Source organism: Dermacentor variabilis, chromosome 4 (genome assembly GCF_050947875.1).
Source record: "Dermacentor variabilis isolate Ectoservices chromosome 4, ASM5094787v1, whole genome shotgun sequence".
Lineage (NCBI taxonomy): Eukaryota > Metazoa > Arthropoda > Arachnida > Ixodida > Ixodidae > Dermacentor > Dermacentor variabilis.
In genome coordinates this window covers 109,883,524-109,955,612 of record NC_134571.1, presented here as the reverse complement: position 1 = coordinate 109,955,612, position 72,089 = coordinate 109,883,524, and the positions used below count along the sequence as shown (strand labels likewise).

At 46.0% G+C, this 72,089-nt stretch overlaps 1 protein-coding gene across 1 annotated transcript; it reads right to left on the bottom strand.

Annotated features, from left to right (window-relative positions):
- Positions 1-15,831: 15,831 nt before the first annotated feature.
- Positions 15,832-51,750, bottom strand: LOC142579617 (O-methyltransferase MdmC-like). Its single transcript, XM_075690008.1, has 6 exons — positions 51,525-51,750; positions 34,915-35,020; positions 32,518-32,636; positions 27,739-27,793; positions 20,340-20,473; positions 15,832-16,184 (listed from the first exon to the last, which is right to left on the bottom strand). The coding sequence occupies exons 1-6, from the start codon at positions 51,651-51,653 to the stop codon at positions 16,032-16,034; spliced, it is 696 nt and encodes a 231-aa protein (XP_075546123.1). The 5' UTR covers positions 51,654-51,750; the 3' UTR covers positions 15,832-16,031.
- Positions 51,751-72,089: the final 20,339 nt, after the last annotated feature.

The window sequence follows — 72,089 nt, the reverse complement described above, 5'->3', positions numbered from 1 at the left end:
GATCTGAATATATCGGGGACGCAAGAAAGTCAGAAAGGAAAAAAATAATCTGAAAATATTCGGGACGCAAAAGATGTCAGAAAGAAATTATCTGCAAATCACCGCCCGAGCGCTCCGTACAGATGGTCAACCAGCGAAGCTAAAGCGTGCGGCCCTGGTGGTTACACAAGGGTTAATCCCAACGGTTAATTAAACGGTGATTTGGTAGGCTGCCAGATTCTCAGTACGCAGATGCTGCTTGCGCTCGGCAGCACGAGCCTGTTCTTGTGTCCAGGCTGCAACATCGGCACGGCGCAGACGAGCTCGTTGCCGGTTCTGCTCGCGGCGTTGCTGACCGAAAGTTGCCTGCTCCTCAGGAGTACATACGACGCGTGGTGTACCCACTTCGGCCCTGGAGAGAAACTGCTGCGCGCGAGCTCGGTTCCGACGAAGAGCAACGACGTCACCACTGGCGCAGCCAATCGCGCGCCTCTATTTATTTTTCGCGCATGCGCACAGGGTTGCGCCGGAGGAGTTTTTGGCGTACAGGCGAAAGACGGACGGAGGAACCGGCTAGCCATATACAGCTTCACTGTAAAATGTTAGGGGCACAAAAATGTCAGAATGAAAGGAAGAATCTGAAAATGTTAGGGACGCAATAAATGCCAGGAACACAGGAATAAAGAAAGAAATTATCGGAAAATATTGCGGAGGCAAAAAACGTCAGAAAGATAGTATGAAAATATTAGAGATGCACAAGATGTCAGAAATAAAGCAAGAAACAAAGAAATAATCTGACAATATTTGGGACGCAAAAAATATCAGAAATGAAGAAAGAATCCGATAATATTGGGGACGTAAGTAATGTTAGGAGGTAAGAAAGAACCTGAGAATATTGGGGACGGAAGAAATGGTCAGAAGTTAGGAAGGAAAGAATCTGAAAACATTGGGGACGCAAAAAACTTCAGAAAGAAAAAATTTCAAAACAATGGGGGCACGAAAAAAAGAAACAACGAACGAAAGGAACGTGCGAGGTAGAAGCACACACATTTTTACCGAGGCTTGCCGAGGATGCAATCAAGCGGCTCTCCCCAAGTGGCGCTGGTAGAATTCCGACAACAAGCGTCGACGAGAAGCAGACAGGAAAATGAAAGTGCTGTGGAGCTATGGGAATGCTCGAAGCACGACTAGATGAAGCCATTCTAAGCGGGATAACACAATGGCGGCATTCCCGGCGGTGTCTTCTGTCGCCCTCGGATACAACTCCGCTTGCTTCGCATCTGACCCGAAGCATTCCTGCGTGTCCTTGTGTGACATGTCCTTAATGATCTCCTCGCGCCCTTTCCATGATGTTCACTGGCACTTCTGGTTTCCCTCCTCACTATCTTGCCTCGCTTAGTCCTGAGCGATGTGGAGGCAGCTGTGTCCGGAATATCAATACTGCTGCTTTCGATGTGCGCCATGTTCTGCACAGTAAGAACTCGATAAATGACTCCCAGTTCAGTCAATCACAATTCGCTTAATATTCTTTTTTGTATTACGTATCATCGCGCAGTTCTTCCTGAAAACTGAAATGTAGCGAAAAGAATGACATGATAGTGTGAAGACACGGCGAGCTCTTGTATAATGAAATGACGATATGCATGAGTGAAGGCAAAGGAAACCATTAGTTTCGCACAAATTGTCTTCCGTAACACTTATTCCTCCCTGTTGTCTTTATTCAAATGGATAAAAGAACAATGCTCAACATTGGTCACCATAATGTGTCAATTATACATTACTGTCATAGTTGAAATTTTCGACCTGATCTACATTTGCTTGACCTTCCGTTTAGTTTTCTTGCTCGCAGGCAAAAAAAAACTGTGAGCACTTTTTTTTCCTACAGTTCCTTTCTGTTTTGTAAGTGCAGTAAATGATGGTGGGCTCCTTGCAGGCATCGCCTTGAGCAACTTGAATAGGCTTTATATGCATTGCATTCGGCTGTAGTGCACAGATGGTACATGCTACGATATTGCACCCTAAACCAATTTACACCCTTAAGAGTGCTTTATGATGAAACCTACTGTCTAGGACTCTTTTACGTGGTAGAGAGAACACAGCTTAGCAATACTACAGTGTATGGTGTCGTCTACGATTTCGGTGAACACCCAGTTTGTTTTTTTTTTTATTTATGAATACTGCGATCTTGTACACAAGATCATAGCAGGTGGGAAACATTGCGTTAAGATACAGAATTACAGACACAAAGAAAACAAAATTGCACATAGAAATTCAACAAGAGAATACAGTGACAAGGTCACTTAACAACAATCAATTCAGATGCTCTTGAAATGAATGTAATGATGTCTCTCTGACAACATCATCCGTGAGGTTATTCCAATCAGTGATGGTCCTTGGAAAAAAGGAATATTTAAAACAATTAACTCGCGGATTTAATGGTGTTATAAATGGTGTTATAAAGCAAGTATAATTAGCATGCTTTTCAAACTATGAGTGGAAAATTTAGCTCATGTGAAGCCTCAGGTAGGCCTGTAATGATCAGTTTAGTTTCCTGACCTTGGCGTCAAATTTAGGTGTGATGGGCGCTTAAATAAGCACCCATGTGTTCACCTAAGTGAACGACATTGTACACATTTAGCTGAAATCGCTAACTACTACAAAAAGTGTTTTTTTTTTCTTCTGTGCACGTCTATCATCTCCATAAAATATATTTTTGCACAGCAATCACTTGGATATAAATTGCACATGGCATGGTAGACAATAGCCTCATAAAAAAAAGCATGCAAATAACTAAAGTGCTCGATTACTTCTGTGATGCCACGGTGGCAGTATGGGCTATTAGGTTTTAATGCACGTTGAAGAACAACACAGCAAAGAGTCAAAGAGCAGGAAGCTACATAAAAGGCACTCCGAATGACTAAATTTACGACCATGAAGTGTAAGCTGAAAAACATACACTTCTTTCCTGAGCAGAAAAAATAATGTATCCTAGTTTACTTACTCCTTGATGAAAAGGAACAGGCAGTGACATAACTACAAGAAGTACAGTTAGACTGTGAAGAACCAGATCACCTTAAGTAAAGAAGTATTGAAACACGGATTATTAGTGTATGTACTTGCACATCAGCACATCACCCTGTGGGAGGAAGGTGTAAAGTGAACACCGATCATAAAAGCGTGATTGTGCATAGGCCAACTGGGCACTGCCTAAACGTGACTTTAGTGAAACATAAGCAATCGGCATACTGGAGGCTATTTATATCTAACATAACACAGAACAAAATGGGACTGCAAGCCTTTGAAAAGCAAACAGTTAGTTACCACGGATGTCAACTAGAAAAGCTTTTCATCAGAGAACAAAATTTACTGGCATTCTGTTTCTCAGTTTGACTGCAAATTTTCTTAATCACCATGCAGTGGTGCCCTGAACATTTATTGCTTATGTTTTCTGTTATTTGCTTTTTCGGCAAAATGATTACATGTTTTCATATGGTACTTTCCTGGATTTTTCACAATCACGCCTATTCACACATGCCTCTGCCCAACATGATGAGCTTGGAGTTAAGCCAGCAGAGGCTGTTTCGAATGAATGAATATTGAGACAACACTCCACAGGCATGAGTAAGCAAAAGAGTGTGCTGTCATACAGTAGAACCTCATTAAACCGTACCCGCTCAAACAATAGTTTCGTTTTAAAAGTGGTAGTCAAATCCCCGACTCAGCGGCCATTGAACATAATGTGTTTTGCATCCGCATAATCCGTACCAGCGTATTGCGTAAGTATCCGTCGCGCAAACACGGCAGTGTGTCGTGTCCATCGGGTCGCCAGGCAGAACAACAAGCCTCAGAGATCACACCAATGTATCAGAACAACAGCCTCCAAGGGCCCTGTGCATTTTTTTATTGCGATAAAGACTTGCCCTTAAGGCATAATTCTTGGTGCATTTGCATTTGCATTTCTTGGTGCACTGGTCTGTGCATTTGTGCATGAAGCCACATCAACATCATTTCGGTGCCGTGCCAGAGAGCGTTGTGGCGTCGTGCAAACAAGGACTCGCGTCATGCCGAAGCTTGGATAAAAAAGACGCCGGGCGCTCAGTATAGAAGAGAAATTAGACATTGTTCGTACTATCGAACGTGATACGAAGTCTGCGCTTGCACGTGACAGGGATCTACTGTCGACTACGGTGTGTGACATTTGGGGTGCAAAGTTGCTCGGCAGCGCTGCTGCCAGCGCGAAGAGATGTCGGCTACGAGGTTCGACTTTTCGGCAGTGTTGCGTCTGTTGCCGAAGTGTCGCCTAGCGACAGTGATGAGGACGACATGGAAAGCGACAGCACGGGCACTTCAGGCCCGACAGTGGCAGAAGCTGGGCGTTACGTTAGCCTCATGAATGCAATTATCACAACGAGAACAGCACCCCGCAATGAAAAAGGCGCCCCGCGACATCTGCAGTGCTACCGCGCCCATGCACGGAGAATATGCAACTCCAACGAGGAATAAGCCATGCGTGTGTTTGCCGAGAAGAGGGGGCTGGCCGAAAAGCTCGCTCGCAGCTTCAGTAAGTTTGAGGCCAGGCATCAAACGAAAATAACACTTTGTCGCGCGAAGTCGATAAATACTGCATGTTTTTTTTTCCTTTGATAGCACATAATAGTTGCATAATAGTGGGAGTAAGCTAATAGGACTATAATTTTTCAGTTCTTTAATATCTCCCTTTTTGTAGACAAGTATAATATTTGCACGCTTCCAGTTTTCTGGGACCCTTGCAGTTGATAGACATTTCATATAACGAGCCGCCAGTTATTCAAGCATTACATTTCCTCTATTTTTGATTAAATCGACTGGTATTCCATCTTCTTCTGCCGCTTTTCCCAGTTTGATGTCTTGCAAGGCTCTGCTCACCTCATCTCTAGTTATAGGAGGAATTTCTGTATCCTGTTCATTATCGTTTCGAATGGAGTTCCGAGTCTTCTGGGTACTGTACAGGTCAGTATAGAATTCTTCGGCTGCATTTATTATACCTTCGAGATTGCTGATATTGCCCTGCTTATCTTCCAGTGCATACGTCTTCGTCTGTCCTATGCCACGTTTCCTTCTCACTGATTTCAGGCTGCATCCTTTTTTTACGACTTCCTCAGTCTTTCTCACATTATAATTTTGAATATCGGTTATTTGAGCCTTGTTGATCAGTTTTGACAGTTCCACGAATTCTATCTTATCTCTTGAGTTGGACACTTTCATCCTTTCTTGTTTTTTTTATTAGGTCCTTTATTATTTCGGAGAGCTTGCCTAGTGGTTGCTTTGGTGCCTTGCCTCCCACTTCAGTTGCTGCCTCTGAAGCCAGCCTCATTACGGTTTCATTCATTACCTCTATGTCATCATCATCATCATCATCATCATCATCTCTCTGTTCTAAGGCTGCAAATTTGTTTGCAAGTACCCGCCTAAATTTGTCTGCTTTTACCCTTACTGCCTGTAAACTGACCTGTTTCTTCTTGACCAATTTTAGACTTTCTCTCTTCAAATTGAGGTGAATCCTAGCCCTCCCGAACCTACGATCTTCACCCTACCTATCACTTTTACGTCCTGCGCTATGCTGGGATCGGCAGAAGGTATGATATCAATTTCATTGCTTGTTTCACCATTAGGGTTTTTCCAGGTCCACTTTCTGTTGCTACGCTTCCTAATGAAGGTGTTCATTATTATCAGCTTATTCCTTTCTGCGAATTCTACCAGGACCTCTCCTCGAGTGTTTCTAGAATCGATGACGCAGTTGCCAATTGCCTATTCACCCACCTGCTTTTCCCCCACTTTTGCATTGAGGTCACCCATTACTACTGTATACCGAGCTTGTACATCGCTAATTCAACATCTTCATAAAACTGATCTACTTCCTCATCGTTGTGACTGTATGTTGGAGTGTAGGCTTGTACTACCTTTAATCTATACCTCTTATCAAGTTTGATTGCGACTACTGCTACCCTCTCGTTAATGCTGTAGAATTCGTCAATGTTGCCCGCTATGCGCTTATGGATTAAGAATCCTACACCGTATTGCTTCTTATCGGGGATACCGCTATAGCAGAGGACATAGCCATTATTCAGCAACGTAGAAGCCTCGCCAGTTCTTCTAATCTCACTAAAGCCGATGATATCCCAAACAAGGACTGAAACTTGAGGGTGTACCCACCCTTCTAATCTGAACACATCAGGTGCTGTTGCTGTATTGTACAGGGCTGCACTGTCCGTACTTCAGTGCAATCGAGGATCATTGTGCTGTCTGGATAGTGCACTTAAAATAACTTGGCATTGTGCGCTTGATGACCTGCCTGGGGGGGGGGGGGGGGGGGCAGGTAAACCCTTTCGCGAGACGCAGAAGCAACTCTTCAAAGCACACTGTTGAAGTGTCACGACACTGTGTTTCTGGACACCGAGAACAGCACAGCAAAGGCTGAGCAGGTTATGCCCAACTTCCAAGACTTCCAAGCGGCAAGACCTTTCATTCCTCCATGGTGTGTGCGCCGTACTCAAGTAAACCTTACAATCCCAGGACTTCATAAAAAGTCGGACTTGCCCTCATCAGCACTCAAGCAACTAACTTTAGTTCTTTTGTACGAGAAATACAGCGACTGCACACATCTATACTGGTGAATCAACTACATCAACCAGTTCCGGTGACGCTGTAGTTATACCAACAATGACAATAACCCAGTGGTTCAAGAATTCCCATGTCACTGCGGCTACAGCTGCAGAGCTCGCGGCTCTCCGCGACGCGCTTCATGTGATAAGTGCTGAAAGTGCTAGAAAATGGGCAGTCTTCTGCGATTCAAGGCCGGCTTTGCAATGTGTGCAGTTGTTTCTCTGACATGAAACTCACGATCAGCTCACGTGCGAAATTCTGGAACTTGTCCATCACTTAGGAGCAAAAGGCCATGATTTATGTTTTCAAATGGATACCAGGTCATTGCGGTATTATAGGAAATGATGAGGCAGATAAGGCAGCACGGACGTCAAACCAAGAAGACCGCTGCGTCCCCATTTCTCTCTCAAGGGCCGTCTATAGTCCGACGTAAGGCCCGCGCGCACGCACGCTACGTCACGTCGGCGAAAACGACCCTTCTATAGTCGGGCGCACCGGCGCAGCCAACGTAACCGGCGGCTACCGACGGGCTCGGCGCCGATATGGCCCCTGAGCCATTCGCGCGTCGTAGTCGGCGGAACGCTCGCACCACAATGCGTTGCGCGCGAAGAAAAAGGCGCCAACACAACTCCGCAGACTGCTTTTGCGGACGGCGCGTGACTTGGCGAACGTTCTACGCATGCTCCGAAGATAGCAGCCGACGGCGCGCGCGTTGAAGTATAGAGGAGATGGCATCTCGGCTGGCGCAGCGCAACTGACGTAGCGTGACTGACCGCGAACGACGCTCGCCCGCGCGCCGATAACGTCGGACTATAAACGTGCCTTAAGGACCGACGCCGTGAGACAACTTCGCAATCTAGCTCGCAAGATCTCCTTAGCAGAGTGGAATACCGCACATGCAAGGCGCACAAGACTGCACAGACTAAGCCCGTCACTTCAACTCAGACCTCCGGCCGGTCTGCACCGACGCGAAGCGTCTCTTCTGTGTCGGTTGTGGCTTGGAGTTGCCTTCACCAATGCCTACTCAGCCCTAGTTGGAATGGCTGATAGTCCTACATGTGATGTTCGCGGATGCGAGGAGAACATTGACCACTTATTGTGCCACTGTCCTCAATTTCAAGCACAAAGACAATCTTTGTCCAACGCGTTGAGGAAATTCGATGATCGACCTCTAAGTGAATAGATAGTACTAGAGCACCGTCCCCACCGATCTTCGGTTCAGAAGGCAGTGAAGGCACTTTTGTGCTTTTTCAGAACGTCTGGTTTGCGAGAGCGGCTTTAATTCAAGTATTGTCCGTACACGTATCTACACCTTCTCTCTCCCTTCTCTCTCTTCCCCATCTCCTTTCCCCCAGCGTAGGGTAGCCAAGCAGACCCGTGACTGGTTAACATCTTTGCCTTCCTATATTCCTCCCTCTCTCTCTCTCTCTTGTTGTTGCGCTGCTAAGCACGAAGTCGCGGGAGCAAATCCCAGCGGCGACGGCCGCATTTCATCATCGTCATCAGCCTGCTTACGCCCACTGCAGGGCAAAGGCCTCTCCCATACTTCTAGAACTACCCCGGTCATGTACTGATTGTGGCCATGTTGTCCCTGCAAATTCTTAATCTTATCCGCCCACCTCATGCCGCATTATGATGGAGGCGAAATGCAAAAACTCCTGCGTACCGTACATTGGGGGCAAGTTAAATAACCTCAGGTGGTCGAAATTAATGTGAAGTGCCCCACTACTGCGTGCCTCCAGGAGAGTAGCCAGGGAGGGGGTTTATGGGGCTTCAGCCCCCTCACCCCCGAAATTTTCTCGTGCTGTGATGCACCGCCGACAAGATAACCTCCGGCGCCGTAAATCATTCCGGATTTTGTCTAGAATGTATTTTTCACGCTCGAAAGTAGATTTCGGCGCGAAGATTGTGAACTCGGGCGGGATTTCGTGGCAACACCCATGCACCTGGAGTCACATAACGCAAAGAGCATCATCCGAGCACAAAGTTTCAGGGGCGTTTTGATGGCGAGCGGGCTCGTTGCGCCATATCGCGGTGGCCGCGGAATCTACGGAGAGCATGGATTTCAATTCCGAAACTTTATGGATATACAATTCTCATAAACTTTTGATGCGAAATGTGCACTGACATTTCCAAAGTCATGCTTTAGATTTTATTAATTATTAAGTTATGGGGCTTAGGATTCTGTGATCTGTGAATATGATTACGCAAAATGTGTATTTTCCTTGTTTGACGCACTATACAGGGTGTTTCAGCGAACTTTAGCCAGAGTTTAAAAATATGCCAATGTGCTTTAAGATGACGCCACCAAATGCATGCTGGTCCCTTGTGTATGCAGCGTGTCCTGCTATTTCTGTATTTTACTTAATTTGATAATTAGTCAAGATTAATTAACTTCTTGTTGAAGCAACGAAGCTAGAAAAAAATTCAAATTAGAAAGTTGCAGAGTGGTTTGCAAAACGTTCGAATAAACGGTTCCTGTCTTCATATTAGGTATTAGGTAATAATTTTTTTCAGCTTGCTGCGGATGTGCGCGAAATACAAAAAAAAATATGCACAACGTGACATGCCTGCTTGCGCCTCGTGATTTCACTGCTCCCAAGCATTCTGTGCACAAACAGCCATAGGTACGCTGCCGCTGAAGAAGCGAGAGGGCAGCGACGCAAGCGTTGGCTGTTCGATTTAAGCTACCAACCGTTATCGCTTGCGCTGCGTAAAGCAATTGATGTACGTTGTGGCGCTGGTAGGTAGTAGTTCCAGACAGCGATAAACAAACTATCGTGCATCGGCTGTTAGAGCGCGAACAATTTTCTGATATGTTTTTCCAAAGAGAAAACAGCAGACATGGTCCTTGTACTAGGAGCTGCAAGCGCACAGAGACGGCAGGCTGCAAGAATATTTCAAAGCTGGCACCGGGGTACGCGACCAAGCCAGATGACAATAATCAGTACCTACGAGTCACTGAAGCAAACCAGAAGCTTCGCAAGGAAGAGGCAGAGAGCTTCAATTATAAATAATGAGGTTCTCTCCAATTTTGTCTTTCATGGCTGCTAATCCACATGCCAGCACGCTCAGCGTGGCGCACAGCTCGGTGTGTCCAAGTCAACTACCTGAAGTATTTTTAAAATAGCTCGACTGCGCCCCAATCATCTGCAGTTGCATCAATGCCTGGAGTCAAGGGATCTCCCAAAGAGACTCGACTTTGCGAATTGGATTTTGATTCAGGAGGAGCAGGATTCTGACTTTCTCACCAGGGTACTCTGGACTGACGAGGCGAACTTTTCCCGAAATTGCCAAGTAAATATCCACAACGCACACTATTGGAGTGAGCTAAATCCCCACTGGCTAGGAATATTCCGCCACCAATATCAGTGGTCTTTTAACGTTTGGTGCTGAATATATGACAGAAAAGTCATTGGCCCAGTATTCTTTAACGACACTCTGACTGGCAGTAGGTAAGTGAGTTCCTCAAAGGGCTGGTTGAAGACTTCTGCTGCAGCATGCCACTAGGCCTGCTTGATGCAATGTGGTATCAGGGCGACAGGGTCCCAGCCCACACCTCAGTCAAGAACGAGCACGGCTTGATGTTACCTTCTCAGGGCAATGAATAGGGAGAAACGGGCCTATCCTGTGGCCAGCAAGGTCACCCGGCGTCAACCCTCCTGACTTTTTCTTGTGGGGCCATATTAAGGATCACGTATGCACGATGATAATGACGACTCCTGAAGCCTTGCAGGAGAAGATAATTGAAGTCTACCGCCTCATTTTACCGACGGTGCTCAAGGCAGCGACAGCAAGCCTTCTCAGAAGATCCCAGTGTTTTATCGCTGCAGAAGGGGACCTCTTCGAGCACTTGCTGGGAAAGCGCGTGAAAAATAAACGTAAATTCAGTTAAAGACGGCGTCTGGTCATTTAAGATACTCTTATTCTACCATCTTCAGCTTTCTGAAAACTGGGCTTTTTTTATTTGGGGATGTTCAATTTCCTTATAGCTATGCGAAGTGACTGACTTGCTGCTTCCGGAAGCACAAGCGATAGCCGCTTCGTTTGCGTATCGCTATAATGAACTGTCGCGAGGGGACCACATCGCTGGCGTAAATGGGACAGCCAAGGGCTACGTCGCTGCCCTGTCGCCTTTTAAGCAGCGGCACGCCTATGGCTGTTTGTGCGCGGAACGTTTGGGAGCAGTGCAATCACGACGTGCAAGCGGGCACGTCACGTGGTGTTTTGTATTTCGCGGGCATCATCAGTAAGCTAAAATACGCTAATACTAAATGGATACAAAGAGATAAACTGTTTAGTCGGACGTTTTGCAAACCATTCTGCAACTTTCTCATTAGAATCTTTTTCCTAGCTTCGTTACTTCACAAGATAGTTAATTAATCTTGACTGACAATTTAATTAAGCAGAAATACAAAAAATAGTGTGACACACTACATACAAAAGCAAGCAACATGCATTTGGTCGCATCGCCTTAGAGTGCATCGGGATATTCTTAAACTCTGGCTAAAGTTAGCTGAGATACCCTGTATACAGTGACTTTTGCTTAGATACGTAGATTTATTAGAGACTTCATCATCATCATCATCATCAGCCTGGTTACGCCCACTGCAGGGCAAAGGCCTCTCCCATACTTCTGCAACTACCCCGGTCATGTACTAATTGTGGCCATGTTATCCCTGCAAACTTCTTAATCTCATCCACCCACCTAACTTTCTGCCGCCCTCTGCTACGCTTCCCTTCCCTTGGAATCCATTCCGTAACTCTTAATGACCATCGGTTATCTTCCCTCCTCATTACGTGTCCTGCCCATGCCCATTTCTTTTTCTTGATTTCAACTAAGACATCATTAACTCGGTGTTTGTTCCCTCACCCAATCTGCTCTTTTCTTATCCCTAAGCGTTACACCTACCATTCTTAGAGACTTATACGTATATTTAAATATCTTGTTGCCAGGTTTTGTGAATACATGCAGTGAACTTTGTTTTCAGTGACACTTTTTTGCTCTTTATCAAGCTTTATCTTCACATTTGTGCATTCCATCGTATCTTCGCATTTCTTACGTATATTTTGCAGAACTCCTGCTTTTTATATTTGATCTCTATTGCAACTATTATGTCGGTGCAATTACAATACACGACTGGTGACAGCTGCTCCTGCGAAATACATTGAAACGAAGGACAGCGACATTGAGATTTTTCCCTGGCCGTTGCGTATGGACAAAAATGTAAACAAGGTTCTTCAACGACAAAGTTTCATTAAAATATTTGTCCTCAACTCGTTTATTTCACGGCCTTTACATTTATCATATCAGCCGCATGCACTGCTTTGCTGATTTCGAACTGGTGTAGTCCTAAAGTTCGGGTGACATTTTCTTTACTTATTAAATAGATAAAAAAACGTGCAAGCATTGATACCTGTTAATGGCACAATTTTTGGGACATACCAAAATATTCTTTAATGAAAAAATACATATTTTACTTCTCACTGCGCAGCGTCCAAGAATTGGTTTGCAGCATCTTTGGCAATGACAATGCAGTTATTATTCGTGTATTTGATCCCTCGACAAATTCTGTAAGGAGCAGGCCAAGCTCCAACGTGCGCCCCTGCCCCCCCCCCCCCCTCCGAACGATATTGCTGGCTACGCCACTGCGTGCCTCATATTAATATTGTGGTCTTTGTACGACGGTTTTCGTATGTGTACGGGCTACTGTGCTGTGTGGTGACGGTATGCGGTGACATTCTTTGAGTATGATTGTATGCCTATGCTCCCTTCTTTCTTTATTTCTGCTTTGCTATCACTTTACCCCCCCCCTCCCCTCTTTCCCCAGCGTAGGGTAGCAAACCGGATCTACCCACATGGTGAACCTCCCTTCCGTTCCCTTTTCTTTTGTCTCTCTCTGGTGTATATATATATATATATATATATATATATATATATATATATATATATATATATATATATATATATATATATACACATGTGTGTGTGTGTGTGTGTGTGTGTGTGTGTGTGTGTGTGTGTGTGTGTGTGTGTGTGTGTGTGTGTGTGTGTGTGTGTGTGCGCGCGATACCTCGAAATAATTTACAATGTAGCGATGCAACGTATTGCCACCTTCGAAACGCGCTACGTATCAGTGATGCCAATTTAGCGGCTTCCTGCACTGCAGAAAAACTTGACGTTTTTTTATTGAAATGAATAATAGGAGAGGTTGGCGCCCTTATGACGGCACCGGCTACCCCTTATCACTTAGCAAAGGAAACAAATGTGCGCGAACAGGGGGAATAATGTCCCAAAATATGGCACTCTGTACATCACCTTATAAATAAAATTTACTGCCCAATAGTACATCAATGGCAATGTTTCGTGCATGAATTCAGTACGCATTCAGTTTGCCTCGGGACACTGATTTCCCTGTGAACATAGCTGTCTACGCAGATGACATTGCTCTGTGGATAAGCGGCCCTTCGCACCTTGGTGCGCGGCTTCGTGCAAGCTTGCAAAGAGCTCTAAACGCTACTTCGGAGTACTTGGGTGGAGTTGGCCTGCTCATATCACCTGCTAAGTCGGCTGCGATAGCATATCACCCTAAACAACGCGCTCGTCGAACAATGAGCCGACTGTATCTTGACGAAACGCCCATAAACTGGGTGCGACAACACCGTTATTCGGGGTTAATTGTGGATGATCGCATCTCCTCGCGTCCTGCCGTTAAATCTGTACGACGCAAGTCGCACTCCCTCCTTAAGTATGTGGCCGCCTTGACTGCTCGAGGTGCTGGCTGCGACCAAACAACGGCTCTTCAGGTGTACCAGTCATCTGTACTCTCGGGCATGTTGTACGCATTACCAATTTTGAACATACCACGTAGTTTGATGGCCCAACTGGAGCGAGATCATCGCGTTGCCCTTCGACTAATGCTTGGATTACCTCGTGAGGCGCAACCTATTGCATTACTCACTGAAGCGCACCAGTTACCCCTGAGGCTGCAAGCAGATCAGAGAGCTCTGTATCCTATTGAGCGTCTGCACCGCGAATCGAATGGTCAATCGCTCCTTCATCGTCTCATTCACCGCCCGTTATCTTGAATGGGAAAAGTGGCGGCATTATTTATGGATATCCCTACTATTTCTGAACATGCAGCTTCAGATACGTCTCCGCCTCCAAGAGGTATCACGAAACACGTATTCCCCATTTACCTCACAATCCCTGAAATGCACAAAAACTCTGATATGGCTGTTTCGGCAATATTCCAATTGGCTCAGTCTCACATCTTCGAAAAGTTTCCAGGTTATCTTCAAGTATTCACAGATGCATCTGTACACCACGACGGTCAAGGCGCCTCTGCAGCTTTTTTCTGCCCTTCAACTCAAGTACCGACGTATCTTTCAAATAACTCATCCAACTTCCTCAACTGCGGAGCTAGCAGCGATTAATGTTGCACTGAAATACGTGCAAGAGGAGTTAACTACATCGAAGGTTGTCATCTTTACGGAATCCCGTGCTGCCCTCAGCAGGTTACAACGCAGTCAGCTTGATTGTCCACTTGTGCGCTACATTACTGACTCTGCGAGCAAAATTAAATCACGTGCGGTATCTGTCGTTGATCAATGGATACCTCCACACGTAGGAATAGCCGGAAATTAAAAGGCTGATCTGCTCGCTTCAAGTTGCGCTCATAACAACTGTGACTGTCCATAAATTTTGTGCAAGCTTGATGACGCTCGTCTGGTGATTCGTCGCCGCCTACTCAAGCAGCATCCAGATCAGCGCGTCGCAAATGGAACGTTGCCCCCCCCCCCCCCCCCCCCCGTGTTCGCGGTCAAGGCTTGCCTGCATAACTTTAGTTACTACCCGGTAGTTCCACTTGCTTTCTGACCAGTGACTGCAAGTGTCCCTTTTGTTTACTCTTTAAATTTTGTTTCGCAATGCGTTTCCGCACTTCACAGTCTCGCGGAAAACCGCTTCTTCGTATAGCTGATCTATATATTTTTAAAATATAATCTAATTTAGATCTTTTATTCCTTTATGGGCGAAAAGAAACATGTTTTTTTTTTTGTTCGGCGTAATTTTTCTTTAACTGTGTTTCACGTAGACACAATAAAACATTTTGAACGCGATTCTGTGTTGCCTTCATACAGAGGGTTTCTATACCGCATTTAGAGTCCTCGCATCGCAGGTTTTAGAGTGTTTTGGGGGATCTAAACTTGTGGGTGTTTTTTCTTTCTTAATTTCGAGTTCTTCTTAACTTCTTTCGAGTTTTTCTTAACTCTCGCCATACTTTAGCAGATGCGCTCCGTGGCACGGCGCTGACCGTCGCGTCAGTCGATGCTCTCGCAAGATCATTATTGACTTTGGAAGAGCCGTACGTTATAGCCAGTGATAGCCAGTGATAGCCAGTGATAGCCAGCCGCATTCGCGCCTGCCCGCGAATGCGGCGGCCAGGCGCACCTCCTGCATACAGTTACGTTCTCGAGTCAGTGATTATCTCGCTATAGTTACGTGTACGCGTCTTTTTTTTTTTTTGTATTCGCTAACCTGGCGCTAATTAGCCGCCTATATCATGTCATGTGCCTGAGCAGGTGTTCCCACGCAGTGCTACGTACGTCGCGCTGCCGTCGCGCTGCTAGGTGAGGACTGCATCGCCTGATTTTTATTCTTACAGCAGGGCAGGGGGAATGAACAAATGCGCATGAAAAAGGAAAAATAAAGACTTGGGAGGGAGCGCATTTGTTCGTTCTCCCTGCCCTGCTGTAAGCGTAAAATTAGTTGAAGTTCCGCGCTCAATCTGTCGTTTCGTACTCTCCCTCCCAAGTATTTATTTTTCCTTTTTTGGCCCATCACTGTATTCATTAGATCGTAACCAACTCGCCCAGCAACAAGTTCTACTCGACTGCATCGCGTTCGATGACCCGTTCCCGCACCTGGTGCGTCTCACGTTCGTGTGGGCGTTCGCTGATAGCTGTACACTTCGTGCTAGTTGCTCGCGGCGCTAAAGCTGTTCGTGCGACGTGCTCGGGCGTGTCGGTTCGGCTCGTCGCTGCAACGGCTCTCCAATTCGTGTGCGTTCACTCAGCGCAAGCAGAGTAAACGTATATATAGTACTCTGCCAGGAAGAACGAGAGCTCTTGAAAAGGCAGCAAATGTGAGACGAGGAGTACTCTGGTTTTTTTTCTACTTTTAGACCACAAAAGAAGAAAACAAAAGAATTTGCAGCAAGCAGTGCACGTTGTTTAATGATTAGCACACGATCGCGTGGAAAAGATGAGACGCCGTTGCGAGAACCGTTGGTGAAGTTATCAGATACTTTTACAGAGCTTATTTTTTTCCGTGCTTAAACAAACACCGGTGGATAACAGTTGCCGAAGGCCGATCAAGTGATGTACGAATCTGCGGCGAAGTCGCACGTTCACTTCTTGAAGGCTAAAGTGACGCCGTCGCTCAGGGTGAGCATGCACATCTCGACGCGGTCATCGGACGCCAGCTTGCGGTTTAGCCGTCGCACGCTCTCCGTCGCCGGGTCGTCGAAGGCCGGGTCGACCACTTTCGATTTCCAAAGGACCTGCGCAAACGCGAATGAGGCGAGAGCCACAATATGAGCTTTAAAAAAAATTCTGGAGCTTTTACGTGCCCAAAACTACAACCTCATTCATGAGGCGTGCCGTAGTGGGGAAGACTCCGAATTAATTTAGACCACTCGTGTTTTTTTTTCGTACACCCAATGCATGATGCACGAGCGTTTTCGCATTTCGCCCCATAGATACGCGGCAGCCTCGGTCGGGATTTGATCCCGCGACCTCGTGCTTAGCGGCCTAACGCCAAGGCCACTGAGCAACCGCCGTATAGGCGCACAATATGAGCTCTGTATACATCGCTAGATCTCTCAGAGGCTCACAACTGCTGTTAGCGGTGATTAAGTTATCGAATTAAAAATACGCTGGCGCTTGGGATTTTTTTCCCGGTGTAACATGCTGCAGCCTAACTGTTGAACAAGTCGTCAGCACTTATTGGCGGCTTCTCTGAATATTCTAACATATTCGGCGCAAGACAAGCAAAAATATATAATAGACTCATATGAGACGAGACAAACTGGACATTTGGCCTGTTTGAATGCATGGTATCTCCAAACTGTTATTCTACTGAGGCAGCCGGTGACGCGGGTCTTGTACAATTACATACAAAGTTGGCCAAACTCTTTGCTGAAAGAAACAGCTTTTCTTAAGGCAAATAAGTTACACTTTAGCTAAATTGGCTATAAATGATAGCGAATACTATTGAAGCAATCAGCGCCAAGCCTCAGGGTTTTCGGTAGTTGTCATAGTTTGTTTTTTTTTAAATTATCAGCCTATAAAAAGCCCTTTCACAGACAACGTGGGCACCTGGTGGTTATCGAATATGACGCAAATCCCAGCATATTTTTAAGGTTTCGTTTTCACTCGACTCTGTGCCGCCCACGCTTTCGCCTTTCAGTACATTCCTGGTCGCGTAGTGCTCCGCTTATTTCGCTGGCTAGCGAAACTCGCACAAACTGCAACTAGCAGAGAATTCAACTTCCATGTGATGTCGCGGGATGCCCGAATGGTCTGCGCCACTTCACCTAAAGGCAGCTGCAGCGGCGAATCCACCGCTCTCTCTTGGCTCGGTGTCACCCTCTGTCGGGGGCGCCGTTTTACTCACCGACAGCAGGAAAGGGTGGTAATGGCGTATGCAACGTCACCACTCCCCTGGTTGGGCGGCGGGAGATTTGAATTTCGAAAAAGTATTCGGAACCTTCAGATACAATTTTCTCGCAAACTAAGTCTCTTCTTGGCCCTAAAGGATTTCGAGGTTTCTGGAATGCTATTTAAACAGTCCACGTCGACTTAGTATTTGCTTTTGATGTCCCTTTAATTTTTTTTCTCTGCTCATACCCTTTAACCTTCTCCCTGTTTCCTAAAAATACAAACTCAGTGCATCATTTAGCTGCCCCAGAAAATCACGCACAAAAACGTATTTAAGGTAAGCCCTTGCGTCCAATTACTGCAACTTGGGCAAGTCTGAATTAATTCATTGTCAGTAACGTGCTGAAAGGACGAGGACAGAGGTTTTCGCCCTCTTTGCGCGTTGGTTACATTGAATAAACGCTTGCGTACTTATAGTCTTAGGCTGCTGAGCACGAGGTCGCGGGATCGAATCCCGGCCACGGCGGCCGCATTTCGATGGGGGCGAAATGCGAAAACACCCGTGTACTTAGATTTAGGTGCACGTTAAAGAACCCCAGGTGGTCTAAATTTCCGGAGTCCTCCACTACGGCGTGCCTCATAATCAGAAAGTGGTTTTGGCACGTAAAACCCTATAATTATATATATATATATACTTATAGTCTCGGACAGTGTGACTATTTGGTGGAAGGTTGTTTAATAGGAGTTCTCGGGGCACAATATGCATATGACGTACAACGCATGCTTGCACTATACGCTATACAACGTACCTACCTCGCATGCACTCAGACACAGGGGATGCACAGGAGAAGAAACACAAGTCGCTGACTTACAAGATTACAAGTCACCGTTCGTGTGTCTGCCCCATGTTCCTGCGTTGTGCAGTTCCATTGTTAAACAGAACATGGCTACTAGGTGGCTCACATCTTGCAGGTGCTGCAGGTTCTGGTGCCTGCGGAAGTGCTTTCGATGCCACGTGCCGGTATATAATACTAAATAAAAAGAACCAGCGCCATCTTCTACATGTCACGCGCTGCAATGCTCGACGCTTCCGAGCTTGTAACATAGGAAACTTCGCTCACGCTCTAGTAATGTGTGTTCTTGCCCTTTAACAATGTACAGTCGTGATCAAAAGTTTGTAGACTAAGATGCCGCGATGTCTTATATATATATAAGTATATATATATATATATTTAACTAATACAAGTGGATGGATGGATACAACTTTATTGTACGTCCGGCAAGGTTTAACGCTGCACATGCTCAGGTCTCCCACGGGGGAACGTCAAGGCCCTGCCTCAACGCCGCCTCGCGGGCTTGCTGGACTGCAATCATCATCATCATCATCATCATCATCATCAGCCTGGTTACGCCCACTGCAGGGCAAAGGCCTCTCCCATACTTCTCCAACAACCCCGGTCATGCACTAATTGTGGCCATGCCGTCCCTGCAAACTTCTTAATCTCATCCGCCCACCTAACTTTCTGCCGCCCCCTGCTACGTTTCCCTTCCCTTGGGATCCAATCCGTAACCCTTAATGACCATCGGTTATCTTCCCTCCTCATTACATGTCCTGCCCATGCCCATTTCTTTTTCTTGATTTCAACTAAGATGTCATCAACTCGCGTTTGTTCTCTCACCCAATCTGCTCTTTTCTTATCCCTTAACGTTACACCTATCATTATTCTTTCCATAGCTCGTTGTGTCGTCCTCAATTTGAGTAGAACCCTTTTCGTAAGCCTCCAGGTTTCTGCCCCGTAGGTGAGTACTGGTAAGACACAGCTATTATATACTTTTCTCTTGAGGGATAATGGCAACCTGCTGTTCATGATCTGAGAATGCCTGCCAAACGCACCGCAGCCCATTCTTATTCTTCTGATTATTTCCTTCTCATGATCCAGATCCGCCGTCATTACCTGCCCTAAGTAGATGTATTCCCTTACGACTTCCAGTGCCTCGCTGCCTATGGTAAATTGCTGTTCTCTCCCGAGACTGTTAAGCATTACTTTAGTTTTCTGCATATTAATTTTTAGACCCACTCTTCTACTTTGCCTCTCCAGGTCAGTGAGCATGCATTGCAATTGGTCCCCTGAGTTACTAAGCAAGGCAATATCATCAGCGAATCACAAGTTACTAAGGTGTTCTCCATTAACTTTTATCCCCAATTCTTCCCAATCCAGGTCTCTGAATACCTCCTGTAAACATGCTGTGAATAGCATTGGAGATATCGTATCTCCCTGCCTGACGCCTTTCTTTATTGGGATTTTGTTGCTTGCTTTATGGAGGACTACGGTGGCTGTGGAGCCGCTATAGATATCTTCCAGTATTTTTACATATGGCTCATCTACACCCTGATTCCGTAATGCCTCCATGACTGCTGAGGTTTCGACAGAATCAAACGCTTTCTCGTAATCAATGAAAGCTATATATAAGGGTTGGTTATATTCTCCACATTTCTCTATCACTTGATTGATAGTGTGAATATGGTCTATTGTTGAGTAGCCTTTACGGAATCCTGCCTGGTCCTTTGGTTGACAGAAGTCTAAGGTGTTCCTGATTCTATTTGCAATTACCTTAGTAAATACTTTGTAGGCAACGGACAGTAAGCTGATCGGTCTATAATTTTTCAAGTCTTTGGCGTCCCCTTTCTTATGGATTAGGATTATGTTAGCGTTCTTCTAAGATTCCGGTACGCTCGAGGTCATGAGGCATTGCGTATACATGGTGGCCAGTTTCTCTAGACAATCTGCAATACAATGCATTAAACTGCAATACAATGTATTAAATAAATTCTAGGGCGCGTAGTTGCGCTTCAATATATTTTCATGTCTTATTTGGCTGGTGCCGTGGACCCCAAACTTTTGATCGCGACTGTACGTCCCGCCATGAATCACCGACAAGCCCAACTTCCCACTGTCTTGCCGTCAGTACTGCCGTAGCGTAAATGTGCACAATGCGTCCCACACTTCCTCAATGTCACGTGCCCTCAGGGCCCGTCACAGCGGCAGGCAACTCACATTGTCGATAGCGATGATGCCGTGGCGCTTGACGAGCTGCAGGCTCTTCTCGTAGTACACGTCGTACGACGCCTTGTCAGCGTCGATGAATATGAAGTCGAAAAAGTTGGATTTGCCTTGAGCGATCAGATCATCTGCGAAATGAAAGACGACGCATGTGGCAGTCGCGGTGGCTCTGCGGAAACTAGAAAGTGTACTGACGCCGTCCACCTGTATTGCGACTAACGGCGTTGGTGACATATATGTGCATGTGTGTGTGTTGGTCAGTGTGATGAGAGAGTGCAGCACATCCGGTTTGGCTGCACTGCGCGATCCCTCTCTAGTGAGATAATTTCGCTTCTGTTCTTGTTCTTAGGTTTGAAAGGGAGAAAATGAAAAATAGAAAGGAAGCTAAAATATTGGAGTTTACGGCGAGTCTTGTCGCAGAGATCGCCGAAACCATAAGTGTTTTCGGCGCGAACAGCGGTGCACGTGGTGCAGTTTGCACCGTCATCGCCCGCGCCGCGCGGGCGAATCGACCTTGCGATGACGTTGAAAACTGCACTACGCGTACCGCTGTTCGCGCCGAAAACACTTGTGGTTTCGGCGATCTCTGCGACAAGACTCGCCGTAAACTCCAATATTTTAGCTTCCTTTTTTATTTTTCATTTTCTCCCTTTCAAACGTAAGAACCAGAACAGAAACGAAATTATCTCACTAGAGAGGGATAGCGCAGTGCGGCCAAACCGGATGTGCGCGCCTGTCAATAGTGATGACTGGACGGCGTGCACTATGTCTTCACTTATGCTTGGGCAACGCGCTCCGCTGTTCAAGCTTCATTTCACGCTGATAGTACGTTAGGTACTCTATAGTGTTTGCAGTTCTTTCATCGTGCTCCCACGGAATTACTGTAGTATAGCGTTTTCTCTCTTACCACAACGCTAAAATAAATTGCACTCGCGCTGCAGTTGAATTACTTTCAACTTAGCGACCTCGCCTTCATTGATCCTCATCCTTCCGCAAAACTTGTCGTCAAGGAAGACACGAATACACAACCGTGCTGGTGAGCATTCGCACCACTCTGATGCGGTGCTGTTTCTGATAAAACCGCTTTATTCACGCCGTCTGATCTCGTCGTAGCCTGCAAAGCCCTTCGTCCGTCTTTTAGAGCGCAGCTCCTAAGCGCCCGTTCATGCGACGGGCGTCAGAGTTGTCCCTCGTAACCAAGAGAGCGAACAAAGCGTAGGATAGAAACGAACGCGGAGCGCATGCGGAGATGAAAGACTGCGATAGCAAAGAGAGGGTGAGGAGGAAAGCGGAGGAGGCGGGTATGGCTAAAGCGTAAGAACAAAAGCTTAGTGGAGCACAACACGGGCTTTGCGTCGACGATGGCTACGTGATGGCGTCAGAGAAGCGCCCGTCGTCTGTATGGAAACAAAGCGCTAGCTGCATGAGCGGAGGTCTGTCTCCGGCGGCTGCGGTGAATCGCGCCCACACGTCAACCACGCGGCGCCACTCGCGATGTCCCGATTAGCGAGGTGGTCACGCCACACATCGCTCCGTTTGCAACGTGCCGTAAGAGACAGATTGCCCGCGCCAGCCAATATATCGCGAAATGAAATCACATACATCTGCACTCAAATTTCGCATTAGGAAGTATCGTAATGGTCGGTGAATTTTTTTCTACTCTTGACCTCGTCGCCGGCTTCAACCCAATGCCCACTTATAAACCAAATTCATCACCGCTCAAATTGATTCGTCACGAATGCCTTGGCCCAGTCGAGAACGTCGACTGTATGCTGATTGCTTCTGTCACCGACCAGGCGTCCTCTACGGCCGTCCTTGACCTGAGCACCCTGTTCGATCCCGACCCAGCATCTACGAATGTTTTCAGCCCATTCATCGCCGAGGACCTGACACCTTCGCCGCGATCACAGCTTCCTACCATTCTGCAGCACTTTCGCCCTTCCTTTGAATTTGTACAAGCATCCTTAAGTCGCACATCAACAGTCGAGCACCACATCGACACTGGCTCTCACTTAACCACGCACAAACGGCCGTATCGCGTATCTGCAACGAAACTCCACATCATTGCCGACCAGGTCGACGACATGCTCCTTCGAGAAGGGATTATACCTTCCCAGAGCCCACGAGCTTCTCCCGTTGTACTTGTCACAAAGAAAGACAGTTCTATATTCTTCTGTGTAGATTTCTGGCTCTTCAACAAGATCACGTTGAGAGATCTTTACACACGGCCGCACACTGATGATGCTCCGTAGTGCTTACAAGGCTGCCAGCTCTCCTCTTTATTGTACTTGCGGTCAGGTTACTGCCAAATCCTGATGGCGGAGGCCGATTATCTCAAAACTGCTTTCGTGACTGGTTAACCTCCCTGCCTTCCTTCTCCACTTTTTCCTTCCTCCTCCTCCATAGGACCTATATGCATTCACCGCCATGCCTTTCAGACTTGAAACGCGTCTGCTACATTAGAAAGGATGAGGGCTAACGTTCTGCGCGAGCTTATATGGAACATCGTTGTGTTACCTTGACGACATCGCGGTGTTCGCCACTGATTTCGCAACACACCCGCGAAGCCCTCAGTACCGTACTGTGTTCACTGACAAACGCTTCTCTGCAGACTAGTCTCAAGAAATGTCGCTTTGTCGCATGCAAGTTGACAACTTTCGGCCACATTGTGTCCAACGATGGCATTCCTCTGGATCCCGAGAAAATTCGGGCCATCTCTGCGTTTCCTAAGCCCGCTGCAATGATATAATTTCGCAGTTTCCTCGGCTTGTCCTCTCATTCGAATTTTTATTCAATTTGTTCGAAATTTTGCTTCGATCCTATCACCCCTCACGCAGTTGCTTCGTGGCACGAAAAACATCTCTTCGTCGTCCCCTACCAGCAACGATGCGTACACCACCTTGCGCCGCCTTCTCACGGCGCCACCTATTCTTCGCCATTTTGGTCATCAAGCTCCTGCTGAAGTATTACTGACAAAAGTGGTGTAGGCTTCGGTGCTGTGCTTGCACAGTGTCATCCCTGCCACGCGGAATACGTCACAGCTTATGCGAGCAGCACATTGGCCAAGGCGGAGGGACATTACAACGTCACGAAAAATTGCCCATGCTGTGTGTTGGATTTCGAATTTTAAAAAACCCATTTGTCCGCCTCGCTTACTGGGCCCTGCGAATCCATGATTCTTCTTCGTGATTTTGGAGAGGGAGAGTACGCTTAATTCTGCAGCCCATATGGGAGCACGGCGCAGGAATCCATGATTAGAACATACGCGTGGTGTATCGTTCTGAGCGGGAGCATTCCTACGCCGACACTCTTTCCCGCTCACAGCATCCGCCAGAGGCCACTCGTGAGTCCCCCTGTGAGCGCGGGTGGTCGTCCCCTGACTTTGACACTATTGCTGCCGAACAACACAATAACCTCTGGACTGCCTCCCTTTCTCACCTTGCCTTGCATACCTCAACAGTTCGGGCCTCTCGAACACTGCGTATGTTTTCTGCGGGGTAGTCGCATCGCCGTCCTCACCACACGTATTTCCAGCCTCGTATCGGCACCTCAATCTCCCTTAGCCAATTCGGTCACGCAGCAATGTCAGGGATACTTTTCGAGTCCTCCTTCATTTGACGGTACTACGTCATGGTGTGCTTTTCGTATGCAGTTTGAGTCTGTCGCTGCTCTCCACTCCTGGTCCTCTCACCACAATTTCAAATCCTCGTGGCTAAGCTTCGTTGTGCTGCCGCTGAATTCCTGGAGTTCCTGCCGGCATCCGACCGTTCCAACTACAGAAGTCTAGTCACTCGAGTGCTGCTATTGTGATGCCCATCTGCAGCACTTACATCTTACAGAAATACAGCACGTGCAACAGGGCCACTGCAGCCTGCGAGAGCTCGCTGCTCATGTCGAGCGCCTGTCATGGAAGGCCCCGGCTGGTTGTTCCTACTCCACCCCCAACTTCATTGTTACAAAAGCGTTTATCGACGCCGTCACTGACCTCAATGTTCAACACTTCGTCCGCCTCGACTGCCCTTCTACAGTTAACGCTGCCTTAGCTCTTGCCTTGGAGGCTCACAAAGTGGAATGCTCTACTGCAGTGCCCAATCCCCGCCCTTCTTGAACTCAACAAGCGTCAGCAGGCCTACCATCAGCGTTCTCCAACCATGCACTGATATCAATGCAACGAGACCGGCCATTACAATCGAGACTATGTGCGTCACACCCCTTGGTCGGAAAACACTGCGGGACACAGATGGCAGGATTCCGAGTAAGTCGTCTAGTCATTCCCCTGTCAATGGGCCACTTTACAGGTCCACCCACGTTGCAAGTCCAGCTAGGTGAGCCACGGGAAAACGTTGAAGCCCTAGGCGCCACCAGTGCAGCATTTAATTTCATAAGACCAATTTGATCTTCATTCGGTGCCCTTTGAAGACGGCTACGGTTGCACGAGCCCGCCTCCTCCGAGCTGACGGAACTCGTCTACTATCCCTCGGAGAAATCTCGATGACTGAAGCTGCTTTCTAAAAAAAAAGTGTGAATGTCCTATTTATTGTAGTGCAAAACCTCTGCCCACCCTTCATTCTGGGCTGCAACTGTTGCTCAACACTGGGCGTATGCACATATTTTAACCACGCCGGGTACATAATGAGATTGCTTCCTTACGATCCAGCACCTATCATGACAGCCAACAGGGTCGCAAATAAGGTGCTGTCCTAGTGTGTGCACTCTATATTTAGGTTGTCTAGCCACGCGGCCCTCCTTTCTGAGCAATGACACTTCGTCGTTGCGTGATCGTTTATCTTACTTTCCTGCGCGAGTACGCGCCCTCTCAACATAAGTGCGTGCGCTAACAACAGTGCCTCTACCGAAGTTGCAGAATCATGAACATGTCCACCCACCACCCCCGCTTCCTCTTCCTGTGCTGGTAATATCTACGGTAACTATACCCTTGTCTTCTGCGGTGTGAGTACCCGTTTGTTGGGTTATGGACGCATGCTTAGATGCGGATGTCTTTGTTGGCTGCACTATTTGCTCGTGACCGAGCCATGAATTTGCCGTCCCATGCGCTTTACTGCGCTCCTCTTCTTTTGCATTTGCTGTCCTTGCGTTCATCCTATCATATAGCCCGCTGCGTCTACATTCAGAAACTCTGTTGGCGTTCGAGGCAGCCCTTCAGCCCTGCTCTGTACTCGCAACAGTGCAAAACTGTACTTCTCCGGGGAGTGGCGTTAGCTCCATCGACTGTAATGTGTTCCATTTCGGTCGAAACCTAACGTCATCCGAGAAGTCCGATATCGCAAACGCACTTTTCCTGCCCATGCCATATGAATCTTTACGTCCTTCGCGAAACCTGTACTGAATTCTTGCCTTGTTCCTGCGTGAACTCGAGGGGAGAGGGGGCGGCGAGTGGGACGGTAACTACGAACGCTGCGAGCGAAAGAGGAAGAGAAGGGCAAGCAGGAGTACAGAGTACCAGTGGGTCAGGAAAATACTTTTACACGCACACACACGCACACACGCGCACGCACACGCACGCACACAATGCAGTCGGCCGGGATCGAACCCGTGACCGCGAGATCAGCAGCACAGAAACATAGCTGATAAGCTAACGCCGCGGATCCTTACTGTAGAGAGAAACGCTCCAGCTAGGCTCCGTAATGCCACACTCAGCAGCGCTACTGCCCCCCAGAATAAATGCTGCTTTACTCCGCAGTGTTGTTCAGCAGAGCTAACGTGCTCCTAGTTCGAGCTCCTTAGAAATCTGAACTCAAATAAAAATTTCATTCTAATCGAGTGCTTTGCGTGGCGCAAAATGCAATATGTGTTTGCAATGAGCAATGGCGGCCGATTTCCCCCTGCACTCAAGCTTATTGCAAGGCGTCTGTAACCCGAGCGGATGTCGAAACGGCTTTATATGGTGCAGTTTATGCCTCAGAGCATACGGTAAAAACAGCAGCAACGTCACATGCATTTGCTCACGATGCTGTCGACTGTTGACCTTGGATTTCCTGTGGGAAACAGCCAGCGCGCACTGTCGACAGGTGAGCAGCTCTGTGTGGTTGCAGGTGGTGGAAACCGGGGACGGAGGAAAAATAGTACCATTTGGAATGCCTCTACTTTTACATTAGGGGCAAATAAACCATTACTCTTTGTACTGGTGCATTTGGCAATATGTGTATTCAGCTGCTTTCAGTTTATCGCGCAGGACCGTAATTCTAGACTTGCGCTCTTTTCGATCTAAAAAGAAAAAAAAGATGTACGCGCATCCATGACCCATGGTTATTGAACTTTGTTACGGACGCTTGCACTCTGTGCTTGAGTGTCTGCGTGTATGAACACTACATTCGCGTTGTGATATGGATAGCTGCGCTGCCGCACGTCGCAACCATGGAGCACTAAAATAAAGACACATTCTTAAGATAATGAGGCCTTACTGCCTGTAAACTTGTGCACCATCTGCCGGACGTTGAGTGCCGCGCAGTTTGAGTGTGATTTTTTGAATAACTAAAATCTTGACCTCCCGAATTCTCAAAAACTTCGTCTGCTAGAGAGCTGATATTACGGAATCATTTTATATTGCATTTAAGAGCAACGCATGCTTGAGCAATACTTGTCATCTTTATTTTTTTTTTTTGGGGGGGGGGGAGGGGGTTGCAGGAGTGGTTCTTGCACGGCATTTTGTAGTGACGCAGTCATATTTTACATATGCCACTATTTTTTATTTTTGCTATATTGAATGTCGAGTGTCTCATGGCGCTTGTATGGTAACATGCGTTAATTGACGATTTATGACTGAGATGAAATTGGTTAAAGGTGTGTGCTAGCCCGTTTCACTTTTTATCTCAATTTCCGTCCATCCTGTGCAGTATTTTCTATAAACGGGATGAACCGACTAGCCAAGAAACAAGTTTCATTGGTCTTGATTCACTATGGTTTTTCTAAAAGTTACTGATACTAACAGAAATTATACTTTAAAATACTACTCGTAGAACAATAATCTGAATTAAAGCTCCGTGAGATTCTTGCAGGAGCCATGCGCTGTGTTTGATGGAAATCTTTTCTTCCATGATGTGTTTGTCAGGCAGAAGATCACTGATTGACAGTAACCCTATGTGCAATCGCACTAGATCTATCTCAATTAATCCCACGTTAAGTCTGCGAATATCGTTTTTTCCTAACTTACTTAGGGTTATGCGCAAAAGTAGGCAGCTCTTGTAACTCATGTCAGTCACAGCCATTTTTTGATCATTTAAAAAAAATATATCTTAGCTTTTGCAGGTATTGAGGGTTCAGCCCTGATAAGGTAGCTTATAATGTAACTCCTGGTAGCGTTTGACAGGTCAGTAAGGTACGCCACAACATGAAATGAGCACCGGTGGTTGGGAAAACACAAAACCTGACTTGCCAAGAGACTTTTTGGCGTCACCAATCAGGATGTCAATCTTGCCGTCGACCCCAGCCTGCAAGGAATGGTTTCGAGAAATTACTTTTGCTTGTTACAAGTCGTGGAGACAAGTGAATCGCTGACTACGCTGAATATAAGCAGCGCTTTTTTAATACCCCGATTGGCCGCAGAAAACGTTTTGTAAAGTATATTCTGGTGAAGAGTTCTCAACATGAATGTTTCGTTATCACGGGTCCACGACCTGTATTGGCGAAGATCTCCAGCGCTGGAGTTGTTTGTAAAAGCGGATGCGAGCTATTCATGGTATTTAAGTATTACTACTGAAGATATTATTACTGATGATACTTACGAAAAAAGTTTTGTTAATTTGGCACCGAATTCCTCGCACTCATTTATATGAGTGGTATAATTAATACGAGCGTGTTCTCAAAGCGGCACACCTCCATGGACCCGTGGTAACGTGTACATGCGACGATTCTAAAGCCCGTATAAGATTTGTGGACGTGTGAAAACTGATTACACAGCCGCACACATTGATCGGAAGAAGTACCGTATGAAAAATACTCACACACACTAAAAAAAAGCCAAGCCCACATTTCTTATTCGCAAAGCCGACGTTCGAAACAGCGGAACTTCCACGAGGCAAATTAATCAGCGGCTTTCCTGAGAGGTGCTGTTCCAGTCTGCGGCGGCGCAAAGCAACGCCACGCTCCAGCGGAATCACTTGAAAGCCATATTTGCTGCTAAACGAACACAAGCGCACACAAAGGACAAAAGTTGTGAACAAAAGTTGCCAATAAAAGTTCAGCACTCATGCTTAACAAAACAGTAACGTGCCATCGTTTTTTGTGTGTGTGTGTGTGTGTGTGTGTGGCTGTGTTCACTGAGCGACTAATATGTCGTTCAGTAAATGCCAACTAGGCCAAGAGGCAGTTATCTTGAGACATTGCTTGAGCAGACGTCTACACTCCATCTCACAAGCTGGTTGCAGCACTGCCGAAGGTACGAGGCGTACACAGGCAGTTTCCTTGCGAAGCAGTATCTATAGTTCCGGGCGTAACTGGCTGATTATTGGCTACGCTAGAGAGTTTTGTTTTTGCTCGCTACATGATGCCGCACAGCGATACGTGACATGTTAGGAGCTTTGTCCATATGCGTCTTATACCGAGAATTACTGTGGCGATTACCGTCGGTAACCGTAACAGCGACCCTAACCGTGGCAACATCGCAGCGCCCATACAGCGCCGACCAGCCGCTTCAATCCGCATTCGCGCTTGTTACTGGTTCTCCGCCCTGTCATCAAGAAACAAGCTGCAAAATCCATCATTAGGTACGCTTTGTCATAATTATTGAGATCGGCTACTTGTTTTGACGCTGCTAGGACTACAGACACGGCACCGAGCCGTAAAGTTGGTTTGATTTCTCGTTAGCAGATGGCGCCACAGCTTTAGCATTGGTGATGCGTTGACGATGCGGAATATTATAAGAGCCTAATTGTTCACGGCATCATTAATTTACTACCCCGCTCTAGTATGGTACGTGATGACGGCAGCAAGCAATCGCCGAGTAGACGCGGAGCAGACGCTGCGGCCCAGGTGAATATATTTAAGGGAATTCGCCCGTATAGTAATTGCTGAAGAGGCTGCAAGGTAACTTCAGGGAAAGCGTATAGGTAAAGCAAAGCCCTGCTGTCGCATGTATGTAAATACAGCTTATGGCTACGCCCTCAAAACATTTTTTTTTCGTCAATCCACCAACCATGGAGCATGTAACAGAGTGGCAAGCAGATGCTGAGCAGGCGACGTGGGGCTGATGAGTAACAGTGCTCACGGAATGAAACGTGACACGGAGCATTCAGTAGAACCCTGCATATGTGCAAAGTATGCGAGAGCACCATGCCATGTCGCAAGGAATTTGGTCACCAAAGGTGACGAGGGCTCCGATGTAGGTGTACGCGCCAAAATTACGTCGATGTGACACGAACTGCAGCCGGTGGAAACGAAAGTATGCGCATTACTTAGCCCTGAATTGACGCGTTTCATTTCGTGAGCACTGTACATCTCAAAGGACATTCGGCCTTCCATTGGCTAAGAATTCATGTAGCTTCCACAATGCTTCAACCAACTTGTGAGATCATGGAGGAAAGAAGCGAAATTGAAGAGGCCTCGCCACATCGAGGAAGGAAAAAGTTGGGAGCGAGAGCATTACGTCACGCAGCCAGCCTTGGCAAGCGAACGCTCCGTGAAGCCAATATATTGCTCAATGCTGGCTCAACACGTGACCTCTTGCGTCGATATCACGGAGCAAGAATCGAAATTTGCTGAGACGTTTGGTTCCAAGTAGCTATGCCAGTAGTTTTTATACAGTACGCGCTTGTTCAGCTGCCCTGCCGTGGCTCTGCCTGCAGAGTGGGAACGCTAAAACCAACCGCACACTTTGACGTGCGATCGCATGATGGGCCGACAGGTTCGGCTTCAATCGCGTTGCGCGACGCTACCTTCTAACATTTTCCTTTCCTCATGCCTTGACGTCACGTTTTTTTGAAGCCGTAAGTGCAGCCATGTTGGTGTGCACCTATGCACCTCCAATCAGCTCACCGGAGCAGACAGGTGTGAGCTTTGAGCTTGCATTGCTATGAGCTGCCGGTAACTTGTGCTGCAGGCGCGCGCCAGCAGCACAAAGCCTACGAAACTTCTGTAACAGTTTTAGTGAAGCAGACGCGTTCCTGCTTTTTTCCGTGACATGTTGAAGAAGACGACGAAGAACCGCGCTGTGATTGGTTAATTTGCTTGAGGGTCTCTGTTGCTGGAGGACACTCACACTCACAGGCACAAATCGCAACTTTCAAGCTTACACCTCATACTCCAAAGTCAGCTTGTCTCACGAGTAAAACGTGCTGCAAGAAAGACACGGGGCCGAAAAACCTTAAGAGGAAGTTTTAGCTCGGGTGCTCCTATCTAAATACACGTGAAAGGAAAATTCGTTTTCCTCAGTAACCACTGCATCAAATTTGACGAGGTTTGTTGTATTTCATAAAAAAACTTAAGTTTCAGTGACTGTTGGTTTCGAATTTTTAATTTAGTTGTAAATTTTTGATAAAAAATTCTCAAAAATCGCAAATTTTCAGAAAAGGAAACTATCAAGTTTACAACTCCTTAACTCAGCAATTTAAAATCATATCACAATTCTATAAGTTGCATCTAATAGTACATCTAAAGCGGACAAAATTGATATGTTACATATGAATCTCAGAAAACTTAATATTATGCAAATACAGCTTTTGCAGAACCCTTGTACACAACGTAACCAGTTCATGTAAAATATATATTGACATATCAAATTTGTCCTCTTTAATTGTTCTAATAGATGCCGTTTACAGAACTACGATATCTGTTCTTGATGCAGAGCCATTAATTTGTAAACTTCGTGCTTCTATGTTTTATGAACTTCCAAATTTTGAAAAATATTGCAACAAAATTCAACCCCTAAATCGAAATTTCGCTTCCTAAAGTCACTCGAATTTAACTTTCTCTTTCAAATGCAAAAATTTCATTAAAATTGGTCGAGGGGTTATCTCAGAAAAGCGTTTCTGCCTTTCGCATGTATTTGAATAGGCCGCGTCGAAGTTGGGCCCGACCTAAAGCTTCCTCTTAACTCACTTTTCAGGGGCCGAGAGCAGCCGCGAGAGCTTCAGGAGCGTGGTTGATATGGCAACGCTGACGTTTTGGGTACCAGTCTCAGTGCTCCTTTGCGAAAAGCAGCACGTGACTTCCGCCACACTTTCTGCAACACGTCCGTGCTGGTCCGGGTCTCTCCTACGCTTTCCTTCCTCCATGTGTGAGATGGAGTGTATCCGGTGACAACCTAACTATGCCGTGTTAAATACACCGTTATCCAACTGAAAGAAAGTTTGCCCAGATGCACCAGCCAATCGCGTTCACTCATTTCCCCGACGTCATGGCGGGGGCGAGCTCATTTCAATATCGGCGTCTCTAGGAAACTATCTTTTTGAGCGCAGAGGCACAGAGGACTGGTGCAGTGCTGCTTTGCGGACAAAGCTTGTCTTGAATCTTTAAATTGTCACAAAGTATAGATTCTTCTCGTGCCCCGGCCCTGCAAGGAGGCAGCTGAGATAAACGTAATGAAGGCTGCTACATCCCAAAAGCAAAGAAATAATGGTGCATTAATTACTACCTCGCCTTTTGAACGACGTGTATATGTTCCGACATTTCGAGCGTGTATACTGTAAGATTTACAAGCAAAGGAAACACATAAGAAGCACTAAGTGTTAGGCCAGTTGGTCTTGAATTAACTACACGTATGTTAGGGTAATTTATTGCAACAGACACAAACGACGTTCGTCCTTGTCTGTTTTGTGTTTGTTTCTGTCGCAGTATTTTGGTTTAACATATTCTTGCAGAAAAGAAACCTAACCACTGAAAACACCTACATAAATTTGCCATCTACAGGATATCCTGACAAGATGTGCAAAACATCTTGTCGATCACGTCGTGATGTACGAGAGACGCCTCCCAGACATTCTCCCAAAATTTGTAAAACGACTTGAGTCCGTCTCTTCACAATCTTTCTTGGATGTATAAAAACGCCTTGTACAAGTACACGAAGACCGGCTAAAGCGGCGCTAAATTTAGTATATAACATTCTTGCACGCAGTTTGGTGTGCGCTTTCTAAACACCTTGTATTATCCTGGCGCTGTTAAGTTGGACCGTAAAATGAGCCGAAGCAACAAAATGAACCCGTAGGAAGGAGTTTGTTACCTCTTTCCAGAAGGGTCTCCCAATGTTGACGGTTTCCTCGTTAGTCTCCAACCCAATGACACGCCCATCTGGTGGAAGTGCGAGGGCAACGGCTAAGGCGCTCACGCCTGTATATACGCCTATGTACGGTAAAAAAGAACATGATTGGATGAATATTTTGATTGCATAATACAACAGTAAGCAAGCACTGTCACAGGCGCAGACTCAGGTTCCGAACAGTCATCACTGTTTTCACAAACTCTTGTAAGATTTTCCGTTCAAACGAAAGTTTAAAGTCCACTAGAAACTACTAACAGGGTTTGTTTGTTATGTGAATAAGCCGATAGCAGCAGCACAGCTGTTATCAGCTTCGCCTAGCTTGCAAACGATATGCCACCCTCGGTAAGCTACGAGACAATGGCGGCTTCACGTTGCGTGGATATCCATGCTCCTGAATGCGAAATTACCTCAGTGAGTCTCAAATTTGATTACGAATATCTTTTGTCTTTCTCTTCATTTGTTTTATTTCAGTACAAACGGAGGAGACAGAGCTAAAAGCTTCATAAACGCTGCGTAAGGTGCCCTCGGCCCCCAGGTTACATGAGCAACGAGTCACGCAATACAGAAACAGGTATTACATAACAATAAAGCAAGATTGCGATTAATGAAACATGGTTTAAAACGGCGGCATATTGTTGCTTGAAATACACAGTAGAAAACCTATGGCATATAATTAAAAAATAAAAAAAGCTTAGAATAACTGCGAACCGAAGACGGAACAGAAACGCTCCAATCGAATAAAGTCAAGTAGTCTTTAAATACAACAGTCTTAAAATTTGAATTCCGATAGCGAGAAAATTAAATACGGAGTCTTTAAAGCAAAACTTTGTTTGCCTAGCATTCCGTAGTTTCGCCTGAGTCGGTAGGGTGGTCGGTCGGTGGCTGGTAGGGTTCTTGACAAGTAGATTCGCATTCACTTAAAAAAAAAGATTAGTAAGTGTGTCTGGCGGCGCGAACGACTGACCCAGGCAAAACCATGGAATAGAAAGCTTCGCTTTAAAATTGGTTGATGCCACTCAACGTTAGCAAGACTGTACTGATTTCCTGCCACCGTCGCCGAAACTTTTCACACCTCGCCTACAGCATGAACAATTGTCGTATAACACTCATTGACTCGTTCAAATATCTCGGTTTACACATGTCGCATGAGTTGGACCGATAATATCAATCAAATTTCTAATTCTGAAAACCGGGTCTTAGGCTACATCCGTCGCAATCTTTTTAATGCGTCCTCCTCTGTTAAGCTGTTAGCATCGAAATCTCTTGTTCATCCAAAACTTAAGTATGCAAGTGCAGTATATAATCAATCCTTTACCATTTAGCCCAAATTAAACACACGACTCAGTCCAGAATCATGCTACCAGATTCATCTTAGGTCATTATTCATATAACTCCAACGTCACGCCACTAGAATCGCAACTTCATCTACCCACCCTCGACGGTCGTCGCAGAATATCTCAATCAAATCTTTATCTCGAGCTCTTTCGTCCGCTACAGCCTAACAACCATCTCATCCTACCCGTCCATCATGTGTCCTACAGTCATAGTATAGGCTGAGCCAGAGTGGCTCTACGGTTGCAGGAGTGCATGCGATTCCTCGCGTTATAAACATGGGGTGGTATTCTGTAAGAGTCCACCTAGTGGGCATGTCCATTTCGTCTGCGGCTGAAGTGCTGATTGGTTGGAGTACTCGCTTCCTTCTGACGCGTACCGCATCCCAGGCAATCAGCACTTCAGCAGCAGACAAATGGACATGTCCACTAGGTGGACTCTTACAGAATACCGCCCCCCCCCCCCTCCCTCAAACGGATCGTATTCAGCTTCGTTACTTTACACACAAGGGATATTAGACGCGACGGAGCAGTTTTTTGGATACGCACCTTCGCGTTTTACAACTCTCGCGAGCCGTGATCACATGCGCGCCTGATAACAATTATAGCTAATCTACAAATGCTTAGCATTATATTTGACGCTTTGCCTAAAAAGCGGAAAAGCTCACTGACGTTGCCTGGGTATGTGTACGTCACACGCTGCGTTTTCGGTAATCATAATATTATGAGGAACGCAAACGTAGGCTCGTAATCATGTGGTGAGCAATCTACCCGCCGCGGAGCCTTATCGGCTATGGTGTAGCTCTGCTGAGCACGAGGTCGGGTGGTCAAATCATGGCCGCAGCGGCCGCATTTTGATGGGGGCGAAATGCAAAAACGCCCATGTCCCTTACATTGGGGGCGCATTAAAGACCCTCTGGTGGTCAAAGTGGTCCGTCTGTTTAATTAGATCTGGGTCTTCATTCACCTATCTCATCTACTATGTTGCGCCGAGAGAGTTATGAGCATGGATAGCCGACAAGCTCACCTATTTCCAAATAATATCTGGCCCCCGTAGCCTTGAGTAGGATCTGGAAGAGTTGCAACTCAGAAGTATCGCTCATCATCTCAGCAGTAGGCATCTTCTGTGTCCTCTTTCATTCCAAGCACACATGCAAGAGAGGAAAACCAATCAATCAATAATTCGATCAATCAATCAGCCTTTATTTTGTGTGCCCAGCAACAGCCGGAGGTATAAATAGTGGCGCACACGGAAACAAATAAAAAAATAAAGAACTTGGAGGAACGCGATAGCATTGAAAGATCCCTGACTGCACCTCATGCTTCCCGGCAACTGCTGCTTATGTAGCCGTAATGTTTACCGGAAAACGCTGCGGCAAACACTATGCGCGAAGGCGAGCGTTCTGGTAGAAGCGCGGCCTCTTGCGTGGACCGATCTCCAGGTAGCGCACAGCCGTGCCCCAAATACTTTCAGGTTTGCGTTATTGTTTCGCACTTTGAATATTTAAATCTGAGAAGATTTAACCTAAAACGCATACGCTGTGGATGTTTTGCTTCATGACATTTGCTTGCGGGCTATCATTCCAAAAATTCAGAGGAATAACTTTGTCAAGAATGAAGACAAGGTATGAGCAACCTTAGTTAGTTAGTTAGTTAGTTAGTTAGTTAGTTAGTTAGTTAGTTAGTTAGTTAGTTAGTTAGTTAGTTAGTTAGTTAGTTAGTTAATTAATTAGTTAGTTAGTTAGTTGGTTGGTTAGTTGGTTAGTTGGTTAGTTAGTTAGTTAGTTAGTTAGTTAGTTAGTTAGTTAGTTAGTTAGTTAGTTAGTTAGTTAGTTAGTTAGTTAGTTAGTTAGTTAGTTAGTTAGTTAGTTAAAGCGGGTTTGTTGGCGCCAGACACAGGGTGTTCGAAATTCAATGGCAAAAACAGTAAAACTTGCGTTATCTATAGCCTTTTAAGACTTTAATGACAAACTGGCGGGGGAATAGAACCCGCATATACCGTATTTCATATAGCAAGGCATGGCATATACATGTGCCTAAATATGCACACATATTTTCTACGACATGGGGCCCATAACGGTTAAAATGTAAAACTATGACCAAAAGTTATCAGGTAAAAAAATAGATCGAAAAGAATAACAAAGAACAGAACAAATAAGTTCAAAATGAGCAACAATCCAGCAATAACACAACACTCACAGAAAGAGTACAGCCATACACAATAGGCGACACGGTGAATAACGGAGCTTGAACACCTTCGATATCCAGAAGTGCCCATTCGATGAACTTACATTGAATTCTTCATTTCGTTCTATTCAACACACTTATTCAATACAAAAAGAAAGAAAGTTCAGATATCGCACATCAGAGTGCAAGAAGAACTAGGACAGGAATAAAGGCCGTTCAGACAGCAGCTTGGCTGAATTCCTATACCATAGTTCTGACGCAAGTACAACAAACAACTCAGATTACTGTGCAGGCAAAATAAAATAAGCGGAAGAGAGAAAAAACAACGAAAATGACTTTAAGTAGCGTACTCATAACCAAACACATTAATTCAAATGCGCAAAGTGTTCACATATCTCAGCACACATATCGCAGCGCTTGCATCGAAAGCATGCCACAAAACACACATTTGCATAAAAGAAAATCAACATACTTTCCTGAGCATCTATAGATTTAAAAACGCTACAAACGAAAAGAACGCCACAAGACCAGCCGTAATCTCGAAGAGCGGTTACCAGATAGCTAAACAGCCCTCTGCAAAGTGCTCCATTATCCAGCATGTTCCGCACTGAAAATATTGCCAAGCAGTAGGACAAAGCCACTAACATTGAAAAAAGGAGAAAGAGAGAGAGAGAGAGAGATTTGTTGTTGAGCGCTGTCGAGTTAAGGATCCCATGTCACAATATCGAGGGCCCCCCCCTTTCCCTCCCCCCGAAAGAAAATATTAGAACGAAAGATCTTCACGCTATTTCACAGTTTCAAGTAAATAATATTTCCACATCTTTTTTGGTATTGTGCTTACGTCAATGTCCTTACTGTCTAGAAAATTGAGAAAGCCAGGCAAACGACATTACAGCCTCCTGACACAGTAATACGTGCGAGAAAAGGGTATGGCCCCAATGGCGTAGCTGCAATACATTGTATAGTGTTTCACAAGGTTTATTTTGCATAACTCAGCTTAAGGAACATCTGAATGTTATTTTTGAAGCTGTGCTCGTACTTCAATACAACGTTGAAATCACAAATTATTTTTAGTGGAAGCACATTAAATCTCTTAAAGAGCTCCCTTGTGGGAGCGTCATATGGTGCATTCGCGATATGATGAAGTGCTTTCTTTTTCGAACACGAGAAGCTTGTAAATATTTTGTTGTGATGTATCTCCCCAAACAACGTTACAGCAATTATTGTGGGTACAATAAGGAACGTTATAGAATAGCAGTTTTATTTTGAGCCGGACCAAGTGTCAGGATCCAGAAAGCGCACCACACGCTTCAGCAATGCTTTACGCGACTTCAGCTACATGCGTATCCGAAGTCAAGCATGCGAAAATGACCCTCGGTGCTCGAATGTTTTTCACAAAATTAACCCTGTTATTCTCGAAGGTACCTGTTCAGAAGGAAAGAGGATCTATGGGAAGACAGGAGAAGAGCGGAGCAAAAAAGAAGGCTCGAGAGCAAACACAAACTCGGAACAGGATGACGACAACGCGTTATAAGACGTATCAATATGGGGAAAGTGACTGTTGTATAGACTTTGCATTCTGTGCAGAGGCCAGTGTCTGCTGGAAGAGTCACGAACGTCTATTTCCGGTAGTCTTCTGAGGAATTCGTAATGATCGTAATAGAACTGATTAGATATCTGTGCCTGTAAAAATTCCATGAATGACTCAATTCCAAAAGAGGACGTCGGTACGGCTATGTCACAGTTACGTGACGGAAACGTAGGAGACTTGAAAAGTTGTGTGCCGTGAGGTAAGAGTACGATGTTTTTGTATACTCGGCAACTTTTTTTTTTCTTTTCTGCACAGGCTTAATTAAATGCTATTCGAATTGCTGGCGCCGCTCTACACCGCCGAGTCGTATTCGAGTAATGAAGTACAGATGTATGTGAACGAATTGAGGAAGGGAAGTGGGGAACGCAAACCTCTCGTAAGTCTGCACTGGCCTCGCGGTTTTACTCGCCTAGAGTAGGCGAAGAAGCTTAACGCACTAGCAAAAAGAGCACCGAGGTCGCTTATTTCAACAAGCCTCGTCGACACTGCATGACCAAGCAGAATAAAGAAATACTATTTTATGGGTTTTGCGCTAATACCCCATAATTGTCGTTCTAGATTCATTTATTGTGAGCCCGCTCAATTGGCACTATTGAAAGAATGAGAATAGGTTAGACTGCTGAAAGCGGCAGACTTCAATAATGTGAATCTCCCTAAATATTTTGATGTTGTCAGCGCTTATAGTAATTGAAGACTTCTGGATTGCTGAGGCTAGGTCACTGATAAATATAAGAGGAACGAACTTTACTCTGAACCTTCGGACATACCACTAGAAACCGTATATACAAAAAAGATTATCATTGACTACAAAAAGGCAGGAAGCATCGAAGAAATAGCTGCATAATAGTTGCAGACTGAACACCGTAGTGATCTATGTTCTTGAGGAGTAGGGGATGATTGACCTCGTCAAAGGCTTAGCGGAGGTCGTGGCACACAGCATCAACTTGACCCCAATGCGTGACGGACGTGTAAACTTCTATCATAAAGCTGATAAGGGGTATGGTCGCTCAGAGGCCGGAAATAAATATACGAGTATGCTAATTACTAACAAGAACATTTTGCTCGCTGAATAACAATACACTCTCCATAGCAAATTTGAAAAGCTTGAACATTGCAGAGAGAAGAGGAATGTGGTGATAGTTCGCGAAATAAGTTTGGGGGCCGAACTAACGAAAAACGCGAGTGGTTTTCCAAGCATGCGGGAAAGCGCTAATGTTAAAACAGTTGTACAGTGCTGATGTCAGCACAGGTACAAACATGCAGCCGTAGGCTTTGATGATGCCTGCCGAATAGCCATCTATGCCGCGGGAGAACATTGGCCTTAGATGCCTGAGGCATTCACTGATGATATTGTCGTGAAAAAGTACCGAGCTGGAAGTTGCAGCAGAATAGCGCGTCTCGTAGATAGTGCTGTCAGCCGACCGTCTATGTAGAGAAGAAAAATGAACAACGAAAGAATCAGGTGACTGCTTGCACTTTTCCACCACGGGGATAAGCACACGGATACGATCTCGACGTTTACGAGGGCGCGTACTATGTTGTCTCCAAACGTCCACCGGCCGATTAGAGGCGCTGTTCTCCAATGGCTCAATGTGAGACTTGTGATCTCGCTTAAGCAGATGATTTCAGAGTGACTGCAGGAGGCGAAATTCTCCTACACAATTGTAAAGGTTCGACCATTTTTGACCTGTCTGTAGGCACACTCGTTACGCTTTAGAGCGGTCCTAATTTCCGCAGAGCGCAAATGAGAAATAGGAGCGTTCGTACTCGTCGGACCACATGAATGTAACGCCTTTCTTAGATAAGGCTGTGAGGCACTTCGTTTGAGCGTAGTCCTTCATAAACGCTCGGAAGTGCTCCGACAAGGCCAACAAAGCACGACGGAAATTAACCTCATGAAGGTTTGCTAGAAAGCTGATCGGCTTCGCACTTTCTTCTTCAGTATTTTTTAGTCAACTCGTCGAAAGTTTTGCGTCAAAACCCGCAAAAAGAATTAGTGCTTTCTCGCGCTGACTGTGAGCCATGCATTACCGACTGCATGCAGCGCTGCTTAAAGCTGAGGAACGTGGTCGTTTCTCTTGCTTCGACAAACCAAGATGTTGTAAACGTATAGCCAGCAGAATTTTGCAGCAATGATAAGGCTATTCATTACTCTCTGAAACCCCGCGCCCGAGTTTTTTTCATCCGAACGGCAGCCTATTTTGTACGCGTTCATCAAAAGGTGTACATCAGCTCGACCAGCTGCTCGCAACTAAAAGAGCGAAGGCTCGAAGCTGAAGATTGCGATGCGCGCTGTCTGCAGATGGGAGCGAGATTGACCACGTGAAAGACTGGTGTGTCGGTCAGCGTGACGTGCATTGAGGGATCACGTGGGCACAGCTGCCGCCTCGGCTGCTTCGAAACTAGGGGAGCGGGCTTACAACCAATGGTTTAGCAATGCCAGGGATGTCTCAGTGTCGCTATGGTTCCCAGCTTCTATACGATAAATAAACACAAAAATTCAGAAAAAATAAGAATGAACCATTGCGAAGGGATATGGCAGGTCTCTGCGGGCGACAAAGATTCTATAGCTCCACAGCGAAAACATTTTCGAACAGCTCCGAATGCGTTCAAACTACGATATATTTAAAATTGGAATGTCCAGGCGAATTTTATATCAGAACATTCACTAATTAAATTTTTTTCATTGTTCACTTTGTTAGATGCTGATACTGCTAAATTGAACAGTTGTGGCATCATGGTTGTTTAGTGACACTCCTAAAGCTAACGCCAATTGGCGTCTTCGAAATGTAGTGCGAAATATATTGACCTTAATTCCTGTTAATTGTTTCACAAAAGTTCGGAACGATAACTGCAACGCCAATGCATGATTTAGCTCATTTTGGGGATGGATATGTCAAAAGTGATGCTGGTCTCAGAATACGGCACCAATGTACTTGATTGCTTCTTTCACCCAAAAAAAAAACTGGATCCGCGGATTCTATTGCTACGACAGTACCTTGTGGCCGTGAATTGTAATTTTGGAATATAGGGCCCGTTTATTGTGTTCTGTATTTGCAGCTTGCCGCGAAATAGTCACGTTGCACTTACCAGCTTTCTTTATTTCGAAGGCACTTACAAAACTGTCCGCCACGTTCAACATAACCAAAGAAATTGACGTCCGGATAGTTCAGCGTCACTTCCTTGGCGCACGTGGCCGTTCTGCTTTGCGCTTCTTTAATATGGGAGCATTCCCAAATGTTATCAATTGTAATGAAATCATTCCACGGCATGTTCATCTTCAGAAATATTATGTCGAGTTGCGACAGAAGAAAGTTGAGATCGACACCAGACATAGTGTTGCTCTTCACAATGGCAACCTGGTTTCTAAAAATAACAACTGTAGTGATTCTATTCGTGAACTCTCTGCGAATTCCGTCATAGCTGCAAACTCCGATAGGTTTCGCGAACAAACAGTATGTTTGGGCCTGCGGTGAATATGATCTGTTGTTATCCAAGATTATACCAATGCCGAATGACGATGCGCGTCATTGTTCAAGAGATGTGTGCTAGAGCGTTGCCATTTTAGCAATTCTCTCACTAGATTTAACGACTTTCTCGTCTGTCTACCGACAAATGTTTTTGTTCAGCAACCGGCGACAATTTTTAGCGACGTGACACAACCACTGGCAGTATTTTAGCGACGTTGAAGTAAGGATGACCTTCTAATACGTTGAATTGGTGGACATTCGCAAGAGTTGCAGTAAATAAGTTTACCAGGACCTATTACACTAAAATTTATGGTAGAAACTATCAAAATTTGTGGTAGCAACTACAGAAAACCGCATATATTGAAGCGGCTGAGCTCGTTCACGCGAAGCTCATGGCATTTAGACAAAAGAAATTGACAATCACTTAAGTATCCCTGCCTGATTTAAACGCGAAACCATTGTGACTTCTCTAAGTTATCACCATTAAAGACTTCTTAAATACTACAATGTGTTTGAGTTCTGTTCTTCTCTTTTCTTTCTCTGCGTTCATTAATCGCCATACCGCAATCATTCAGAACTATTGCCAAGTAGCTACGAGTTCAAATTCAGATTAAATTCGAATTTTTTATTAATACTTGAAAACACAATAGAAATGTGTCCAACACTGTTTGGACCCGTAGCCGCAGGCTAGTCATCGGCCCAAAAATTAAAGCACAATAATGCAGACTCTTCATTATGTATAGAATGGCAACATAAAACAGAAGGGAGAGGGAAATTTACATCAGTATGAATGTAAAAGAAAAAAGAATGCATAAGAAAGAGCTAGTGTATCAATTAAAGAAAACATCTTACATGTTCACATTACATGGTAAAATCGGATGCACACAACAGGTAGAATATATTTAAGATAAACAATTCATGTGCATGAAGAACTGTCTCACTGCAGGAGCAAACTTTCTTCATCTTGTGATTGCTTCATTATAGTCTTCATGATGTAACACGTGGCGTGACGTCATACATGAGCAACTAGGAACCAATGTCACTTCCAATTATCACGTGACCATGATACGTGACGCCATACATTTTCACGTGCCCTTAACAACTCTACCTTAATCCACCTTGCTCTAACTTGCACCAACCTTCATCATCATCATCATCATCATCATCATCATCATCATCAGCCTAGTTACGCCCACTGCAGGGCAAAGGCCTCTCCCATACTTCTCCAACTACCCCGGTCATGTACTAATTGTGGCCATGTTGTCCCTGCAAACGTCTTAATGTCATCCGCCCACCTAACTTTCTGCCGCCCCCTGCTACGCATCCCTTCCCTTGGAATCCAGTCCGTAACCCTTAGTGACCATCGGTTATCTTCCCTCCTCATTACATGTCCGGCCCATGCCCATTTCTTTTTCTTGATTTCAACTAAGATGTCGTTTACCCGCGTTTGTTGCCTCACCCAATCTGCTCTTTTCTTATCCCTTAACGTCACACCCATCATTCTTCTTTCCATAGCTCGTTGCGTCGTCCTCAATTTCAGCAGAACCCTTTTCGTAAGTCTCCAGATTTCTGCCCCATATGTGAGTACTGGTAACACACAGCTGTTATACACTTTCCTTTTGAGGGATAGTGGCAACCTGCTGTTCATGATTTGAGAATGCCTGCCAAACGCACCCCAGCCCATTCTTATTCTTCTGGTTATTTCAGTCTCATGATCCGGATCCGTGGTCACTACCTGCCCTAAGTAGATGTATTCCCTTACCACTTCCAGTGCCTCGCTACCTATCGTAAACTGCTGTTCTCTTCCGAGACTGTTAAACATTACTTTAGTTTTCTGCAGATTAATTTTCAGACCCACCCTTCTGCTTTGCCTCTCCAGGTCAGTGAGCATGCATTGCAATTGGTCTCCTGAGTTACTAAGCAAGGCAATATCATCAGCGAATCGCAAGTTGCTAAGGTATTCTCCATCAGCTTTTATCCCCAATTCTTCCCACTCCAGGCCTCTGAATACCTCCTGTAAACATGCTGTGAATAGCATTGGAGATATCGTATCTCCCTGTCTGACGCCTTTCTTTATAGGGATTTTGTTGCTTTCTTTGTGGAGGACTACGGTGGCTGTGGAGCCGCTATAGATATCTTCCAGTATCTTTACATATGGCTCATCTACACCCTGATTCCGTAATGCCTCCATGACTGCTGAGGTTTCGACTGAATCAAACGCTTTCTCGTAATCAATGAAAGCTATATATAACGGTTGGTTATATTCTGCACATTTCTCTATCACTTGATTGATAGTGTGAATATGGTCTATTGTTGAGTAGCCTTTACGGAATCCTGCCTGGTCCTTTGGTTGACAGAAGTCTAAGGTGTTCCTGATTCTATTTGCGATTACCTTAGTAAATACTTTGTAGGTAACGGACAGTAAGCTGATCGGTCTATAATTTTTCAAGTCTTTGGCGTCCCCTTTCTTATGGATTAGGATTATGTTAGCGTTCTTCCAAGATTCCGGTACGCTCGAGGTTATGAGGCATTGCGTATACAGGGTGGCCAGTTTCTCTAGAACAATCTGACCACCATCCTTCAACAAATCTGCTGTTACCTGATCCTCCCCAGCTGCCTTCCCCTTTTGCATAGCTCCTAAGGCTTTCTTTACTTCTTCTGGCGTTACCTGTGGGATTTCGAATTCCTCTAGGCTATTCTCTCTTCCACTATCGTCGTGGGTGCCACTGGTACTCTATAAATCTCTATAGAACTCCTCAGCCACTTGAACTATCTCATCCATATTAGTAACGATATTGCCGGCTTTGTCTCTTAACGCACACATCTGATTCTTGCCTATTCCTAGTTTCTTCTTCACTGTTTTTAGGCTTCCTCCGTTCCTGAGAGCCTGTTCAATTCTATCCATATTATAGTTCCTGATGTCCGCTGTCTTACGCTTGTTGATAAACTTAGAAAGTTCTGCCAGTTCTATTCTAGCTGTAGGGTTAGAGGCTTTCATACATTGGCGTTTCTTGATCAGATCTTTCGTCTCCTGCGATAGCTTACTGGTTTCCTGTCTAACGGAGTTACCACCGACTTCTATTGCGCACTCCTTAATGGTTCCCATGAGATAGTCGTTCATTGCTTCAACACTAAGGTCCTCTTCCTGAGTTAAAGCCGAATACCTGTTCTGTAGCTTGATCCGGAATTCCTCTAGTTTCCCTCTTACCGCTAACTCATTGATTGGCTTCTTGTGTACCAGTTTCTTCCGTTCCCTCCTCAAGTCTAGGCTAATTCGAGTTCTTACCATCCTATGGTCACTGCAGCGTACCTTGCTGAGTATGTCTACATCTTGTATGATGCCAGGGTTCGCGCAGAGTATGAAGTCGATTTCATTTCTAGTCTCACCATTCGGGCTCCTCCACGTCCACTTTCGACTAACCCGCTTGCGGAAAAAGGTGTTCATTATCCGCATATTATTCTGTTCTGCAAACTCTACTAATAATTCTCCTCTGCTATTCCTAGAGCCTATGCCATATTCCCCCACTGACTTGTCTCCAGCCTGCTTCTTGCCTACCCTGGCATTGAAGTCGCCCATCAGTATAGTGTATTTTGTTTTGACTTTACCCATCGCCGATTCCACGTCTTCATAAAAGCTTTCGACTTCCTGGTCATCATGACTGCATGTAGGGGCATAGACTTGTACCACCTTCAATTTGTACCTCTTATTAAGTTTCACAACAAGACCTGCCACCCTCTCGTTAATGCTATAGAATTCCTGTATGTTACCAGCTATTTCCTTATTAATCAGGAATCCGACTCCTAGTCCTCGTCTCTCCGCTAAGCCCCGGTAACACAGTACATGCCCGCTTTTTAGCACTGTATATGCTTCTTTTGTCCTCCTAACCTCACTGAGCCCTATTATATCCCATTTACTACCCTCTAATTCCTCCAATAACACTGCTAGACTCGCCTCACTAGATAGCCTTCTAACGTTAAACGTTGCCAGGTTCTGATTCCAATGGCGGCCTGTCCGGAGCCAGGTACAAGGTCGATTACAGTTGACTAGGTTAAGTTAAAGTGGATTAATGCGCATTAAGGTTGGTGCTGTGTGCCGTGATCAGCACAAACCTTAATGCGCATTAATCCACTTTAACTCAACCTAGTCAACTGTAATCGACCTTGTTCCACTTTAATTCACATTTATTAACTTCACCTCAAGTCACCTTACTCTAGCGTCGCAACCAGATGGTTGTCACGTGTGCTATGACGCACACACTAGGCACACTTTTAGTCAGCCAGAACCGTGGAGAAGCCGGCGCGTCGGAGGAGCGTGCTCGTCTTGCATCCCGGAGGCTCGGGTTCGATTTACAGCCAGACACAAATTTTGTTTTCAAAGCCACTATTTACTTTATTTACAGGAACATCCCTGAGAAATTTAACGTCAATCTGAGCACTTTTCGACTTGTTTTTACTCTTTGCGCTCTCGGTCATTTTTGGTACAATCGCTACATCACGCCGGATTTTTTGCCTCATGGGACATATAATGATCTCGCATTAATACTGCACCCAGCTTTCTGGTTAGGTGCAAGAGAAAAAACCAGACCAGCCCCTAACCAGAAAGCTCGGTGCAGTATTAATGCGAGATCATTATATGGTTAGAACGTTATCTAGTGAGGCGAGTCTAGCAGTGTTATTGGAGGAATTAGAGGGTAGTAAATGGGATATAATAGGGCTCAGTGAGGTTAGGAGGACAAAAGAAGCATATACAGTGCTAAAAACCGGGCACGTACTGTGCTACCGGGGCTGAGCGGAGAGACGAGAACTAGGAGTCGGATTCCTGATTAATCAGGAAATAGCTCGTAACATACAGGAATTCTATAGCATTAATGAGAGGGTGGCAGGTCTTGTTGTGAAACTTAATAAGAGGTGCAAATTGAAGGTGGTACAAGTCTATGCCCCTACATGCAGTCATGATGACCAGGAAGTCGAAAGCTTTTATGAAGACGTGGAATCGGCGATGGGTAAAGTAAAAACAAAATACACTATACTGATGGGCGACTTCAATGCCAGGGTAGGCAAGAAGCAGGCTGGAGACAAGTCATTGGGGGAATATGGCATAGGCTCTAGGAATAGCAGAGGAGAGTTATTAGTAGAGTTTGAAGAACAGAATAATATGCGGATAATGAATACCTTTTTCCGCAAGCGGGCTAGCCGAAAGTGTACGTGGAGGAGCCCGAATGGTGAGACTAGAAATGAAATCGACTTCATACTCTGCGCGAACCCTGGCATCATACAAGATGTAGACGTGCTCAGCAAGGTACGCTGCAGTGACCATAGGATGGTAAGAACTCGAATTAGCCTAGACTTGAGGAGGAAACGGAAGAAACTGGTACACAAGAAGCCAATCAATGAGTTAGCGGTAAGAGGGAAACTAGAGGAATTCCGGATCAAGCTACAGAACAGGTATTCGGCTTTAACTCAGGAAGAGGACCTTAGTGTTGAAGCAATGATCGACAATCTCATGGGTATCATTAAGGAGTGCGCAATAGAAGTCGGTCGTAACGCCGTTAGACAGGAAACCAGTAAGCTATCGCAGGAGACGAAAGATCTGATCAAGAAACGCCAATGTATGAAAGCCTCTAACCCTACAGCTAGAATAGAACTCGCAGAACTTTCTAAGCTAATCAACAAGCGTAAGACTGCGCACATCAGGAACTATAATAGGGATAGAATTGAACAGGCTCTCAGGAACGGAGGAAGCCCAAAAACAGTGAAAAAGAAACTAGGAATAGGCAAGAATCAGATGTGTGCGTTAAGAGACAAACCGGCAATATCGTTAGTAATATGGATGAGATAGTTCAAGTGGCTGAGGAGTTCTATAGAGATTTATACAGTACCAGTGGCACCCACGACAATAGTGGAAGAGAGAATAGCCTAGAGGAATTCGAAATCCCACAGGTAACGCCAGAAGAAGTAAAGAAAGCCTTAGGAGCTATGCAAAGGGGGAAGTCAGCTGGGGAGGATCAGGTAACAGCAGATTTGTTGAAGGATGGTGGTCAGATTGTTCTAGAGAAACTGGCCACCCTGTATACGCAATGCCTCATAACCTCGAGCGTACCGGAATCTTGGAAGAACGCTAACATAATCCTAATCCATAAGAAAGGGGACGCCAAAGACTTGAAAAATTATAGACCGATCAGCTTACTGTCCGTTGCCTACAAAGTATTTACTAAGGTAATCGCAAATAGAATCAGGAACATCTTAGACTTCTCTCAACCAATGGACCAGGCAGGATTCCGTAAAGGCTACTCAACAATAGACCATATTCACACTATCAATCAGGTGATAGAGAAATGTGCAGTATATAACCAACCCTTATATATAGCTTTCATTGATTACGAGAAAGCGTTTGATTCAGTCGAAACCTCAGCAGTCATGGAGGCATTACAGAATCAGGGTGTAGATGAGCCATATGTAAAGATACTGGAAGATATCTATAGCGGCTCCACAGCCACCGTAGTCCTCCACAAAGAAAGCAACAAAATCTCAATAAAGCAAGGCGTCAGGCAGGGATATACGATCTCTCTAATGCTATTCACAGCATGTTTACAGGAGGTATTCGGAGACCTGGAGTGGGAAGAATTGGGGATAAAAGTTGATGGAGAATACCTTAGCAACTAGCGATTCGCTGATGATATTGCCTTGCTTAGTAACTCAGGAGACCAATTGCAATGCATGCTCACTGACCTGGAGAGGCAAAGCAGAAGGGTGGGTCTGAAAATTAATCTGCAGAAAACTAAAGTAATGTTTAACAGTCTCGGAAGAGAACAGCAGTTTACGATAGGTAGCGAGGCACTGGAAGTGGTAAGGGAATACATCTACTTAGGGCAGGTAGTGACCACGGATCCGGATCATGAGACTGAAATAACCAGAAGAATAAGAATGGGCTGGGGTGCGTTTGGCAGGCATTCTCAAATCATGAACAGCAGGTTGCCACTATCCCTCAAAAGGAAAGTGTATAACAGCTGTGTGTTACCATTACTGACATATGGGGCAGAAACCTGGAGGCTTACGAAAAGGGTTCTGCTGAAATTGAGGACGACGCAACGAGCTATGGAAAGAAGAATGATGGGTGCAACGTTAAGGGATAAGAAAAGAGCAGATTGGGTGAGGCAACAAACGCGGGTAAATGACATCTTAGTTGAAATCAAGAAAAAGAAATGGGCATGGGCCGGACATGTAATGAGGAGGGAAGATAACCGATGGTCATTAAGGGTTACGGACTGGATTCCAAGGGAAGGGAAGCGTATCAGGGGGCGGCAGAAAATTAGGTGGGCGGATGACGTTAAGACATTTGCAGGGACAACATGGCCACAATTAGTACATGACCGGGGTAGTTGGAGAAGTATGGGAGAGGCCTTTGCCCTGCAGTGGGCGTAAATAGGCTGATGATGATGATGATGATGATGATGATGATGATGATGATGATGAGCTTTCTGTTACGTCATGAAAGAGGCGGAAGCGTAGCACTTAACAAGCGTAAATGTCACGTAATTGCTATCACTGCGTTCACGTGTGACCAAGTGCGTATTTAACCCTCCTTTCTAGAATGGCAAAAACTAGAAAAGCGGCATTGTGCGCCATGTGCCTTTGCGTGCTAATTACATTCGCAGTACCGCGCCAGCGTCGGCTGGCCGGCCGGCCGGTCAGTGCCTGATAACGGCAAGAAGCGACGACCTCAGCAAGAGTAGCGCATGCGCACAAATTTCCCTAGCCGCGTTTACATGAATACGGTAGGAGCGTATCGTATTATCTTGCCGCATCGTATTCCGCTCATGCACCTCCGCTTACATGTATGCGCATCTCACTGGCTGGCAAGCTAGCGCCATCTGGTGTCACATTTCGAAATGAGCCCCCTACTTTCGGTAAACATGCTTCCGCTGCCATACGGCGGCGCCGCTGGTTTTTGGCCGGTTGTAATCACGCAGCGAATGCTTTTCCATAATTCCTGATGCGATACGCTTTTGCTTACATGCGCCGCTGAAATGCGCATTCTCCATCTCAAACTACCCTTGTTTGGCGTATTGGATACGATACGCTTTCCTAGCGAATTACCTCGTTTACATGAGATGCGATACGCTTGAAAGTTGATACGATACGCTTCTGTCGTATTCATGTAAACGCCGCTACTGTAAACGCCGCTACTGGAATTAAGCGCAAGTTGCGTCTGCTAGACATGACACCACCCCTGTCGCGATTAACTGAGCTTCCCAGCTTATCGGAGAGAGCAAGTGCGCATGAACACGGGCTCGTTCTTAGGATCTACAAAATAAAATCCTAGACAAGCAATCAAATCACGTGTGCATAGCATCGGGTCGCTCAGCATTTCTTGAGTTCGTTGCGTGGTCATTGGCTTTAGATTGATTTTGATTCAATTTGCATTGAAGGAAAGCTTCGCGTTCAACCATTTTTTTTTAGGAAAGAGGCTTTGAGTTTTATTGAATTCGCAAACTATTATATTAATCCACGATACACTTCTCGTTAACTTCGTTTTTATTTCTCAGCCGCACGAGCCCGGGCCTAGACAAACGAAAATGTCGCGGTAAATGATTTACGACATGTTAGCTTACATTATAGTGTTCCAAAGCGTCTACGTTGCCTGAAATTTACTCAATATGCTTACTGACAGTTTTACCGAGTTTTCAGCAAAATTTGCCGAAAATTTAGCCACCTTTCTATCTCGTTCCAGTGACACGCTTTAAAAAATTTTGGCAACACTGTGCGTACATGTCAATCGATTGATATTTGATTGATATTCAGCCTGATTTTTCTGAACCTTGAAGCAGCTCCTCAAACGTTAAAGGCACCTTTCGTGGTCTTTTTTTGTATTATTCTTTCCGCATTCGACGTATTATAAGAGGTACGATCCGTGATTATGTAACCTTTGATATCGCATCGTACAGTGAATGTCATTTTTCGAAGAAATAATCAACAGTGTCATTGCCCTTCTTTTCCTACATGAGTACTTTGTCCAACAGTTCAGCTGGCTTGTTCCTCAACGCCATGAGAATGCTCTTCCTCCATGACTAACTCGCATCTTTTTAGGTTGGGCAAATCGCAAGTGAAACAGCTTTTTGGCTTTTCCAGAAAGGTAGGCTCACACGTTGAAAATATTGTCGGAGTCTCTGTGCCAAAGATTGTGATGGTACACAACCGACAAACAAGCGGCGCGTGTTTATGGGTACTTGAAGAAAGAATGAAATGTTTTCTACGGTTCCGTGGAAAGCTAAAGGAATAATTCCAGTACGGAGTCTGCAATTTTTCGCTGGCACAAATTTCCACACCAAATAATTCTTATTCTAATAATGCCTCTTTCAGTCTGTCGTTTCTAATCTCTTTCATAAGAAAAATTCGGCAGAACTCATCTCACGATGAATGTCGGCGGTAATACGTTTAGCATTGAATCAATATACCGACGCAACGTATTGGTACCGTCGAAACCAGTTCTCTATGAGACTTCGACTGCACTGGGGCTCCTCTTTCGCGTTCCCTTAAGAACACTCGTTGCCATCTGGCGCCGCCGCCGCGAACCTTGCGCGTGGCTTTCGAAATGCACGGCGCGGCGATTCGTGCTAACGCTGAGACGCGCGCCATGTGGCAGCCAGTCTTTTCTCTCGCGCTTCTTTCTGGACACGCTGCGCTATCTGGTGGCGCTGCCGTGAAGTCCCCGTGTAGCCTCCGAGACTAGACGCGCGGCGCGCCGGTGCGTGCGAATCCTGATGATTTTTTTTCCTTGCTTGCCGCACACACAGCGACACATGCAAAGTGGCCCAAGATGGCGAAAGGTTCACTAAAGAGGGGCACATACCAAGTGCATTTCATGCGCAGCCTGCTAAAGCGTTAAGTCGCTGTTTTTGAGGAAACCGTGTGACGAGGGTTTGGTTCCACCCTACATCGATGAACTTTAAAGAATGTTTTTTGTTGTTGTTGTTATTGTAGAGCGGCACATACCTGCTAACACATACCCAGTGAACCAAGTAGGTTGGCACAACAGAGGTTCATTGAAGACCAGCCCCGGCCGATTAACACATAATGAGTCAGCGTCAAATAACTTCATTCAAGAGCTGCTCCGTATCTATAGATACGAGTTTCGTATCTATAGTGACCCATGTTGGTGGGAAAGAGGATCGTCGAAGAGCCCCACATACTACGCACTGACCTAGGTGGGCGGGAAAGTGGTTACATAGAAACATACATAGATATATAGAAATTTAGCCCCTGGAATACCCGTGAAAAACCGCAAGAATGCTAACGCTGTAAAAGCTTCATAGCATGAGAACGCCAATTTACAATTGGAACTACGTGCAATCAATAATTCCCATGCGCAGAGAAGAAGGGCTACATTACTTGGCAAAGTTTCGACAAAACCGGGTTCAGGCGACCACTGTGGTTGGTCACATAGTCGGCGATCCGAGGCCCAAGATGGTACGGCTTGGCGAAGTGACCATCACCGTTGTTGTCTGCCATTGGAAACATGAAGGGAGTAGACAGACTCTCGAGTGTCGCGCAGGACGAGCGGCAGCCAAATGCCGGTGCCGACAGTGAAGCAAGGGGCGCCGGCCAGCTAATGCGCAGAAAAAATTGGCCTGAGCGGGGTTGCAGCCAGCTGTGGCAAGGCGGCGCATGCCTAGCGGCACAGGTGGGACGGCGGCGTTGCAATGAGTTGGAGTTAACATACCAGTGAGAATTTGTTACTAGGTCTATCAAAACGGAGCTTGGTTTACCTGCCCTCTCTGTTACTGTTTAGCTGCTGCGTCTGTCTGCTGCTGTATCGGACGAAAGCGAGAACCAGCAAACGCGCTTGTGTACGTAACCCATGTATACGGTTGAATGCGTTTATAACAAAGTGCTTCAAACTAAATGACTCTTTACACAGGGTTCTTCGTTGTAAAGGTCACGCACCACACAGCTCACAAAACAACCGGGACGGAATTATTTCTTCGTTATACAGGTGACTTAGTTGTAGAGGTACTCGATTATATATTGACTCAGAAAGTAGTACCATGTAAGCGTATATGTATGTTCCGCGCAGTCAAAAAAATTACTACATACAACCTGAACATACGATTTTGCTTCATAGGCATCTCTAAAGAACACCAATGTGTCCTCAGAATATCGCATTATGCCCCACGAGTTCTCTCTAATTTACTTCATTTTCTTTGATTTACTCATTGAACATGAGCCACTAGGTCCGTGCTCATACTAGGCGAATCCTTGCGTCAGTGCATGGTAAACATTTTTAGCTCTAGAAGACGAGGACGGAAGGAAGACGTAGACAAGATGATGTGCTAACTACAACAAATTTATCCCCAGAAAAAAACACCTTCATACAACATGCTCATAATGACGTTTTGAAAAGGTAAATATACGTAGAAGCGAAGTTTGCAGCCCACACGTTCAAAACATGGCAGTTCATCGACGGTTCATGGGGCTTGGCGCCATCCGTGTGACGACGGAACACTTACTGCGGTAGAAAAAAGAACGTGCCGCCATATCCGTTAAAAAGAGTAGTGATGGCATTTCGTTCTCGATAGCGCCAAGTTTGTTTTGGTGGCCCGCCATTAGAGCTGTATATTCAAATTTCCCTCCATTCGACTTCATGGGTGCTTCGTGCTTGAAGCCCGGAAAGGGACGCAGGAAAAGGCCAGCCGTGGGGGTGCAGTGTTCGCGCCCCTGCCCAGAACAAGCTTTTTCTGGAGGCCTACTAAAGCTTTAGAGGCAGTGGGATGGTCCTATCGTCGGACGCCAAGACCGTCGGCCAGTGCAGTCGCACGAAGTTAACTGAACAATTAACTTGCGGTCGTAACTCGCTGCTTTTGACTGAACAGGTTAAGAAACAGTGAAGATACCGGCGTCACCGTGTTCAGACAAACGTCCACAACCAAGCAGCACAACGTGTGTGGGGGCGTATTGTAACAGGTGAACTTTACTAGCGCGCCTTTCTGCACACTTCAAGAGCTACATAGCATTGCAAGTGATAGCGGCGTCAATGCCCCCCCCCCCTCTTACAAGAGGCGCTTAAAGAAGGTATTTATTGATAATAATACAATAAAATAGCGTTGTCCTTTCTTTACTCGTAACGCATATATAAAATTGACTAGGAAGTTTACTTTCGTTGAATGAATCTGTGTCTCGTTTTAATTAAAAAACGCTTTTTTTTTCAATGTTTGTTCCCTCCAAACATAGTCGCACTTCAATCGCTGCTCTCATAACCACCCTTGCTGATGTCGGTGACAAGTTGTTCTGAACCGCTTTTCGTCCGAAGCTCTTCGCGACCTATTTGGATCGACCTTGGTTTGAGAGTTCGGCGTTCTGGACACATGGTTCTCAACGCACGTTCTACAGTGGATAAACTTTTATTGTTTTTACCGAAACTCTTAATCCACTAACACTGGCGGTTGATTTGCCCGCCGAAGGAGCACTGCGGTTTTCAGATATCCAGCCTGAGTTCTCTGGCCAAAACACGTGCTGGATATAGAAATCTATAGCTAATAAACCCTTGCTACCGTAGACATGTCTTGGAAATGCTTCAAGAAAGTCGTTCCGTCACCAGATCTACACAAGACGGAAAAATCAATCGGAACGGTTATCTCAAGCAGGATTTCCGAAGTCCTTTCAGGTTTCTGTAGCAGAGGGGTTGCTAAAAAGATTTTTTTTTTGTAGAAAATAGCGCATGGGACACAGAAAACAAAAAGATGCGAAACAAACGAAAGGCAGTGGTCCTGCCCTACCTACACAGGACGGCGAACCGTGGTAAAAAAAATGTCTAGTCTTGGGGACACACGAGCTCTTTTCCTTCAACTCCAGAAAAACTTTGCAGAGTGTCCTGCATAAGAAGTATGATAGGAGAAGCAAGACGATGTCCTAATGACTGCTTAAGAGAGCATCGTTTAAATATGAATAAGTACCCTGACAGTCATAATTCTGTTGACTGTCGCAAATGGGGCTCTTTGGTGATTGTGTGATTTTGGCCAGGCATAGAGATAAAGATGTGCGCGAAATTATTGAGGCGCAGGCTATCAATTGGAGCGGCGAAAGCTGTGAAAGCATCCCGTCTATCGACCGGCTAGCTAGAGAAATTGCCTTTTTTGGAAAACGTAGTTTGACGTATTGACCAGGTGGGGCGCTACTGTGTGTGCTGTATAAAGGTGGGTTTTAATATGAACAAATGCCTTGGTGTTAGCGCATTATGCTATCCACGTCTTCCTTCCATCCTCGTGTGCTGGCGCTAAAATTTTTTTCCAAGTTAGAGTGCCAGCATCCCCGACATACAGCAGTTCTCTGTGCCTACGCCTGTCATCGACATCCTTCCATCGGCAAGCAGGACACAACTGGTACTCAAAATCTAACAGAATGAACTTGGGGGAGGGGTAAGTGATGGTCCGTCTTTAATTATTAATGCGAAGAACTTTATCTCCAAATGAAGCCATGCTTCGTGTTCTATTTCGCGATGTGTCTCTCGGCGATTCCGTAGGCCAATCGCGCAGATTGTGCAGTCCACAAATCTATGCCTCTGCGGCCATTGGGCATATATGTGCAACTGTGGCCAACGTTTGCCAACATTTCCTGTTTGCAACATTTCATGGAAAGTTCCCTGTCCATTCTCGACTGGCACTCAGGTGACAGAAACAGCTCAGTGAAGAAAAAAGTTGCCATTATCCTATTTTCAAGGACGCTGTGCAATGTTTCATGAAAAAATGGTGTTCGCTGGGACAGTGCACGTTGCCAAGGAGTGCTGGCAAATTGTAGTCCAATAGAAAAAAACTTGCGGCTGTAGTTTTAGAAATCACAAAGCAAGCAGCGCAAATGCACACGCGCACATACACACGCACGCACATACGCACGCACATACACACGCAGGAGTGCACATGCCCACGTGTGTGCAGAGAAACGCATGTGCACAACACCGGATACGCGACCGGATAACAGTCGTGAACCTCGTTTAGTGGGCTATTTTTTTCTGCTACAAATTTTGCCCCGGGCACTGAAGGAAAATAGCTTTGCAGCCACACCTGTGGCCTGGTTTGGCAGGCACACAGACTCACGTCTCACCGCAGTCGTGGAAAAACCACGAGCCTGTACGCACATTACACATATACAAAAAAAAGCATGTCTGCTCAAACCGTGCTCAAATTCTTCTTGTCAAGAGGCTGACTGTAATAAATGGTAGGAGATATTTTCCTTGGCTGACGGCGTGGCACCTACGGTGTACAAAATCATCAAAAACACAGAGACGGCAAGTATACACCTATACTGACATATATAAATACAGGAGGGGAAGTATGCATTCCTTGGACGCCGGAAAGTGCTGGAGAAGCCTCTTGCTTGGCACTCGCTCTTGCCCTCCTGAGACTTTGGAATTGGCCGTCTCGCTTCCTGCGCCTTTGAGTGAATTTCTCGTTGGGCAATCCTAATCCCCGCTCTTCGTCACTCCGGGGGCTTGCTATTGCTCGCGCTCCTGCTCAGAATAAGTAAACAAGACTTTCGTGGCTCAATAGAATGGGTTATGTGAAAAGACAAATCAAGCCCACGGTGCTATAATCACGTTGTTATGTGCAAAAGTATGGCACAGCATAAAAGGTTGAGAATTTGCGTTTTTTTTTTTTTCTCGGAAAGAACTTGGTGAGGCAATACGTTATAACTATGAGCCTGGGCAGCGGTGGCCGTCGACTTGAACTGATCCGACGGTACCCCACGAAATCGGCGGTATGGATCGGCCCCGCGCTCTTTTCCCTTCGCTTGCGCGCACGTTTGCAGCTGACAAACGGGTAGGTGGTTATGGCCGGAGCTTGAACTGCACTCGGGCGATCTGAAATAAGTCATACGATCGAAGCACAAAAAAAAACGTTAAGAGCAACGATCTTCATGTCAAGTCATGAGCAACAACAGGATTAACTTTGCTCGTAAACGTTCACTCCGAACCATTTAAAGGACGCCGAAAGGAATTCGGGTTCATGGGGAAAGAATCTCGCTGTCTGACATTGAATAAGGGGTCATCCGTCGACGCGTGCGCAACACGCATACTATGTTTTACCAAGCGCATTATTATGGGAAATGGGAAGGTACTCTTAATGAAATTCTGGGGGTTCTGGATGCCAAATGCACGATCTGACCATAAAGCGCAGAGTAGTGGTGGACTACGGATTAATTTTGACCATCTGGGGTTCTTAACGAGCAAGTAAATCTAAGTACACGAACGATTCTGCATTTCGCCCTCATCTAAATACAGCCGTTGCGCTTCGGATCGAACCCGCGACCTCAAGCTCACCAGCGCAAAGTCATAGCCGCTGGGCTACCGTGTCGGATGAAGGCATGCTTCGAACGTCGGCTATGGATCCGTCTCAGCGGCTGATCAAAGGTTATCAGAGGGCTTAACTTTTAACACATTCTTTAATGTTTCAACTCTTTGTTATTGTGCTCGACGGGTAGAAGGAGATTCACACGCGTGTTATCTTTTCTTGTCTCGCCAGAAGGTTTCTTGCTTTTGCTTACCTTGCGCTGTCACGAGTTGCACTATCTGGGCCCTTCATCGCGCCTTCGACTGTCGCCTGGTTTATCTCGATGCGAGGCACCTTTACCACTTGACACTGTCACTTGCGGTTAGGCATCGCTTGAACAAACACCTACTGCTTTCGCATCGGCATGATGGCGATATCCTTGTGCAGCTCTTTGTGATTGCGACACCACCCCATTCATATGCTTCCCTTCTCTTCATAATGCAAGGCAGCGTCTCACCCTAGGGAGACTGGACAACATAGTTCATACAAGGACGAAAGAAACTGAGCAAAGGAGGCTCGTGCCGCACTTGCAGGATCGCAGCCTTCTTTCCTGCGAAGCTGTTTCTTTCGAGCAGTTGCATTAATTATTTCAGGTGTCTGTAATCAGGTTACGTACTTTAAAAGTCGCCCGCCTATGGAATCCGCTTGAAACGCTTCCCACATGCCACGTTTTTGAGAACTTTCGAGCCATGCCTCACACAGACACTTTAATGCGAACTCATTATGTGCCCGATTACGCGAAAATCCGCCGTTGTCGTCGGCGGCATGACCGAATGATGGTACCGAAAATGGCCGACGGCAAAGAGTAAAACCACATAAATCATACTCGAAGTGACGTCAAATTTCTCAGGGAGGTTCCTGCAAACCAAACAAACTAATGCCTTTGAATAGAATATCAGGGAAATTTCGGTCTGCGCGGCAATCGAACCCGAGCCTCCGGGGTGGTAAGCGAGCACGCTTCCCGGACGCGACAGTGGTTCCACGGTTCTGGTTGAATAAATGTGTTCCTAGTGCCTGCATCATTGCGCACTGATCGTCGCATCCATCTGGCTGACAAAACGCGTGGCCTAGTGAGTGCGTCGGTGGGCACCTGACGGCGCAGTCAATGGGTAGGAGGTGGCGCCACCTCACGAGTGTATAAAATGAGTGCATGAATGAATGAATAAAGCCTTTATTTTAAGGAAGGGGACGGCTCTAGGCCGCTGATGGGGATTAGGAGGGAAGGGAATGTGGGTACCCAGACTGTTGGCATAAAATGTGGACAATGCTTAAGCTTCGCCTTTAAGAGTGAAACGCGATAGCATTCAAAGATCCCTGATTGCCTGCTATGCTTCACGGCAACCACGGCTTTCTTGCGGATGCCTGGAGGCAAGCGCCATCTGGATGGTGTTGTTACAAGGAACCGAGCGGGCCGCGCCACTCTGTGATTGGTAGAAACGCTGGAAAAGGTGTTTGTGTGTGAGTTTCCACGTAACATAATTGTGTTTTCTGGCATATTCAAATTACTATCCGGCGCTATTGTATCTCTAGGTTGTGTTTATGTATTACTTTACAATTTTTCTGACGCATATTAGTTTGAGACATTAAATTATTTCTGTAGCACCTCTGCGCTACGCGGAGGGCCTGCCTGGTTGTGGTTCTGATGGATTTCCCCCAAAACGACTTCTGACGCCGACACTGGATCTTTTACGACACGGGACCCTTAACGCTTTCGCGTTAAAATAAATCGCATTGTTGTCTAACTGAATACTGGTGAGCGGTACTTTGAGTAATGAACTCGCGGGTAAGCGAGCGCGTTGCGACGCTTGGCGCATTTTTCATTTCGCCTTACCGAGGCTCAGTTAAAACGCAGGCGAGAGCTTGCGCGTACAAGGAACGCGACGGGAAAAAAACATTCATCAAAGCGACTATAATACTTTAGCATTCCCACACGTAGAGGCTCATTCAAACTAGGCCAACGCGACACCGATTTCGGTCTGCCGACTGTCGGCGACAGCGTTTTTTACCTCCGTGTCGGCGTTGGTTCAGTATGACAGAGGCGCCGTCACGAAGGTAAAAATTGCTGTCGCCGACACTTGGCAGACCGAAATGGGTGTCGTGTTGGCCGAGTGTGAATGAGCCTCAAGCGGTCTTGACTGTCTGACGAATTCCTAATTTATCATGCACATCAGTAATATTATTCTCTTCATTTTCGTCAACTTTGATCACGGTGGCTGTTACAGTTCTTCCAGTACAACCAGCTAAATTCGGCGCCGTTCGTAATATACGTTATTAAAGCTAGTATACGCTTTCACTGTAAATGCCGTAATTGACCCGCGTACTTAGAGATTAGCCAACACATCACCCTTAACATTCACCCTACTCTCACGAACACAGAGACTGCAAGTATATATATGTAAACGATGTTGGAACAAACCACGTTTAATAAAGTGAAAGGAGATACATCGCCACAACAATCGGAGCGCGCGCACACACAAGCACACGGCAGCGTTCCACACAGCAACTGCCGATGATTAGTTTGGTGGTGCTACCCAACGCCAACAGTCGACCATTCTGGTCCACTGGTTGTCCTCAGCCAGTCAGCAATATGTCCTGGAAATGGCGCGGTCTCGTTCATCGTCGCTCACCCCATCTTGGTCCGTCAGTGATTTGCCTAAGCACGGTCTTTCTGCCCATGAAGTTCGGTAAGGGGGTCGACTCACTGGTGTACGCCCCGGTTTTTCCTGAGTGGGCATGGTCACCACAGGCGTGCATCCGAGTTTCTTAATGTGCATTGCAGAGCACATTCGGTTTCGGTTCAACAGCTCATACAGATCTTCTTTCGGTGCTTTTATCACAGACGGTCCGACCTTGACTTCCTCAGCCTTTATTGGTGATATCGCCTTGTTGCTTGTTTGACGTAGTTGACCACTTGCAGAGAAGATGCTGGCCCACCAGTGTTCTCAAGCTCATCATGATTGCCACGCTTGACCATATGACCTTCCTTCACTAAATTTATTAAGGCAGTTTTTCGCGTGCGTACTACGGCCACGCACGTTTATATCTCCTTCCGTTCCTCTATCGCGGGTGCGCTCTAGAACCATGGCGCTGCAATTATGCTTCAGTAATTTTCCTTTTCCTTTCTTTTTTTTCCTCCCTTATATACTCGCTCTCTTAACTACACGCAGAAATGAACAGCGCTCGCATTCGATACCATAAATGAGAATATATATATATGTGTGTGTGTGTGTGTGTGTGTGTGTGTGTGTGTGTGTGTGTGTGTCTGTGTGTGTGTGTGTGTGTGTGTGTGTGTGTGGTGTGTGTGTGTGTGTGTGTGTGTGTGTGTGTGTGTGTGTGTGTGTGTGTGTGTGTGTGTGTGTGTGTGTGTGTGTGTGTGTGTGTGTGTGTGTGTGTGTGTGTGTGTGTGTGTGTGTGTGTGTGTGTGTGTCTTTGTGGATGTATAATGTATGTATATATATATATATATATATATATATATATATATATATATATAACCGAGAAGAAAGGGGGTTAACCGAGGGGCTCGATTTTTATTAGTCATATCACAAGAAGCCCACAAACACTGACACCAAGGACAACGTAGGGGAAATTACTTGTGCTTAATAAATTAAATAAAGAAACGATAAGTTAAGGGTAATTAAAGTGGATGAAAAAACAACTTGCTGCAGGTGGGAACCGAACCCAAAACCTAGTAGAACCCTGGGGCTAACACACCCAGGGTTCTACTAGGACACACAAATACCCAAGAAAGTGGATGGGAAAACGGCGCCGCGGTACCTCAATTGGTAGGGCATCGCAGGCGTAATGCGAAGGTTGTGGGTTCGGTTCCCACCTGCGGCATGTTGTTTTTTCATCCACTTTAATTACCATTAACTTATCGTTTCTTTATTTCATTTATTAAGCACAAGTAATTTCCCCTATGTTGTCCTTGGTGTCAGTGTTTGTTGGATTCTTATGATATATATATATATATATATATATATATATATATATATATATATATATATATATATATATATATATATATATATATATATATATATATATATACGTATATAGAAAATTATCAGTCATAGCACTCGTAGTACAGCCCTCTGGGCCGTTCTCTTTCCGAAAGTAGTCATATTGGGGTTATTATAATTAGACAAAGGCAGTTCGCTCTCGTGAGCAGCAGTCCTTGGGATAGTTACTCGGGATAGCTTCCCACGCTATGCGTGCCGCGCTCGGCTCGCACCTGGTTAAGCTTTTCCTAGTCTCTAGAGCCGCTCCCTCTCATCGACGAGCAGTCATTTTTTTTTTCAAGAAAGTATGCCTTCCAACTACCATCGCGGACAACATCAGTCTCTTACCACATAAGTACGAGGCTCTAGACAGGAGCTATGCCGCTTCAATGTAACCTGGGGCCTGACGGACCAACCGGCTGACCTATCTCTCCGGGAAACAACCAAGGGTCACGAGTTCAAATCCCCTGTTCTCTTCCTTTTCTTTTTGTTTTCCTTTCTTCCTTTTTTATCTTTTCTTCTAGTTTATCACTATATCAGGGAATTGCATAGTTTCGCCACGACCGTCAGCGCGGGGACCATAAAAAAAGAAAATCTTTTCTCCTCTATTGTTTATGGCCACTCGCATGCTAGTCATAAACTACCAGGTCTCTCCAGTTGAGTGCCATCTGTGCGGTTTAACAGAGATCAGATTGGTCGACCTTGACTGATCGAAGAAGGCACCACTGTAGGTTAAATGAGGCGTACAACTCCTGCGGTGGCGAAGAGGTAGAGTATCCGCCTCGCGTGCAAGAGGACCGTGGTTCGAATCCCGGTGCCGCGCATTATCCCACCGGGAAAAAAAAATCCGCGTGTGGATCAAATTGCATAAACGGGCCTGGAGTGCGACCAGAACCGGTAACGCACTCTCTCACCAGAGCAGGATTGACCACCCTGGTGCAGTACTTGGCCACTACCTTCTATATACGAACAAAACAATCAAACCCCGGCCCTCAGTCCCCAGCAGCCGCGAAGCAAGTGACCACGGCGGCGGTCAGACCTGTAACGCAGCAGAGGGTGTTAAGAATCCCTGGCTCCGGACAGGCCGCCGTTGGAATTTGAACCTGGCAACGTCTAACGTTAGAACATTATCTAGTGAGGCGAGTCTACCAGTGTTATTGGAGGAATTAGAGGGTAGTAAATTGGATATAATAAGGCTCAGTGAGGTTAGGAGGACAAAAGAAGCTTATACAGTGCGAAAAAGCGGGTACGCCCTGTGCTACCGGGCCTTAGCGGAGAGACGAGAACTAGGAGTCGGATTCCTGATTAATAAGGATATAGCTGGTAATATACAGGAATCCTATAGCGTTAAGAAGAGGGTGGGAGGTCTTGTTGTGAAACTTAACAAGAGGTACAAATTGAAGGGCGGACAGCTCTATGCCCCTGCATCCACTCATGAGGACCAGGAAGTCGAAAGCTTCTATGAAGCCGTGGACTCGGCAATGGCTAAAGTCAAAATAAAATACACTACACTGATGGGCGACTTCAATGCCAGGGTAGGCAAGAAGAAGGCTGGAGGCAAGTCAGTGGGGGAATGTGGCATAGGTTCTAGGAATAGCAGTAGAGAGTTATTAGTATAGTTTGCAGAATAATATGCGGATAATGAATACCTTCTTCCGCAAGCGGGATAGACGAAAGTGGACATGGAGGAGCCCGAATGGCGAGACTAGAAATGAAATAGACTTCATACTCTGCGCTAACCCTGGCATCATACAAGATGTGGACGTGCTCGGCAAGGTGCGCTGCAGCGTGGTAAGAACTCGAATTAGCATAGACTTAAGGAGGGAACGGAAGAAACTGGTACATAAGAAGCTAATCAGAGTTAGCGGTAAGAGGGAAACTAGAGGAATTCCGGATCAAGCTACTGAACAGGTATTCATTTTATTTTCTATTTATTTAGCAAATACTGCCGGCCTGTATTACAAGCCTTAGGCAAGAGTGCGGTACAGATATTATAGGAACAGAGAAAACGTTCGGCATTAACTCAGGAAGAGGACCTTAGTCCTCTTCCTGAGCAATGAACTACAATCGTATGGGCATCATTAGGGAGTGTGCAATAGAAGTCGGTGGTAACTCCATTAGACAGGATACCAGTAAGCTATCGCAGGAGACGAAAGATCTGATCAAGAAACGCCAATGTATGAAGGCCTCTAACCATACAACTAGAATAGAACTGGCAGAACTTTCCAAGTTAATCAACAAGCGTAAGACAGCTGACATAAGGAACTACAATATGGATAGAACTGAACATGCTCTCAGGAATGGAGGAAGCCTAAAAGCAGTGAAGAAGAAACTAGGAATAGGCAAGAATCAGATGTGTGCGTTGAGACACAAAGCCGGCAATACCATTACTAATATGGATGAGATTGTTCAAATGGCTGAGGAGTTCTATAGAGATTTATACAGTACCAGTAGCACCCACGGCGATAATGTGAGTGAGAATAGTCTAGAGGAATTTGAAATCCCACAAGTAACGCCGGAAGAAGTAAAGAACGCCTTGGGAGCAATGCAAAGGGGGAAGGCAGCTGGGGAGGATCAGGTAACAGCAGATTTGTTGAAGGATGGTGGGCACATTGTTCTAGAAAAACTGGCCACCCTGTAAACACAATGCCTCATGACATCGAGCGTACCGGAATCTTGGAAGAACGCTAATATAATCCTAATCCATAAAAAGGGGGACGCCAAAGACTTGAAAAATTATAGACCGATCAGCTTACTGTCCGTTACCTACAAAGTATTTTTTAAGGTAATCGCAAATAGAATCAGGAACGCCTTAGGCTTCTGTCAGCCAAAGAACCGGGCAGGATTCCGTAAAGGCTACTCAACAATAGACCATATTCACACTATCAATCAGGTGATAGAGAAATGTGCGGAATATAACCAACCCTTATATATAGCTTTCATTGATTAGGAAAAAGCGTTTGATTTGGTCGAAACCTCTGCAGTCATGGAGGCACTACGGAATCAGGGTGTAGACGAGCCATATGTAAAAATACTGAAAGATATCTATAGCGGCTCCACAGCCACCGTAGTCCTCCATAAAGAAAGCAACAAAATCTCAATAACGAAAGGCGTCAGGCAGGGAGATACGATCTCTCCAATGCTATTCACGGCGTGTTTACAGGAGGTATTCAGAGGCCTGGAGTTGGAAGAATTGGGGATAAGAGTTAATGGAGAATACCTTAGTAACTTGAGATTCGCTGATGATATTGCCTTGCTTAGTAACTCAGGCGACCAATTGCAATGCATGCTCACTGACCTGGAGAGGCAAACCAGAGGGGTGGGTCTAAAAATTAATCTGCAGAAAACTAAAGTAATGTTTAACAGTCTCGGAAGAGAACGGCAGTTTACGATAGGTAGCGAGGTACTGGAAGTGGTAAGGGAATACATCTACTTAAGGCAGGTAGTGACCACGAATCCGGATCATGAGACTGAAATAATCAAAAGAATGAGAATGTGCTAGGGTGCGTTTGGCAGGCATTCTCAAATCATGAACAGCAGGTTGCCACTATCCCTCAAGAGAAAAGTATATAACAGCTGTGTCTTACCAGTATTCACGCATGGGGCACTAACCTGGAGGCTTACGAAAAGGGTTCTGCTTAAATTGAGGACGACTCAACGAGCTATGGAAAGTATAATGATGGGTGTAACGTTAAGGGATAAGAAAAGAGCAGATTGGGTGAGGGAACAAACGCGAGTTAATGACATCTTAGTTGAAATCAAGAAAAAAAGATGGGCGGGGGGGGGGGGGGGGGCATGGGCAGGACATGTAATGAGAAGGGAAGATAACCGAGGGTCATTAAGGTTTACGGACTGGATTCCAAGGGAAGCGAACCGTAGCAGGGAGCGCCAGAAAGTTAGGTGGGCAGATTAGATTAAGAAGTTTGCAGGGACAAGATGGCCACAATTAGTACATGGCCAGGGTAGTTGGAGAAGTATTGGAGAGGCCTTTGCCCTGCAGTGGGCGTAACCAGGTTGATGAGGATGAATGTGATGTCTGATTGCAATATATACATGATTAGGAGGCTTGTCTTCCCATATTACAGTTCGCAAAAGTAGTCCACCTCATTGCCTGCAGAAAAAAGCACAACACCGTTTGGTTCCACAGAATATGAGACCACGGTAACCAACTGAACCGTGTTGGATTCAAGCTTGAACTTCTCGCTGGTAAACAAGGCCACTCGCTCGCGGTCGCTGTTGATTTCAATATTGCTAAGTAACGGGACGTTACTTAGCCTGAAACAGCATTCGATCATTTTCCACTTAATCTAAAATTAGCATTAACTGATTAGGAGCAGTTGAACTGCGGCTGTTCTCTGTGTAGTTCAGTACGCTTTCAAAGGTGAAGTAAGGGCAAGCGCTGGCTTCACTTCTCCTGGTAAGAATCTGCGAGGGCTGCCACTTCAGCAAATTATTGTATACCTCCTTGGTTCTGACGCAACACTTGCGCCAACATCTCCAAGGAGCCCACGAACTCGATTGACGGCCGGGTCAGATCTAGCATCCGCAGTAGCGCGTTTCTCAAACTCCGAACGGTAACAGTCACTCACGAATGTTCGATGACCTTCTCAATCATCAAAGGAGCGGAGTCCCATGCCCTTTCTGATGTTTAAACCAAGTTGGAACAAATGAGGTTCAACAGAGTGAAAAGAGCTACATCGCGAGAACAGTCGGAGCGCGCGCACACACAAGCACACGTCAGCATTCCTACACACACCAACTGTAGATGATAGGTTCGGCGGCGCTACCCAACGCCAACCAATACAAAGTCACCCGTTGAGTTCAACAAGAACACCATAGTCGCCTCGTACGACGCGCATAATTACGAAAAACCAGAGGGTACAGTATTACTTGCAAAACCCTTAATCTGGACAAAAAATGCAACCTTTGCAGACACAGTCCAGCTAAAATTACTCTCCCCCCACTCCCCTCCTGTCATTTTTACACAATGTGAACTCGTCGTGACGCAGAGTTCTTTCGGGACACTGGGAAAGCTTGTAGATAATGGTCATTTAACATTTTTGAACACTTCTTGAAGTTTCATAAAAAAGGTGAAATTTATTTACACACATTTAACTTCGCATCCTTTATGTTCTAACCATTTTCAATAAATCAACCTCGGTGGCAGTTTTAGTTCTCCCGGGATGGCGCGCTGAATTTGCGCCCTTCGTAAGACACACTTATAGTGCTCTGTAGTGCGTCCAAAGATAGCTTAATGCAAAGACCGTGATTATAACCCACATACATTGAACTTAGACTGCTCATCCCCTATAACACCAAGTGTAAGCAAGGTTAGGTTAGGTTAGGTTAGGTTAGGTTCACCAAAGACAGTGGGGAAGCCTACTAGAACGGGTAAAAACGAGGATTAAATAATTATTCCCATAGATAATGATTAAATCATTATGTTTACAGTTTTGACACACACTACACATAACGTGCCCCTCATTTTCACCCACTGTGAACTCAGCGTGACTTATAGTTCTCTAGGAATAACAGAAAACATTGCGGATACCGGCCATATAAAACTTTCGAGGATCTAATATTAAGAATTGTTTACGAAGTTCGTACTTAATTGAAGCTCTTGAAAATTTGCCCAAACAGCACCCGTGAGGTTCCTCTTATTACGTGGATATGTCCAACTTTGTTTCAGGTTGAGTTCTTTCGAAATATTGGGGAAAGTTTCTACGCGGCTCGTTGACTACGCATGTAAAGCTCTGGGACGTTTGCATAAATACAATTCGTTCCGAATGCAAAGCGCTTCGTATCCTAACGTCATACTTTACAGCAAGACATGTAGGAACTCGAGTTGAACGAGCATACAATTCCAACTGGACGTTATATTCAGAATGCAAATATCATTTAGATGAGATTCAGAATGTATCAACTCAGATTTGTAGGTTTACGATCCTTTTTATCGAACGAATTGGCGGCACATCCGCCCTTAAGTGCTGATTGGTGATTTAAATGTGATCAGTAATCTGTCTTATTGCGGGTGCGTAAATGGTGATGATATGTTCTACATGATGGTCATTCTGAAATGCGGCACATACCCAGAGACGCATATCCAGTGCCACATGCTCAGTGACCGAATTGGACGCGAGATAGCTTAGGGCGCGCATACATACGACAGACATAGAGCAAACTTGGGAAGCTTCCAAAGGATTCTAATCGCAATAAAAATGAGAATGTGAACCCAAGGTGGCATTGCAGTAATGCTTGGTGAACTATAGTAGTAGTAGTAGTAGTAGTAGTAGTAGTAGTAGTAGTAGTAGTAGTAGTAGTAGTAGTAGTAATAATAATAATAATAATAATAATAATAATAATAATAACAATAATAATAAGCCTGTTTTAGGCCCACTGCAGGACGAAGGCCTTTAATAGCTATCTCAAATTACCCCTGTCCTGCGCCAACCGATTCCAACTAGCACCCGCGAATTGCCTAAGTTAATCGCTCCACCTAGTCTTCTGTCGTCCTAGACTGCGTTTCCGTTCTCTTGGTACCCATTCTGTAACCCTAATATTCAAACGGTTATCTAACCGGAGCATTATATGACCAGCCTAGCTCCATTTGTTTCTCTTTATGTCAATTAGGATATCGTCTATACCCGTTTGCTCTCTGATCCAAACCGCTTTCTTTCTGTCTCTTAACGTTTGTGGGGATGCGTGACTCTCACGCCTCCCCTGAGATCTAGTTTTCCCGCATGGCTCGTCTCCTGCAGGGCGGCTTCGCCCGCCGCATGGTCTGGCGCCCGCGGCGGTCGGGTGGTACAAGCGCGGTGCGAGAGATGGCGCGAGCGTCGCGCCGCTGCGGGGTTACTCGGGCGTCGGGAGACAAGGCGCTCGGGCTGTTCGGGCTCAAGACGCTCGCGCTCGGGAAGCTCGGGACAAGACGCTCGGGCTCGGGAAGCGGGACGGCCGTGCCGCACGTGCAGCGACCCTCTTGCCCGGCGGGTCGGCGCGCGGCGGGGACGTATCCCGCGTGCGCGCCTACCCATGCTTCTGCGAGACCGCCTCGCGTGGCCGCCCTCGAACGCTCCACGATTCGCGTGACCATACACGCGAACGACCAGGCCTTGGGATCCAGCATGGGGCGAACATATTCGCTCGCTTCCGGTCGCGGTGAGTCAGACTTCTAGATTTGTCGCGCGCCCATCGGCATGTTTTGTGGATAGCAGCTCGGCTAGCAGGCACTGATCTATGAAAGGTGCAATAAATGCCCTTGTGATTGTTTGCACTACTGTGTTGTCGTTCCTTTGTCCCAAGAGCACGGGTGTGAGAGGACCCCACACGTTATGCCTAGCAATCTTCGCTTCATCGCTCTTTGCGCGGTCTTTAACTTGTTCTCAAGCTTCTTTGTCAGTCTCGAAGTCTCTGCCCCAGATGTCAGCACTCGCAAAATGCACTGATTGTACAACTTCCTTTTCGATGATAATGGTATGCTTCCAGTCAGGAGCTGACAATGTCTGCCGGATGCGATCCAACCCATTTTTATTCTATGAATTTCCTTCTCATGATCAGGGTTCCCTGTGATTAATTGACCTAGGTAAACATGCTCCTTCACATGCTATAGAAGCTGACCGGCGATCATGGACTCTTGTTGCTTTGCCAGGGTATTCATCATTATCTTTGTCTTCTGGATATTAAATCTTCAACCCCACTCTTACACTCTCTCTGTTAAGGTCCTCAATCATTTGTTGTAACTCGTCTGCATTGTTGCTGAATAGAACAATGTCATCGGCAAACCGAAGGTTGCGGAGATATTCGTGGTCGACCTTAATCCTAAGCCTCCTCAGTTTAATAGCTTGAATGCTTCCTCCAAGTGCGCAGTCAATAGCATTGGAGAAATTGTCTCCTTGTCTGATCGCTTAATTTATAGGTGTCTTCCTACTTTTCTTGTAGAGAATTAAGGTAGCTGTGCAATCTCTGTATATATTTTCTAAGATATTTACGTAATCGTCCTATACTCCTTGATTACGTAATGCCCATATGACTGCTGGTATCTCTACTGAATCAAATGCATTTTCGTATGGGAAAGCCATATAGAGAGGCTGATTGTACTCTGCTGATTCTTATATTACCTGATCGATGACATGGAGATGATCCATTGTAGAATATCCTTTCCTGAAGTCAGCCTGTTCTCTCGGTTGGCTGAAGTAAAGTGTTGCTCTTATCCTATTGCAGATTATCTTGGTGAATATTTTATGTACTACTGGAAGTAAGTTAATGGGCCTATAATTTTTCAGTTCTTTAACGTCTCCCTTTTTGCGGATTAGTATAATGTTGGCATTCTTCCAGTTCTCTGGCACCCTTGAAGTCGATAGACAGTTCGTAAAAAAGGCCGCTAGCATTTCAAGCATTCTGTCTCCTCCATGCTTGATTAAACTGACTGTTATTCCATCTTCTCCTGCCGCTTTTCCTCGTTTCATGTCTTTTAAGGCCCTTATAACTTCATCTCTAGTTATAGAAGGAACCTCTGTAAGCCATTCATTACTACTTAGAATGGAGGTGTTATGGCTGCTCTGGGTACTCTACAGGTCAGTATAAAATTCTTCGGCTGCTTTTAATGTATCTTCGAGATTACTGATGATATTGCAACACGCGTGTGGTATTTGATTGTTTGAACGAGGCGTGTTGGCGCCATCACTCGAGAAAAGAGGAGGAAGAACGAACTGGACTTGCGCTGTGAATCTAACCGGTCAGCGCTGCAACCGCTGTTGTAAATATAACCTGTTGTAAATATATAGTTGCTCGTCTTACTGACTCGTTGTTCGCGTAACATTGTGGTGGAGGGAAACGTTCCGCGTCATCGCCACGGAGCTCCGAAGCGGTCGCATCGTCGTCTTCTCAGACATGGGTTCCGATGGAACCACCCCGTCGCCACCTATGCACTTGCGGCGCCAACCACAACGTACGTTACGGTTCCTAGTCTCCGTGATCCTGGGACATTCTCCGCCCAAAATGACGCTGACGTCGACGACTGGCTCAGCATGTATGAGCGTGTTAGCCAAAGTCACCACTGGCACCCTACCATTGCTTGCCAATGTGGTCTTTTATCTTTACGGGACACCGCGTGTCTGGTTTCGTACCCATGAGATCGACCTCTCCAGCTGGGACATCTTCAAAGCGCGGCTTTGCGACCTATTTGCCAACCCGTGAGGTCGCCAACAGATTGCGCGAAAAGAGCTTGCCACCCGTGTCCAGTCGTCGACGGAATCGTATGTCTTGTATATAGAGGAAGTGCTCGCACATTGCCGGAAAGTCGACGAGCACATGACCGAGGTTGACAAGGTAGGCCATATCCTAAAAGGCATCGCCGACGGTGCCTTCAATTGACTAGTCTATAACGACGTTTCTACTGTCGACGCCACCGTCAAAGAATGCCGCCGCTTCGAGGTACCCGAAAGCTGCCGTGTAGTTCCACACAGTTTTCCCGGCTCCCAAACATCCTTACCACTTCCTCTTGCTCCGCTCTTACCGCCACACAACCATTTCGAGAGAACGTTACACGTATCGTTCGCTGTGAGATTGAAGCGGCGAGTCCGCCCCCCTTTCAACCACGAACCCCTTACGGTACCTTTGACCAAGGGGCCTCGACTATTTCCGTTATTCAAGCAGTTGTGCGGCAAGAAATTGCAAACCTTGGCATCCCTACCGGCTGCTCTGGCTCCCGACCTGATTCGGCACCCGTTCCCATGTCCACAGCCTGTAATGACTAGCATTTCGCTCCCAGACCACACAATCCTGCTGAATGGTGAACTCCAGACGACAAACCGATCTGCTTCCGCTGCCACCGCGTTGGTCATATATCCCGCCACTGCCGCACCACCTGGATGCCACCGTACTGGAGCTCATTCTCTGCTCCTCGCCCATACGCCGACGCTCGCCGTTATTCACCTCGCCGTCTGTACCCTACTTCTGATGCCGCTGGCAGCTGCTCCTCCGTGCGACCGCCGTCGCTCCCTGTTACCCCAATCTCGCCGCTTTTCCTCGCCAAATCGACGGACGGAAAACTGGGCCATGCAGCTCTTGGAGGCAGTGCTGCATCACGTTCGTCCTGTCCAAATCCTCGGTTGACGCTCCTCACCAACACCAACCTAATTGAAGTAGACGTAGATGATGTTCCCTTGACGGCATCAATTGATACTGGAGCCCAAGTGTCAATAATGAGTGCTAACCTATGTCGCCGCCTCAAAAAAGTTCTTACGCCTGACATCACTCGGGCCGTACGCGTCACCAATGGCTCCACTGTTGCCGTCAGGGGTATGTGCACTGCACGAATAGGAATTGCTGGCTGCCAAGTTCCAGTCCTGTCCACCGCGCTGACCAGTTGCCCTCATGACCTAATCTTCGGGCTCGACTTTCTGACGACGCATTCCGCCCTCATAGACTGTTCCACCGGTACACTGTGCCTCGAGCTTCCTCTTCTTTCAGACGTTCCCTCCGAACAACCGAACAGCCTCTGCACTACAGCGCTTGTTCACTTACCTCCAAAAGCCCTAACCTTCGTCGAATTGGCCTCAACGGTAACCGTACCTGATGGCTACTATGTCGTCGCACTTATTCGTGATGTCCTCCTGGCGCGCGACATCTCTGTGCCACACTCCGTCGTAACCCCTGCCGCTAATCGGATGCGCATCCCCGTTGTCAATTTTGGTTTGACGAAGCAAGTCTTACCTGAAGGCATAGCGGTGGCCACGCTCCGGCCAGTGACAGACGACCACGTCGCTGCTTTTGCAGCCGACGCCTCTCCAGATCCTCCTGATTACCCGCAGGATGCCTTGAACCTCGACGGCCCTTTACGTCCATTGGTCGGTCCGGACCTCGCACCTGACCAAGCAGCCGCCCTAGATTGCCTTTTGCTTTCCTACTGCGACCTATCTGACACTGACAATCAACCACTTCGCCAGACATTCTTTGTTAAGCATCGGATAAACACTGGTGATGCTGTTCCCATTCACCGCCGACCGTATCACGTGTCCTCGGCAGAGCGGCAAGTTATTCAGCAGGAAGTAAACAAGATGCTCGCCAGAGGCATCGTTGAGCCCTCGTCGAGTCCTTGGGCGTCGCCGGTTGTGCTCGTCAAAAAGAAAGATGGCAGGGGGCGTTTGTGCGTTGATTACCGCGACCGAAACCGAATTACTAAAATGGACGTTTACCCTTTACCACGAATCGACGACGCTCTTGATTGTCTTCACGGTGCCAAATTCTTTTCGCCCATTGACCTTCGATCTGGTTATTGGCAGGTTTCCGTCGATGAGCAAGACCAAGAAAAGACCGCTTTCGTCACTCCAGATGGCCTCTACCAATTCAAGGTCATGCCGTTCGGTTTATGCAATGCCCCCGCCAAGTTCGAACCGATGATCGACTCTCTGCTTCAAGGTTTCAAATGGTCAACTTGCCTTTGTTCTCACTACGACGTACTTGTGTTTTCTTCTACATATGAGGCGCACCATAAGCGCCTCGCATCTATCCTAGACGTCTTCCGCAAGGCTGGGCTCCAATTAAACTCATCGAAGTGCCACTTCGGGCACCGACAGATTACAGTGCTAGGCCATCTCGTCGATGCTTCCGGAGTACAACCCGACCCGGAGAAG

Coding starts and splice junctions, on each gene's coding strand:
- LOC142579617 (XM_075690008.1), bottom strand. CDS start 51,653: ATGTTTCCAATGGCAGACAACAACGGTGATGGTCACTTCGCCAAGCCG. Junction 32,637..34,914: donor CAGATATTATTTGGAAATAG/GTGAGCTTGTCG, acceptor TACCGTACATAG/GCGTATATACAGGCGTGAGC. Junction 20,474..27,738: donor TGACGCCAAAAAGTCTCTTG/GCAAGTCAGGTT, acceptor TTCATTTCGCAG/ATGATCTGATCGCTCAAGGC.